At 43.1% G+C, this 72089-nt stretch overlaps 1 protein-coding gene across 18 annotated transcripts; it reads left to right on the top strand.

The window, feature by feature from the left end:
• Positions 1 to 18932: 18932 nt before the first annotated feature.
• Positions 18933 to 60784, top strand: CDK20 (cyclin dependent kinase 20). 18 transcript variants are annotated; one of them, XR_009503995.1, is made up of 15 exons: positions 18933 to 19317; positions 19669 to 19782; positions 21913 to 22101; positions 22347 to 22468; positions 22659 to 22721; positions 23457 to 23580; positions 24017 to 24172; positions 32169 to 32259; positions 34512 to 34658; positions 40076 to 40239; positions 40689 to 40807; positions 43335 to 43522; positions 51882 to 52081; positions 57779 to 57820; positions 59271 to 60784. XR_009503995.1 is itself a non-coding variant. In XM_059926978.1 (8 exons), exons 1-8 carry the CDS (start codon positions 19243 to 19245, stop codon positions 32181 to 32183), a joined length of 858 nt encoding a protein of 285 aa, XP_059782961.1. In that variant the 5' UTR covers positions 18933 to 19242; the 3' UTR covers positions 32184 to 32409. The 18 variants fall into 18 exon arrangements, 8 of the variants coding, with proteins under 8 accessions (XP_059782961.1, XP_059782958.1, XP_059782959.1 ...); XR_009503996.1 differs by lacking the exon at positions 34512 to 34658 and having other exon boundaries at positions 59271 to 60783; XR_009503988.1 differs by lacking the exons at positions 21913 to 22101; positions 22347 to 22468; positions 22659 to 22721; positions 23457 to 23580; positions 24017 to 24172 and adding an exon at positions 37777 to 38476 and having other exon boundaries at positions 18933 to 19184; positions 59271 to 60782.
• The last annotated feature ends 11305 nt before the right edge of the window (positions 60785 to 72089 follow it).

The raw sequence follows: 72089 nt of genomic DNA, 5'->3' as shown, positions 1-72089 counted from the left end.
TAACAGAATTGAAAAGGGAATGTTATTCCCTAAGGAGTTACCCTGCTGGCACTGGGAGAAAATTGGTGGGTGCTTTTTTAAAAAAAAAATTATTTAATTTTGGCTGCATTGGGTCTTTGTTGCTGTGTGCGGGCTTTCTCTAGTTGCAGTGAGTGGGGGTTACTCTTTGTTGTGGTGCGCGGGCTTCTCATTGCAGTGGTTTCTCTCGTTGTGGAGCATGTGCTCTAGGCATGTGGGCTTCAGTAGTTGTGGCACGTGGGCTCAGTAGTTGTGGCTCATGGGCTCTAGAGTGCAGGCTCAGTAGCTGTGGTGCACGGGCTTAGTTGCTCCGTGACATGTGATATCTTCCCGAGCAGGGCTCGAACACGTGTCCCCTGCATTAGCAGGCAGATGCTTAAACACTGTGCCACCAGGGAAGCCCATTTGATGGGTTTTTTACTTAGTTTGTTTTTTTGTTGGTGAGCAGGCATTCCTATGTCTTCTAAGGGGATCTCGCTTATGTAGAGTTCAGATGCACAATGCATACAAAGGGGATGGAATAGTGGCCCAAACAGCAGAGAAAATTTTATGTTCAATTTTTCTTGCCCTGCCTTAAAATAATTTTGTTTCATCAGCTCAATGATTTTTCTATCCATTACAGAGTTGAAACAACATTTCTGACATATTGGGCAAAATAAAATGTATTATTAAAATCAATGTCACCTGTTTCTTCTTACCTTTTTAAGATGATTACTATAAAATTTAAAAATACATATGTGGGGAGAGACCTTCAAGATGGTGGAAGAGTAAGACGTGGAGATCACCTTCCTCCCCACAAATACATCAGAAATACTTCTACATGTGGAACAACTCCTACAGAACACCTATTGAACGCTGGCAGAAGACCTCAGACTTCCCAAAAGGCAAGAAACTCCCCACGTACCTGGGTAGGGCAAAAGAAAAAAGAAAAAACAGACAGAAAAGAATAGGGACAGGACCTGCACCACTGGGAGGGAGCTGTGAAGGAGGAAAAGTTTCCTCACACTAAGGATCCCCTTCACTGGCAGAGACGGGGGAAGGCGGGGGGGAAGCTTCGGAGCCATGGAGGAGAGCGCAGCAACAGGGTGCTGAGGGCAAAGCGGAGAGATTCCCGCACAGAGGATCGGTGCCGACCAGACCAGCACTCACCAGCCCGAGAGGCTTGTCTGCTCACCCGCCGGGGCGGGTAGAGGCTGGGAGCTGAGGCTCGGGCTTCGGAGGTCAGATCCCAGGGAGAGGACTGGGGTTTGTGAGTGAACACAGCCTGAAGGGGGCTAGTGCGCCACAGCTGGCTGGGAGGGAGTCCGGGAAAAGTCTGGACCTGCCTAAGAGGCAAGATACCATTGTTTTGGGGTGCATGAGGAGAGGGGATTCAGAGCACTGCCTAAACGAGCTCCAGAGATGGGCACGAGCCACGGCTGTTAGCTCGGACCCCAGAGACCGGCGTGAGACACTAAGGCTGCTGCTGCAGCCACCAAGAAGCCTGTGTGCGAGCACAGGTCACTCTCCACACCGCCCCTCCCGGGAGCCTGTGCAGCCCACCACTGCCGGGGTCCCATGATCCAGGGACAACTTCCCTGGGAGAACACATGGCGCACCTCAGGCTGTTGCAACATCATGTTAGCCTCTGCGGCCGCAGGCTCAGACCACATTCTGTACCCCTCCCTCCCCCAGCCTGAGTGAGCCAGAGCCCCCTAATCAGCTGCTCCTTTAACCCCATCCTGTCTGAGCGAAGAACAGATGCCCTCAGGCGACATACGTGCAGAGGTGGAGCCAAATCCGAAGCTGAACCCCAGGAGCTGTGTGAACAAAGAAGAGAAAGGGAAACCTCTCCCAGCAGCCTCAGGAGCAGCAGATTAAATATCCACAATCAACTTGATGTACCTGCATCTCTGGAATACCTGAATAGACAACGGATCAACCCAAAATTGAGGCGGTGGACTTTGGGAGCAACGATATATATATTTTTTTCTTTTTCTCTTTTTCTGAGTGTGTATGTGTATGCTTCTTTGTGTGATTTTTCTGTACAGCTTTGCTTTTACCATTTGTCCTAAGGTTCTGTCTGTCCGTTTTTTTGTTGTTTTTTTTTTTCCGGGTATAGTTTTTAGCGCTTGTTATCATTGGTTGATTTGTTTCTTGCTTTGGTTGCTCTCTTCTTTCTTACCTTTTTTTCTTGTTTTATGCTTTTTAATTTTTTTAATTTTTATATTAATGTCTTTATTTTATTTTATTTTTCTCTTTCTTCCTTTCTTTCTCCCTTTTATTCTGAGCCGTGTGGCTGACAGGGTCTTGGTACTCTGGCCAGTGTCAGGCTGGTGCCTCTGAGGTGGGAGAGCCGAGGTCAGGACATTGGTCTATGAGAGACCTCCCGGCCCCACATAATATCAAATGGCGAAAGCTCTCCCAGATATCTCCATCTCAATGATAAGACCCAGCTCCCCTCAATGACCAGCAAGCTACAGGGCTGGATACCCTATGCCAAACAACTAGAAAGACAGGAACACAACCCCACCCATTAGCAGAGAGGCTGCCTAAAATCATAATAAGGCCACAGACACCCCAAAATACACCACTGGGTGTGGTCCTGCCCACCAGAAAGACAAGATCCAGCCTCATCCACCAGAACACAGGCAGCAGTCCGCTCCACTAGGAAGCCTACACAACCCACTAAACCAACCTTAGCCACTGGGGGCAGACACCAAAAATAACAGGAACTACGAACGTGCAACTTGCAAAAAGGAAACCCCAAACACAGTAAGTTAAGCAAAATGAGAAGACAGAGAAACACACAGCAGATGAAGGAGCAAGGTAACAACCCACCAGAACAAACAAATGAAGAGGAAATAGGCAGTCTACCTGAAAAAGAATTCAGAATAATGATAGTAAATATGATCCAAAATCTTGGAAATAGAATGGAGAAAATACAAGAAACATTTAACAAGGACCTAGAAGAAATAAAGAGCAAACAAACAATGATGAACAACACAATAAATGAAATAAAAAATTCTCTAGAAGGAATCAAGAGCAGAATAACTGAGGCAGAAGAAGAGATAAGTGACCTGGAAGATAAAATAGTGGAAATAACTACCACAGGGCAGAATAAACAAAAAAGAATGAAAAGAATTGAGGAGAGTTTCAGAGACCTCTGGGACAAAATTAAATGCACCAACATTCGAATTATAGGGGTCCCAGAAGAAGAAGAGAAAAAGAAAGGGACTGAGAAAATATTTGAAGAGATTATAGTTGAAGACTTCCCTCATATGGGAAAGGAAATAGTCAATCAAGTCCAGGAAGTACAGAGAGTCCCATACAGGATAAATCCAAGGATAAACATGCCAAGACACATATTAATCAAACTATCAACAATTAAATACATAGAAAAAAGATTAAAAGCAGCAAGTGAAAACCAACAAATAACATACAAGGGAATCCCCATAAGGTTAACATCTTTCAACAGAAACTCTGCAAGCCAGAAGGGAGTGGCAGGACATATTTAAACTGCTGAAAGAGAAAACCTACAACCAACATTACTCTACCCAGCAAGGATCTCGTTCAGATTCGACGGAGAAGTTAAAACCTTTACAGACAAGCAAAAGCTAAGAGAATTCAGCACCACCAAACTAGCTTTACAACAAATGCTAAAGGAACTTCTCTAGGCAGGAAACACAAGAGAAGGAAAAGACCTATAATAACAAACACAAAACAATTAAGAAAATGGTAATAGGAACATACATATTGATAACTACCTTAAATGTAAATGGATTAAATGCTCCAACCAAAAGACATAGACTGGCTGAATGGATACAGAAACAAGACCCATACATATGCTGTCTACAAGAGACCCACTTCAGACCTAAGGACACATACAGACTGAAAGTGAGGGGATGGAAAAAGGTATTCCATGCAAATAGAAATCAAAAGAAAGCTGGAGTAACAACTTTCGTATGAGAAAAAATAGCTTTAAAATAAAGACTATTACGAGAAACAAAGAAGGACACTACATAAGGATCAAGAGATCAATCCAAGAAGACAATATAAAAATTATAAATATTTATGCACCCAACAAAGGAGCACCTCAATACGTAAGGCAAATGCTAACATCCATAAAAGGGGAAATAGACAGTAACACGATCATAGTAGGGGACTTTAACACCCCACTTTCACCAATGGACAGATCATCCAAAATGAAAATAAATAAGGAAACACAAGCTTTAAATGATACATTAAACAGCATGGACTTTATTGATATTTATAGGACATTCCATCCAAGAACAACAGAATACAATTTCTTCTCAAGTGCTCATGGAACATTCTCCAGGATAGATTATATCTTGGGTCACAAATCAAGGCTTGGTAAATTTAAGAAAATTGAAATCGTTTCAAGAATCTTTTCTGACCACAGCGCTATGAGACTAGATATCAATTACAGGGAAAAATCTGTAAAATATACAAACACATGGAGGCTAACAATACACTATTAAATAACCAGGAGATCACTGAAGAAATCAAAGAAGAAATCAAAAAAATACCTAGAAACAAATGACAATGAAAACACGATGATCCAAAACCTATGGGATACAGCAAAAGCAGTTCTAAGAGGGAAGTGTATAGCAATAAAATCCTACCTCAAGAAACAAGAAACATCTCAAATAAACAACCTAACCTTACACCTAAATCAAATAGAGAAAGAAGAACAAAAAAACCCCAAAGTTAGCAGAAGGAAAGAAATCATAAAAATCAGGTCAGAAATAAATGAAAGAGAAATGAAGGAAACAATAACAAAGATCAATAAAACTAAAATCTGGTTCTTTGAGAAGATACACAAAATTGATAAACCATTAGCCAGACTCATCAAGAAAAAAAGGGAGAAGACTCAAATCATTAGAATTAGAAATGAAAAAGGAGAAGTAACAACTGACACTGCAGAAATACAAAGGATCATGAGAGATTACTACAAGCAACTATATGCCAATAAAATGGACAGCCTGGAAGAAATGGACAAATTCTTAGAAAAGCACAACCTGCCGAGACTGAACCAGGAAGAAATAGAAAATATAAACAGACCAATCACAAGCACTGAAATTGAGACTGTGATTAAAAATCTTCCAAAAAACAAAACCCCAGTACCAGATCCATTCACAAGCAAATTCTATCAAAAATTTAGAGAAGAGCTAACACCTATCCTTCTAAACTCTTCCAAAATATAGCAGAGGTAGGAACACCCCCAAACTCATTCTATGGGGCCACAATCACCCTGATACCAAAACCAGACAAAGATGTCACAAAGAAAGAAAACTACAGGCCAATATCACTGATGAACATAGATGCAAAAATCCTCAACAAAATACTAGCAAACACAATCCAACAGCACATTAAAAGGATCATCCACCATGATCAAGTGGGGTTTACCCCAGGAATCCAAGGATTCTTCAATATATGCAAATCAATCTATGTGATACACCATATTAACAAACTGTAGGAGAAAAACCATATAATCATCTCAGTAGATGCAAAATAGCTTTTGACAAAATTCAACACCCATTCATGATAAAACACTCCAGAAAGTAGGCATAAGGGAACTTTTCTGAACATAATAAAGGCCATATATGACAAATGCACAGCCAACATCATTCTCAGTGGTGAAAAACTGAAAGCACTTCCACTAAGATCAGGAAAAAGACAAGGTTGCCCACTCTCACCTCTATTTTTCAACATAGTTTTGGAAGTTTTAGCCACAGCAATCAGAGAAGAAAAAGAAATAAAAGGAATCCAAATCAGAAAAGAAGAAATAAATCTGTCACTGTTTGCAGATGACATGTTAATATACATAGAGAATGCTAAAGATGCTACCTGAAAATGACTAGAGCTAATCAATGAATTTGGTAAAGTAGCAGGGTACAAAATTAATGCAGAGAAATCTCTTACATTCCTACACACTAATGATGAAAAATCTGAAAGAGAAATTAGGGAAACACTCCCATTTACCATTACAACAAAAAGAATAAAATACCTAGGGATAAACCTACCTAAAGAGACAAAAGACCTGTATGTAGAAAACTATAAGACACTGATGAAAGAAATTAAAGATGATAGAAACAGATGGAGAGATATACCATGTTCTTGTATTGGAAGAATCAATATTGTGAAAATGACTATACTACCCAAAGCAATCTACAGATTCAATGCAACCCCTATCAAACTACCAATGGTATTTTTCACAGAACTAGAACAAAAAATTTCACAATTTGTATGGAAACACAAAAAAACCCAAATAGCCAAAGCAATCTTGAGAAAGAAAAATGGAGCTGGAGGAATCAGGCTCCCTGACTTCAGACTATACTACAGAGCTACAATAATCAAGACTGTATGATACTGGCACAAAAACAGAAATATAGTCAGTGGAACAGGATGGAAAGCCCAGAGATAAACCCACACACATATGATCACCTTATCTTTGTTAAAGGAGGCAAGAATATACAATGGAGAAAAGAGAGCCTCTTCAATAAGTGGTGCTGGGAAAACTGGCCAGCTACATGTAAAAGAATGAAATTGGAACACTTCTTAACACCATACACAAAAATAAACTCAAAATGGATTAAAGACCTAAATGTAAGGCCTGACACTGTAAAAGTCTTAGAGGAAAACATAGAACAGTCTACAATGTAAATCACAGCAAGATCCTTTTTGACCCACCTCCTAGAGAAATGGAAATAAAAACAAAAATAAACAAATGGGACCTAATGAAACTTAAAAGCTTTTGCGCAGCAAAGGAAACCATAAGCAAGATGAAAAGACAACCCTCAAAATGGGAGAAAATATTTTCAAATGAAGCAAGTGACAAAGGATTAATCTCCAAAATTTATAAGCAGCTCATGCAGCTCAATATCAAAAAGCAAACAACCCAATCCAAAAATGGACAGAAGACCTAAATAGACATTTCTCCAAAGAAGATATACAGATTGCCAACAAACACATGAAAAGATGCTCAACATCACTAATCATTAGAGAAATGCAAATCAAAACTACAATAAGGTTTCACCTCACACCCGTCAGAATGGCCATCATCAAAAAATCTACAAACAACAAATGCTGGAGAGGGTGTGGAGCAAACGGAACCCTCTTCCGCTGTTGGTGGGAATGTAACTTGATACAGCCACTACGGAGAACAGTATGGAGGTTCCTTAAAAAACTAAAAATAGAACTACCATACGACCCAGCAATCCCACTACTGGGCATATACCATGAGAAAACCATAATTAAAAAAGAGTCATGTACCACAATGTTCATTGCAGCTCTATTTACAATAGGCAGGACATGGAAGAAACCTAAGTGTCCATTGGCCGATGAATGGATAAAGAAGATGTGGCACATATATACAATGGAATATTACTCAGCTATAAAAAGAAATGGAATTGAGTTATTTGTAGTGACGTGGATGGACCTACAGTCTGTCATACAGAGTGAAGTAAGTCAGAAAGAGAAAAAGAAATACCATATGCTAATACATATATGTGGTATCTGGAAAAAAAAAAGAAAAAGGTTATGAAGAACACAGACGTAGAGAACAGACTTGAGGACACGGGGAGGGGGAAGGGTAAGCTGGGACGAAGTGAGAGCGTTGCATGGATTTATATACACTACCAGATGTGAAATAGCTAGTGGGAAGCAGCTGCATAGCACAGGGAGATCAGCTCGGTGATTTGTGACCGCCTAGAGGGGTGGGAGGGAGATGCAAGAGGGAGGAGATTTGTTGATATATGTATATGTATAGCTGATTCATTTTTTTTATAAAGCAGAAACTAACACACCATTGTAAAGCAATTATATTCCAATAAAGATGTTAAAAAAATAAAAAATAAAAAAATAATATTACATATGTGGCTCACATTATATTTCTTAAGAGTCTGTGCCCTTAATTGCTATGCAGTACCTCTGCACCTATGAGGTGCAGATAATGGGCAAGATCCTGAAGATAATTATATGAACAAGACAAATGCTATTCCTTTATGGCTTCAGGAAGAGTCCATAATCCTCATGGGAGAAGGCCAAGGCTCCAGATTCCTTGAGAGAATAATAGGGAAAAAAGCAAAGAAAGTAAGGAAGTTTCATCTTTAGCTCCAAAGATATTTGACAAACTGGTCTATCCCAGATTTTGTTTATTTATTATTCGGTTGAAGTGTATTAGACACTCATAAGTTAATAAGTTTTTCCCACAAGAAATGGCAGTATTTGTAACATAGTTGTGAATATTAGTTGATTGTTTGAAGTTAGTATTTTAAGAATCATGGCAAAATTTGTAAAAAAGCATGACAGAGCAGTAGATGAAGATAGAGGAGAGAGAAGAAAAAAAAAAGATTGTGTGTGAGAGAGAGATGAAGATTGACTGAGAGGGATTCAAAAAGATTCTCTTCATGCATGTCTTCACCAAGGCCCGTGTAAGACCCTCAGGACCATGCTTCCCGCACTTGGCTAAAATGAACTCCATCATTTTTTTCCTCTCTCTTCCCTTCTCCCTCTGCCTCATTCTCTCCCTTTCCTTCCAGGAGGTGGAGTGTGGCATTAGTATCAGATAGATTTTGTTGTGATTCTGGCTTCTCCCTTCCTAGCTCCCTGAAATTGAAATATTTAGAAAAATTCTCTAAACTTCATTTTTCTTATGTGAACAACAGAAATAACTATACTTGCTGCCTCATTGGGTTATCATGTAAAGTGCCTTCAGTAGGCTCTGGCACGTGTTAAGTACTTATTAAACATTAGCTAGTTTATTTTCTTCAAAAGTCTGAGGACCAATGAATTAATGCCCTCACTTTACGCTTGAAACTTCCCTGATCCAGAGACCACAAGGAAGAAAGATCAGCCTGAGCAGACAAGGGATTATGGATGATATCCTGTGGCCCTTCAGGGGGTTCTAGCCATTTCAATTCTTGACTAAGCAAAGGATCCAGGTCGTCCTCCCTTAACTCATTAAAAATAACCACAGGGCACATAGCTGTGCTAGGGCTGCTTAAGGGAAAAGACAGCACTGGATGGAGCTGTTTTGTAGCACAAAGAACTACAAAGAAATCTGGGATTTAAAGATTTAGAAGACTTGGGAGTACCAGAGCAGCTGCCGTCAAGTCCAGATCCGATGCAGCCAGTCACTCGCCTGATGTGCACTCTATTTAATACAAAAGAAGCCAATAATGGAGGAATAGAGAAATTAAAAAGACATGGAAAATAAACAGCAATTGGTAGATTTAAATCCTACTTTATGAATCATTACAACAAATGCAAATGAATTAAACATTCCAGTCAAAAGGGAGAGATTGGCAGAATGGATTTTTTTTCAAAAACATGATCCAACTATAAGCTGTCTACAAGAGATTCACTTTAGAAAGTTAAAAGATGGGAAAAGATACAGCATGCAAATAGTAACCAAAAGAGAGCCAAGTGGGGACTTCCCTGGTTGCACAGTGTTAAGACTCAGTGCTCCCAATGCAGGGGCCCTGGGTTCGATCCTTGGTCAGGGAACTGGATCCCAAATGCATGCTGCAAATAAGGAGCCAGTGAGCCACAACTAAGGAGCCCATCTGCCACAACTAAGACCCTGTGCAACCAAATAAATAAATAAATATTTTTTAAAAAAGAGAGAGAGAGCCAAGTGGTTATACTAGTATGAGTCAAAATAGACTTTAAGACAAAAATTGTTATTGGAGACAATGGACATTTTATAGAGGTATTGAAGGAAATAAATGGGTCAATCGAAAAAGAAGAATAACAATTATATACACATATCCACCTAATAATAGAGTCTTAAAATACATGAAACAAAACCAGACATAATTGAATGAAGAAATACATATTTCAACAATAAAAGTTAAAGACATTATGCCCCACTTTCAATAACAGATAGAACAACTAGGCAGAAGATAAGCCAGGAAGTAAGAGACTAGAACAACACTAAAACCCAATTCGAACTAACAGACAACTGGAGAAGAGTCCACCAACTGACAGCTGAATGCAACTTTCTTCTCAAGTGTACATGGAATATTCTCTCTCCAGGATAAACCATATGCTAGGTTATAAAATAGTCTCAATAAATGTAAAAGGATTGAAATTACACAAAATATGTTCTGAACCCATAATGGAATGAAATTAGAAATCAACAGAATATAATTTTTCAAATTTATAAATATGTGGAAATGAAACACACTCCTAAATAACAAATATTTCAAGAAGAAACACAAGGAAAATGAGAAAATACTCTGATATTGTTGAAAAAAGATATACAACATACCAAAACTTATGGCACACAGCAAAAGCAGTACTTAGAATGAAATTTATAATTGTAAATGCCTATATTTTTTATAAAGGAAAGATCTAAAATCAATAACTTATACTTCCATCTTAAAACACTGAAAAAAGAGTAGCAAAATAAACCCAAACCAAGCTGAATAAAGAAAATAGTAAGGGTTAGAGAGAAAATAAATACAACAGAGAATAAAAAGCCAATAGAGGAAATCAACAAAACCGAAAGTTGGTTATTGAAATAATCAGTAAAACTGACAAACATTTAGTACAGCTAGCCTGACCAGGAAAAAGAGAGAAAATTCAAAATACTCTAATCAAGAATGAATGTGGTGGTAGTTGTTAAAACTCTTAGAACTGTACACCAAAAGGAGTGAATTTACTGTGTATAAGTAACAAAAAAAAAGAAAAGCAGCCTGGACTTTCCTTAAGAAATTGCAAGTACAAATAAGTATAAGTTTCTTTTAATGAGAAGAGTATTATAAATCCACATAAATTAAAACTTCTAAAAAGTGGCCCTTGGACAGCGTGATGGGTCTAGACCCCTCCTGTATACTAAGACACTTCCAATTCTACACTTACTAGGGGTAGAGTTTAAGCTGTACAGAAGCATAAGCTGTGCAGAAGATGGCCCACCTCATGGATAGAAAAGACCCTGTAAGTCAGCATGGACCTAAGGGCTATACTGAATTCCCGATTATGAGCAAGTAAATTATACCAAGAGTTTATAACCTACTCATTTGTTGGAATTAATTAATTATTGACTCATTCTTCCTGAAATTTTTTCTGACACAGCTGATTTATTTACAAACTGTGACTTCAGATGTTACCTTGTGCTTGTTAGGAATTTCCTATCAGGTTCCAGAGAATTTAAAAAAGGGAGAGGAGGGGACTTTCCTGGTGGTGCAGTGGTTAAGAATCCACCTGCCAGTGCAGGGGACATGGGCTTGAGCCCTGGTCTGGGAAGATTCCCACATGCCACAGAGCAACTAAGCCAGTGGGCCACAACTACTGAGCCTGCGCTCTAGAACCTGCAAGCCACAACTACTGAAGCCTATGCATCAAGAGCCTGTGTTCCGCAACAAGAGAAGCCACCGCAATGAGAAGCCCGCACACCACAAGGAAGAGTAGCCCCTGCTCACCACAACTAGAGAAAGCCCGCACGCTGCAACAAAAATCCAACTCAGGCAAAAAATAAAAAAAAAAATAAGTAAAATAAATAAGTAAATAAATTAAAAAAGGGAGAGGAGAGATTTCCATTTCCCCATTTTCTATGACCCTTACTTAGGTTTTCACTAAGTATGGGAATATATCAGTTTGGCACCCAGAAATAAAACCAGATTCACTCAGTATTATTCCACAAAGAACAAAATCTATAAACAAATAAAAAATCTTAGCTGTAAAAAAAAAAAAAAAAAAAAGAATGAAAAACATCACTACTGACCTAACAGATGTAAAAAAAAAGGATTATATTGGAATACTATGAACAATTGCATGGCAAAAGAAACTAGATAATCCAGATGAAACAGACAAATTTACAGAAAAACATGGACTCCTGAAATTGTTCAAGAAGAAAAGAAATTTTGAATCTATACATAGCAAGTAATTAATAATCATAAAACTTCCCACAAAGAAAAGCCCACGAATAGTTTCACTGGTGCATTCTCTGAAATGTCTAAAGAATTAACACCACTCCTTCACATATTTCGAAACATAGAAGAGAAGGGAACACTTTCCAACATATGTTATGAGTCCAGTATTACCGTGATACCAAAATCAGACAAAGATATCAGAAGAAAACTATAAACTAGTATCCTTTATGGATAAAGTGGATATGGATAATGAAAATGGACTTTAAAAATCTTCAACAAAATACTGGCACAGCAAATCAAGAATGTATAGAAAAGATTATATCAAAATAATGAGAAGACAAACCACAGACTAGAAGAAAATATTTGCAAAAGACAGCTGATAAAGCACTGTTATCCAACCTGATTTTAAAATGGGCAGAAGATCTGAGCAGACAATTCACCAAAGAAAATATACAAATGACATATGAAAAGATGCTCTACATCAAATGCCATTAGGAACTGCAAATTAAAACAACAATGAGGATACCACTACACACATATTAGAATGGTGAAAATCCATAACACTGACAACACCAAATTCTTGTGAGGATGGAGAGTAAGAGGAATGTTCATTCATTGTTGGTGATAATGCAAAATGATACTGCCACTTTGGAAGACAATTTGGTAGTTTCTTACAAAACTAAACATACTCTTACCATTCAGTTCAGCAGTTGGGCTCCTTGGTATTTACCCAAAAAAGTGGAAAACTTAATTCCACAAAAACACCTGCACGTGGATGTTTATAGCAGTTTTGTACCATAATTACCAAACCCTGGAAGCAACCAAGGTGCCCTTAAGTAGGTGATTGGATAAATAAACTGTGGTATATCCAGACAATGGAATATTCTTCAGTCCTAGAAAGAAATGAGCTACCAAGCCACGAAAAGGCATACAGGAACTTTAATTGAATATTACTAAGTGAAAGTAGCCAATTACTGTGTGATTCCAACTACATGATATTCTGGAAAAACCAAGACTATAGAGACAGTAAAAATTTCAGTGGTTGCCAAGGGCTGGGGTGAAGGGAATGAATAGAATGAGCACAGGGGACTTTTAGGCAGTGAAATAATTATATATGATACTATAGTGGTGGGTGCATGCCATTATACATTTGCCAAAATCCGTAAAATATACAACACCAAGAGTGAACCTTAATGTGAACTATAGACTTTAAATGATAATGAAGTGTCAATGTTAATGTCATTGTGTCAATGACAAGTGTCAAGTGTCAATGACAATTAATGTCATTAATTGTAGTAAATGTTCCGCTCTGGTGCAGGATGTTGATGGTGGGGGAAGCTGTGTGTGCAGAGCAACAAGGAGTATAAGGGAACTCTCTGTACTTTCTGCTCAGTTTTGCTGTGAACCTAAATCTTCTCAAAAAATAAAGTATCTGTGTGTCTGTGTATGTGTGTGTGTGTTTAAAAGACTATACACAGCAACCAAGTAGGATTTGTCTCAGGAATGCAAAGTGTTCAACATAAGAAAATCAACAAATGTAATATATCATACTGATAAGGGACAAATCTCACATGCTAATTTCAATAGACACAGAAAAAAGCACTTGACAAATCCAAACCCTTACAGGATAAAAATATTCAACAAAATAAAAATAGGAGGGAACATCCTCAACCTAATAAAGGCGTCTATGGAAACCCCACAATTAACATCATACTTAATGGTGAAAGACTGAAAATTTCCTCCCTAATGTCAGGATCAGGACAATAATGTCTGCTCTCTTCACTTACATGCAACATTTTTCTGGAGGTTCTAGCCAGGGCAATCAGATAAGAAGAAGAAATAAAAGGTACCCAGATTAGAAAGGAAGAAGTAAAACTATCTCTATTTGTAGATAAAAAATACTAAGGAATCCACAAGAAAACTATTAAGCTAATAAAATTCAGCAATGTTGTAGGACACAAGATCAATATACAAAAATCAGTTGTATTTCTATAAAGTAGCAATGAACAATCTGAAAATAAAATTAAGAAAACAATTCTATTTACAATAGCATAAATTGAATAAGCTTTTTAGGAATAAATTTAACAAAAGTAGCACAAGACTTATGCACTGAAAACTACCAAAAAAAAAAAAAAAAGAAATTAAAGAAGATCTAACTAAATAGAATGATATCCTGTCTCCATGGATTAGAAGACTTAATATTCTTAAGATGGCAATACTCCCCAAATTATGTACAGATTCACTACAATCCCTACAAAATTGACTTTTTCCCCCACAAATTAGCAAGCGGATCCTAAAATTCAGATGGAAATGCAAGGGACCCAGAATAGCCAAAACAATCTTGAAAAATAGGAATATAGTTTAAGGATTCACATTTCCCAACTTCAAAACTTACTACAAAGCTACTGTAATCCAGACTAGGTGATACTGGCATAAAGACAGACATATAAATCAGCAGAGTAGAATTGAGACTCCAGAAATAAATCCAATCATTACGGGGAGCTGGTTTTTGACAAGGGTTCTAAAACAATGCAAAAAGAGAAGAATAGTCTTTTCACAAACACTGATGGGACAACTATATATCCTCACGTGCAAAATAATGAAGTTGGACCTCTACGTCACACTATCTACAAAAGGTGGATGTAAGACCTAAGTGTAAGAGCTAAACATATGGAACTCTTAGAAGAAAATATAAGCATAAATCTTTGTGATCTTGGATTAGTCAATGATTCCTTAGATATGCTACCTAAAGCACAAGCAACCAAAGAAAAAAATAGATAACCTGAACTTAATTAAAAAAAACTGTGCTTCAAAGGACGCTATCAAGAAAGTGGAAAAAAAAACACAAAAAAACAACAACCCCTGAATGGAAGAAAACATTTGCAAATCATATATTTGATAAGAGTCTAGCATCCAGAATACATAAAATACTCTTACAAGTCTACAATAAAAACACAAATATCCCAAACACAGATTTCTCCAAAACACAAATTTCTCCAGAGAAGATATACAAATGGCCAAAAAGCATGTGAAAAAATGTTCAACATCATTGGTTATTAGGAAAATACAAATAAAAACCAGAGTGAGATACCACTAGGATGGCTGGAATAAAAAAGATGGTCAATAACACATGTTGGTAAGGATGTGGAGAAATTGGAATCTCATACATTTCTGGTGGGAATGTAAACTGCTGCAGTTGCAGCTACTTTGGACAACAATGTGTCAACTCCTCAAAAAGTTAAACATAGTTAACATATGATCCAGCAATTCCACTCCTACAAATACACCAAAGAAAATTGAAAACATAATTTCACACAAAATCTTGTACATGAGTGTTCATAGCAGCATTCGTCAGAGTCAAAAAGTGGAAACAAATGTCTATCACCTGATGAATGGATAAACAAAATGAGGTATATCCGTATAGCGGAATATTATTCAGCCATAAAATGGAATGAGTACTGATGCATGCTACAACATGGATGAACCTTGAAAACATTATGCTAAGTGAAAGAAGCCAGACACAAAATGTCACATATGTATGATTTCATTTATATGAAATGTCCAGACTAGGAAAATTCACAGTAATAGAAAGTATATTAGTGGGTGTCAGGGGCTGGGGCGAGAGGGGAATGGGAAGTGACTGCTAATTGGTATGGGATCTTATGGAGGGTGATGAAAATATTCTGGTTTAGATAGTAGTGATGGTTGCAGTCTTGTGGACATATTAAAAATCTGGTGAATATACGAAAAACGACTTAAGGTACACATTAAAAGGGGAAATTTTATGGTATGTGAATTATATCTCAATTTAAAACAAAACATTTGACCATACTTGTGTTGGTCTATTCTTGGACTCTATTCTATTCCATTGATTTATGGGTCTATTTGTCTGCCAGTATCACACTGTCTTGATTGCTATAGTACACAACTCCGTAAATTTGGGTAGGGTGATTCTTCAAACTTTATTCTTCATTTTCAAAACTTTTAAAAATAACTGTTCCAGTTTCTTTGCCTTCCCACAAAATCTGATAATCAGTCTATCGACATCTACACAAAATACTGTAGGTATTTTGTTGATAGTGTCGTTCTTCCATACCCGTGCTGCTTTTATCTGGTGGTTCTATCGATGACTGTGAGATGCGTGTCAAAATCCCTGCCTATAATTGACCATGTGTCTGCTTCTCTTTTCAGTCCTATCAGTTCTGTTTTTTGGTGCATACACATTTTGGATTATATTTTCTTAGTGAATCGACCCTTTCATCATTATCATCTCTCTCTTTGACGCTGGTAATTTTCTTTGTTCTGAAGTCCATTTTGTCTGACATTAATATAACCACATGTGTTACGATACCCTGTCCCTTTTGTGGCTTTGCTTTTCACTCTCTAAATGGTTTCTTTTGATGAACAGATGTTCTTACTTATGACGAAGTCCGACTTCTAATTTTTATTTCCCTTTTAGTATTTTCTGTAACCTTATTTAGAAAAGGCTTACCTAACCCAAAGTCATTAAGATATCATGTTTTCTTCTAAGAGCTTCATTGTTTACCTTTTATATTTAGGTATGCAGTCCATCTGGAATCAGTTTTCGCTTATGATTTCAGATTTGGGTCAATAGACATTTCTTCCTCATATGACTTTTCAAATGACCCGTACTATTTTTTGAAGACCATCCTTTCCAATTCCACCACTGTGTCTACCCTCACCATTTATAATAGCTGTAAAGCATGTCATTCTAAGTTACTCTCATAACTTATTCAGCCACTCTTCCATGGGATATTTGGGTTATTGTCTGCCCTCTGCCATCATCAAACAGGGTGAACATCTTTGTATGGACATCAAGGCCTTCTTCTGAAGTTGTTAGAACAGAGTAGAATTTCTGAGACTGAAAATTCTTACTTTTTTTAAGAATTAATAAATTATACAGTTCACATCTCAAAGAATACGAAGAGCCCCAGTGAAACATCTGCCTCCTACCCTGTCCACAACCCTCCCAGTCCCTTCACCAGGTAAGCACAGTCATGAAATCTTGAGTATTTTCCAGATATCCTGTAATGCACAAAACTTCATTCGTTATATTCTTTTCTTCTTTTCTTTTTACACGGCTAGTGGTACTCTATATGCTCTGTTCTTCATCTTGCCTTTCTAACTTAACAATACATCTTAGAAATCTTCCTATTATTGTAATAAAAAAGCATCCTTGTTCATTTTTAAGGTAGTGAGCATAATTTTTCATTTGATGGGTGTATCAGAATTTAGACAGTCTCCTATTGATTGGCATCTATGGTGTTTCTAATCTTTTGTTATTCAAACTATGCTTCAATGAATAACTTTGAATATGTCATTTCGCTGTGTGCAATATATCTGTTGGAGGTACTTCTAGAAGAGACCTTGCTGGGTCCAAGGGGATATGCAGTTGTAATTTGATTAGCATTGCCAATGCTTCAGCAATATATGAAAGCTCCTGTTTTCCCACAGCATGGCCAATGTGAGGCAGGAGATAGATGGGCTCCAGGCTAGACATTTACAGCTGGCCTCCTGTTTGCCCTTCCTGGGGTGAGAAGAAGTTGTGCTCCAGGCCAGACATTCATAACCAGCCCCCTGTTTACATTTCCTGAAGCAAGAGATAAATGGGCTCCAGGACTACATATTTATGACTGGACTCCTGTCTATATTTTGAGATCTGCACCTCAGTATAAAAACCAGCAACAGAAATAGGGTAAATAACTGGACTCTGGACATTTTTATGGCAGGGACAGAGTGGGACTAAACCCTGTTAAAAGATCAAGGGGTCATACGTTTCCCACCCTTGGGGCACATGTGCAGAAAGGCTCGTTGGGAGTCAAAAGGGAGGGGGCACCACCCCATAATATGTGATGCTAAGGTCATCCCATAGGCCTCTGGTCTGTAATTCATCTTGGAAAAAAGTTGTGCATGCACGTTGGGGAGGGTCCTAGGGCAGGTCAGGTGTGGAAAAGGAAACCAGATAATTGGCCAAAGGTACACAAAGACCCAGAAGAAGTGCCCTATATAAATGACTTAACCTCCTCTTTACTGTGCTCCTCCTCATTAGGGAGGACACCCACACCCTTTGTCTCCAGGTGTGCATCTCTGCCTTGCTTCTATCTTAACTAAACAAACTGTTTCTCTGTGTGCTCTCCCACTTGTTGTTGTTGTGCTGTGTCTCTAATAATAAACTTTGTACCTGTTTTTACAGTTTTGCCTCTGTGAGAAATGCATTTTTCACAGGGGGCAAGAGCCAAGGGGTGGTGGCTAGGATTCCTGGTTTTCATCCAGGCTACCCAGGTTCAATTCCTGGGCACGGAATTAAGATCTTGCTTCACGCCACCACTCACTGCTGCCTCTCCAAGATTAAATGGACTGTTAGATCTGAGATCTTTAGCTATCCCAAAGATGGGAAATTGTAGATTATTTTACATTTATCTCATTGTGTATGAGATTGAGCACCTTTTCAGAAGTTTAAAAAGCTAATTGTGTTTTTTGTCAACATCCTTTCATGGCATGAACTTCTTAAAAATCACTCGGGCTGCAAATTCCTCCAAATGTTTCCTCATGAGAAGCCCTTAGACATGGACTTTCCGGGGCAGAGTTTTTACTCTTTAAACGTTGTCTTTACATGTTGCCAACTGACGCTCCCTCCACAATGCAGACCCGAACCCGTCTCGCTTCAATCATCATTGGCTTTGGGGCTCATAGGTGGAAATGGCACCTGTAGGTTCTCACAGGTGGAAGCTTGCACCTCTAGGTATGGGGGCGAGGGTACCCTGGCCTGCCAGAGTAGCCGGCCCCGCCCCGTCACCTTTCGGCCACGCCCTCGGCGCCGCGGTCCCGCCCCCGGCTTGCGGCCCCGCCCCGTGCCCCGCTCGCCCCGCTGAGTGCCCCGCCCGCCTCGCTGAGTGCCCCGCCTCCACCCCGGAGAGCGGCTCCACCCTCCCGCCTATGTAGCCCGCTCCCAAGGCTGTTCCGCCTTGCGCGCTGGCTGCATGCCCCCGCCCCTCTGCGTAACCTGGCGTCACTCATCACGTGACGCCCGGCAGTGCCGCGAGGGGTCGGCGGTGGCTCTCGCTCCCGCTGGCACGGTCTGCGCACGGGTGATTCCCGCCGAATGAAGCGCACTGTGGCGTGATGGCGAGGGCCTAGGGGAAGGCGCAGACAGGCCTGGACGCCGCCTGTAGCTGCCTTCGGCCTCCCGGCCTCTGCGCTCTTTCCTGCGCCGTTGCTAGGCAGCCGCATCTGGGCGCGGGAGGCAGGGCGGGCTAATGCGGAAAGGTACGGGTGCCGGGGAGGGGCTGTGATTGCAGAGGGTCCGGGTGTCTGGCAGAGGGCTATGGAGCAGTACTGCATCCTGGGCCGCATTGGGGAGGGCGCGCACGGCATCGTCTTCAAGGCCAAGCACGTGGAGGTGAGCACCCAGCCCTTCCTCCTTCGGTTCCATTGAGATCTACCCGTTGTCCCGACCCACGCTTGGGCTCCTGCCTCCCCGCAGCTTTTCGTGGCGTGCTCCCGCCTCCTTTGCTCTCTTGAGTGGAGGGCGTCCAGCAACCAGCGGTGCTTTCTTCGGGCGAGTGCCCCCTAGGAGGGTGGCGTGGATGTCTCTGAGCTGCTTGCTCAGCGCTGCGCCTGCTGGCCCTGATTTCCCTCCAGCCCGGGGTGGGGGGCGCGTCCCACCCCCACGAGGGCCTCAGGCCTCGGCGTCGCATCCCCTTTTCCAGCCAGGGATGGGCCTGCAGTGTCTGCGTCCTGTCCCAAACAGACTGGAGAGATCGTTGCCCTCAAGAAGGTGGCCCTGCGGCGGCTGGAGGATGGCATCCCCAACCAGGCCCTGCGGGAGATCAAGGCCTTGCAGGAGATCGAGGACAGTCAGTATGTGAGTGGGGCTGGTGTTCTGAGGTGCTGGTTCCCGCCCTCCTCCACTCACTCCCACTCTGAGGTCCTGCAGTCACTCTGTTCACTCATTTGCTTCTTCACCCCTCACTCACTCCCTTTCTTCTCCACTTGTTGTTCACCCTCATTCACCCAATTACTTCACTCATTCATTCCCCCTCGTTCACTCGCTTATTTCTTCGCGTACTCGTTCGCTCATTCACTAACTTATCCCTTTTTTCTCAAAACACTTGGTGATTTCTGATGATAATGATAATTGCCACCTATTGAGCTCCTGTTATGTTCTGCATGCCAGGTTAACTGCTTTATGTATATTGTCCTTCTGAGTTTCGTCCTCTGCTCCGCAAGGCACGCTCAGGCTCTCCCTATCTCAGGCCAGGGGAGGAGGCGCAGCCACCAGCTTACGGGTGCTCAGCTTGTTCCGCTTGTCTGTGGAGGCTTTGGCCCAGGTCTGGTCGCAGAATCAGGACGGTTTAACAGTGGGGCCTCCCATAGACTCTACCCTCTACTGGCTACTGGCAACACAGAAACCAGCCCCAACCTGCTCTTGAGAACTGAAGTGTGGTAGGGGAGATGGCCAAAGGCTACAGCGCCCATCTGGCGTGGTTTGTGCTGTGACAGGCCTGGGAGGGGCTGTGGGCACACGAGGAGAGACACCTCACACACCCAGTTTCATTCTCTTTGTGGTATTCTCTCTTGTCCATGTCCTGAGTAGAGGATATGCTTAACTTCCCGGGGAGTGACAAGGGTAGGTCCACCCACCTAAGGGTGGGTGATACTCTGACTTGTTTCTTATTCTCTGGAGATGTCCTTGATATATTGGGTGAACCAAGCATGTTATAAAACTGCGTGTGTCATCTTGGTTTTGTATGAAAATATTTTGTATATATATATGAATACATGCCTGTGTGTGCCATGTCTCTTGTAAAGTCTGGTGGAATAGACTCCTAAGGTTGACTGTAGGTGATAGGATTTTTCTTTTGCTGTTTTTTTCATTATAATTTTGGGTATTATCTGAATGTATTTGTTTGTCCCAATCTGTAAAATGAGTGTCTACTACCCTCAACATCAGAAAAACAGCAATATGGCCATTCTTGTTTTCTGAGGAAAGTAAAAGGGCTTTGCTGACAGCTTGTGTGTGGGAGAGGTGGAGGGCCCATAGGAAGCTGGTGATACGGTCCCATGTCCTGTGCATCAGCAGGCCTGAAGAGTCTACGTTCAAAACACTCCAGATCTTACCCTGGCCCAGGCCATCCTCACCTCTCATCAGAACAACTACAGCAGGCTCCCCTGCCCCCCCGCCCCCCCGCCCCCCCGCCAGTGCCTCCACTCCACAGTCAAAAAATGTACATGAAATCATCCACTCCCTGGCTTGAAAAGCTCCAGAGGCTTCTCTTCACTCCGAAAGAACTGTCACCATCTGCTTCCACCCCGCTCCAGCCTCTTTTTTCATTCACAACTTCTTAAGTGTCTCGCCCGTGATGAGCACTGTCTAGGCTTCAGGAGTGCAGAACAGAGCGGCCTCCTTCCTGTTCTTGCCTCCGGGCCTTGTGTTTGCTGTCCCCAGGCCCAGAGCTCCTTCCCAGATGCCTCCTCTTCTTTCTTCATCAGAATCTCCATCAAAACACCCTATACGTTTGTTGTTTGGTCATTTGTCAGTCATTTGTCCCCTGAGCTCCTTCAAGTCCTTCGGGACCCACCAGCCCTTGCTCCTGTTCACTAGTGTGCAGCCTGCCCTTGTGACCTCGTGGGCCCTCAGGAAGTATATGTGACATGTCTCCTGCTCTCCCAGTGCTGGGAGTTGTGATCACCTGTGTGTGTGTGTGTGTTTCCAGGTGATTTTCCAGTTCGTGGGCTGGGTGGGGGACCAGACACTGCCCTAAGTCGCCTTTCTTAGACCTCCTTTTCCCTGAGTGTTTACTGGAGCATTAGAGTAGGGACTCGCCTTCTCCTGGGAGAGGGAAGCAAGAGATCACCAAGCTCCCTGATTCTGAGCTCAGATCTCATGCCACCATCTCTGCCTGCCTGGTCCTCTGTTGGTGCAAGGGCTGAGGGTCCCAGAGAGAGTCTGAGCCATGTGAGTCTGGAGGCTGACAGGATGCCACGCTTGCAGGTGGTACAGCTGAAGGCCGTGTTCCCGCATGGCGCAGGCTTCGTGCTGGCCTTCGAGTTCATGCTGTCAGATCTGGCTGAGGTGGTGCGCCACGCCCAGAGGCCGCTGACCCAGGCGCAGGTCAAGAGCTACCTGCAGATGCTGCTCAAGGGGGTCGCTTTCTGCCATGCCAACAACATTGTACATCGGGTCAGTTCCAGCATGGGCTGGGGTGGGACCGGGGGGGTGGCTGGGCTGTGGGTAGGCCAGCCCTTGATGAAGGGCATGGTTAGAAAAGGGACAGAGGGGGCAGGGCCTATGGGTAGGAGGCCAGGGCTGGGGCCCTGGAGGAGGTCGGGTCTTGCGCTGACCTGGGTGCCCAGCCTGCCAAGCCCTCCTGTCCCGAGGTCCTGTGGGGGCTCTGGAGGAACTGATGCCTCTTTGGGTGCTCTCAGGACCTGAAACCAGCCAACCTGCTTATCAGTGCCTCGGGCCAGCTCAAGATAGCGGACTTTGGCCTGGCCCGGGTCTTTTCCCCAGATGGCAGCCGTCTCTACACGCACCAGGTGGCCACCAGGTAGGAAGGACCAGTTCCCAAGCAGGACCTGGCAAGAGACAGGCCCCAACCCTCCTGCTGGGAAGAGATGCTTCTGGACCTTCTGTCCAAACAGTGCTCTTGGGGCTGGTGTGGGGGCCAGGATGACCTTCCGAGGCAGCTTCCTGACAGACCGGTGACCTGGCTGTGACCACCTGCCCTCCTCTCACAGGTGGTACCGAGCCCCTGAGCTCCTGTATGGTGCCCGCCAGTATGATCAGGGTGTCGACCTGTGGTGAGACTCCTATGGGCTGGGCAAGGGGGAGTGTGGGTCGTTGGGTCACCTTTTCCTCCTGGGCATTGAGGTCTCTAAGCCATTTGCGGGTTTTCCTGCTGTGAGCTCTAGGTTGCCATGGGGGTGTCTCCCCTGGTTAGAGTATCTCTGAGGAGTTTGGGATCAGTGTTCCTCCCCATGACAGTTTTGAGCTGGGAGGGGTCAAGTGGGATCAGAGTGGTTGTCCCAGTAGGAAGCTTCTGGGCTGAGGTCGGGGAGGTGGTCCGAGGCATGGGGCGTCTAAGCTGCTATGCAGGGGGTGATATCCCAGCATGCAATGTTCCTGAGCTATCTAGAGGCCTGGGTCCCTGGATATGAAGGCCCTGAACCTTTATTTGGGGTAGGATGGTTTGTATATGCCTAAGAGTTTGAGATTTGGGGGCCATTTTGGAGTCTGCCCCAGAATGGGAGGAGGTGGCAGTGTGTCCCAGAATGTGAGGCTCTGAGAAGTCTCAGAACTGTTGAGGGGTTGATGTGTGTTCCAGAGTTGAGGCCTGAGAGCTGTTTAGAGAGGGGGATATGCTCTGTGTTCTAGGCTTGAAGTCTTTGACTGTTTGGGGATCTGTATCCTTAGCTATGAAGCCTGAAGGCTACTTTGTGGGTATCTTGACCACAGTGTGAGGTGTGGGTGCTGGTGTGGGGAGATCTGTTTCCATGGTGTGAGATCTCTGAGTTGTTTGGGTTCTGTATCTGCAGGGCTGTTGGCTGCATCCTGGGGGAGCTGTTGAACGGGTCCCCCCTTTTCCCAGGGGAGAATGACATTGAACAGCTTTGCTGTGTGCTTCGAATCTTGGGCACCCCCAGTCCTCAAGTCTGGCCGGTTTGCAGGGGCCTACAGTGGGGAGGGGTGGGGGCGGGTGGCTTCTATTACCCCAATAGCTAGTGACTCCCCTGCCCCACACCTTCTCTCTCGTGGCCCCATGCCTCCTTGACTTGCCGGACCTCAGTCCTGGCCCAGCGTGAGGTCTCCTCCACCCCTGCCCTGCTGGAGGTGCGAGGGCCAGGGCCCAAGCCCTATCCCTTCCCACCCGTCCCCAGCACACACGCGAGCTGGGCATGGAGCAGGCACCTGAGATGTGGAGGAAGCACTGAAGGACTGAGTGAGCACGTGATGTCATGAGTGACGTGTGAGCAGGGGTGCATGGATGGGGGAGTGTTGAGTGAATGGGAGCAGGTAGGTGACAGGGAGCGAGAACTGACACCTAAGGGGGCTGGCGGGGTGGGTGCCGGCCCTGATGGACCCCCTTCTCCTCCAGGAGATCAAGGACCTGCCTGACTACAACAAGATCTCCTTCAAGGAGCAGGCTCCTGTGCCCCTGGAGGAGGTGCTGCCCGATGCCTCTCCCCAGGCCTTGGACCTGCTGGGGCATTTCCTCCTCTACCCTCCACGCCAGCGCATTGCAGCCTCCCAGGTAGGGTGACACCCGTTGCCCTGACCCTCCTCGTCCGTGTCCTTTTGACCAGGCAGGTTGAGATTCTCAGAACCTGTGATGGGCTGGGACCAGAACCCCTGGAGCCAGGGATAGGAGGGTGCAGGGCAGGTGTGCCTGTCCTGAGTGGACCCTAGAGCGGACCCTAGAGGGCAGGTGGCCAGGGGTGGCCCATTAGAAGGGCATGCACACGTCGCAGAAGAGCAAGTCTTGGGTTATTGGTGACTCGCTTCTTCGTCCCTTCATTCCTTCAACAAGAATTTACTAGCATCTGGCACGTGCTGAGCACTGTCCTGGACCCTGATCCAGAGTGAACAGACGTGGCTTGTGCCTGTGGGGTCTCCACCCTGTGGTGAGGCAGGGCCGTCAGTCTGTGGGAGCCGAGGGGAGGGATGTTGGGACTGACTTTGGGGTCATGCAAGGCTTCCTGGAGAAGGGCAGGTTTAAGCATGGGGAGCTGTTTTCCCAAGAGAAATGATGAGCAGAGGCCTGGAGAGGAGGACCCAGGAGGGGTGGGTCGTGGCTGGAAGGCAGGGGAGGAGGGGAGGACCATGGGCTGATGGCTGATGGTGTGAGGGCCTCTGTCGGGTGTATCTGTCCATCTGGCCTCATGGCAGCCTCCCCTCCCTGCCCTCGGCACTAGCAGTGTGTGTTTACACATGCCCCTGGCGAGTTCCCATGTCAGCAGCACCTTCAGAGTGTACTGAGGCCAACTGACCACCTCTCAGCCCCCTGCTGCTGCCCCCATTCTAAGCGCCCCCCCCCCATTGCCTCCCAGAATCTGCTTCTCCTGCCCATTTAGTCTTTCCTCCACGTGGCAGAGAGAGGGACCTTGTCCAGGTAGGCTGTCGCATCCTCGCCTGCAGGGCCCTCCTGGGGCTCGCTCAGAGGAGAAGCCAGGCCCTAGTGGCCCACAGCCATCACACATTTGGGGCCATCACCTCTGTGACTCTGCCAGCTCCCATTCCCCTTGCTCACTCCCCTCGGGCCCCAGGGCTTCTCCATGTCCTGGGGGTCTGTGCATTTCTGTCCCTAGGCCTCACTCATTCACCTTTCAGGTCTCTGCTTGAGCGCCACCTCCCAGGGGCCTCCCTTCACCATTCTTCAGGCCTGCAGCCCCTCCAGTATTCCTCATCCCCCCCTCATACTCTCTCTTTCCCACAGCCCTAATCATTTGATGCACTGTTTGTCTTACTTCTTTATCGTGTTTATTACCCCCACCCCTCACTATGTGGAAAACTTGAAGGCAGAGCTCTTTGTTCTGTTTACCGCTGCATCTCCTGTCTCTGGAGCAGTGTGCAAACAGTGAGCACTCCGAGGTGTTGGAGTCACCTGAACGATGAGCAGATGAAGGAAAAATCCTCTCCAGGGCAATGTTCACATCTCCTCCTCGGAGGGAAGTGGCTGAAGCTGGGACGGGGAGGTGACCAGTTTCGTTTTGCTGCCCCTCGCTTGCTGCCCTCAGGCCCTCCTGCACCAGTACTTCTTCACAGCTCCCCTGCCTGCCCACCCCTCGGAGCTGCCGATTCCTCAGCGCCCAGGGGGACCTGCCCTCAAGGCCCCCCCAGGACCCCCCCACGTCCATGACTTCCACGTGGACCGGCCTCTCGAGGAGTCGCTGTTGAACCCGGAGCTGATTCGGCCCTTCCTCCTGGAGGGCTGAGACGTTGGTCCAGGCCCCACCGGCGTGTCCCCCACTTCCCTCCCCAGGACAAGCCAGGCCTCTTGTTCTTCTGCTCCGGCCTGATTCGACCACAGTGGTCCTGCTCCTGGCCAGGCCATCCAGCCTCAGCAGAGGGGACCCTCGGCCTGTGCTGTCGGCCTCCCGTCTGTTGCTGGTAACAGATCCATCAGAAGGAGGCAGTGAGTTCCGCTGGCATGCCTGCCATGGGGCTGGTTCTCTAGTTGCTGCCTTCCTGGTCAGGGACAGTCCTGGTAGAGCCGTTTGGGGGAGTGCTGAGTGTAGGATGTCCTCATGTCGGAAATCCAAGTGGGACGGAAAGTGTGGTTTGATTTTGTTCTCAGAGACATTAAACACTAGTTCACTTTTGAGATTTATTATAAAAACGCCCGGTAGTTCTACGTGACGTATGCCCCTCTTCCTTTCCAGTTGAGGGAAGTGGCTGAGGTAGCATCATCCCCTGGCCCTTGCTTCCCTGTGGTCACTGGGAAAGTGGCCCCATTCATGGCGACTTTAGTCTTGGGAGATTGCTAGGTGCTTCATGTGACAGAGCTCCCTTTTGGAGGTGAGTTGGCAGAAATCAGGACCCAGGAATGGCTCAAGTTGGGGACCCAATAAGTGACCCTCCACACCTTGAGCTGGTTTACCAACATCACCCTCAGGATACGGGTGAGCCTGGACCACATGGGCCTCCTCTTTACTCAGAGATACTGGGCAAATAAGAAGACAGACATTCCTGGAACTCATTTGTTAATTCAGTAAATCCCAATACAATCTGAACTGGCTCTTGTTTTTCTTATTAAATAATTTGGTAAGCCAATTCTAAAGTATATGCAGAAATGAAAGGGTTAAGAGGAGGCAGAAGCAGAAGAAAAGGCAAAAAATGATGAAAGGACTTACCCTATCAGATACCAAGACTATCATAGGGCTGTAATAAATAAGCAATGTGGTATTGGTTCACAGATAAAAACAGATAAATCAGAGAAACATATTCTTAGCAATCTTGTATTCTTAAAATATTCATTTTGTTCTCATGTGGATAAAATTCTGTAAGCACTGCAGTCACAGAGGTGACTAACAGTGCCACAGTCACTGCCCTCCAATCTCTTAGAGGGCAAAGCACAGTAAACTCCAGTTGTTGCTTTCAGGGAAGAGTCTGAGTGTCCCATATGTCTTTAAAGATGTTTTAAGGATCTGGCCTCTGCCTGTTTGTCAGGCACATTTGTAGAGTCTAAGCTTCAGTCTAGCTCAGTTTCTGGTGTCCCTCACCTTTGTATGAATGCAAGTCTGTACCCAAACCCTGACCACTGACCCTCAGCCAGTTCCACTCACAAAGACTCTAAAGCTTACTCCACCCTGACATTGACCCTCACCTTTACCTTAAACCTTACACTTAACCTGACCCTATCACCCTGACCCTGACATATACACTGACTCTCACCCTCACTCAATTCTTTGCCAGCCCCTTCCCCACCCATGCCTGGCTTTGATCTTGGCATTGACTCTGACCCTCACCCAAACTCTGACTCCGTTTGACCTAGAACTAAACCTTGTCCATGAACTTGGCTCTCATCTTAACCTTAACCCTGAGTCTCTAATTGACATTCCTCTTACCTTGATGCTCATTATGATCCTGATCCTGACCGTTAACATGTCCCTTACACTTGCCCTGAACTTGACTTATCTTTGACAATGACAGCTTCTCTCACACTGATTGTGAATACTGTGATAAATGAGATACTCACCACCTTCAATCTGATTCTGACCCTCAACTTCACTCTGCCCCTAGACTGAATCCTCACCTTGACAAGGACCATCATACTGACACACCCTGCCCTTGAACTTGTGCCTTGATGCTGAACTACACTGTACACGCAAGCTGAAACTAGTCTGCACCCCAAGCCTGACCATGATCCTGATCCTGACCCTCATCTTGACCTAGACCTCAATTTCATCCTGACCTGGGTCCTCATCCTAATGCTGAGCCTCACACAGAACATGGACTCACACTTGGCTGTCACCATTGACACCCTAATCCCATCATGACCTTGAACCTGATCTAGACCCTGACCCTGAAATTGAACTTCACACTGACACTGACTTTCATTATTATGATGACTCGTCCTCAGCCTGATCGTCACCTTCATCTTGACCCATCCTCACTTTGAAACTTAACCTTGAACTTGATTTTGACTATAAACCAAACTCTGACCCTCTGTGGTAAGCAGAAGAATGTCCCCCCCACCCCCACCAAAGATGCCCATGTCCTAACCTATGAATACATTGCCTTACACACAAAAGGGACTTGGCAAATGTGATTAAAGGGTACAGACTTTGAGATGGAAAGAGTATCCTGGATTATGCAGATTGGGCCAATGTAATGGGGGTTGGGAGGAGGGTGAGTTGGAGGAGGAGGACTTAATTCTTTCCAGCAGCAATGGAAAAGGGACCCACCTTGACTTTTAATTGACCTTGACTTTCACAATGAACATCATGCTCACTCTGACCCTGACATTACCTCACATTGATCTTGACCCTGAACCTGACACTGACTCTAATCCTGAACATCAACCTCACCCTCACCTTGACCCTGAATCCTACACGGAACTGGACATCCACTGTCAACTTGAATCCAACTTTCAATCTTACTTTCACCCTGACAATAACCATCATCCTAATCCTGACATTCATCCTCTCACTGATCCTCTCTAATGGAGCCTCAACCTGATCCTAACCTTGGCTCTCACACTGATCTTGAACTTGATCTTGAAACTAACCCTGGATCTAAAATTTCCCTCATAGTGATCTTGTCCTTGAACCTGATTCTGACACCATGACCCTGACCATTCTCTTATCTTGATCCTTAACCTGACATAGAATTTTACCTTGAACTGGACACTCACCCTCACTCTGATTCTGATCTTCATCACTCTGTCTCTGATCTTACCCTCATCCTGACTGTGACCCTGGCTGCTCTGACATTGAGCTTGATCATGACCTTCACCCTTACACTAACTCTGATCTGATCTAGGCCAGGGCCACGACCAAAACCAGGGTGAGGTCCAGGGTTGGGGCTAAGGCTAGGTAGGGTGAGAGCCTGGGCAGGGGCCATGATGAGGGAAGTACCAGGTTAGAGCCAGGGCTTGGGCAAGGGCCAGTGCCAGTGTAAGATGGAGGCTGAGGGTCATTCTGAAGGTGATTGTGAAGGCCAGGGTCGGGGCTAGGGCAAAGCTCAGGATGAAGGTGTGCATTAGGGTGAGTCAGGGTCAGGTGAGGGTAGGGACAGGAGTATGGTAGATGTCAGATGCTAATGAAATCAAGGGTGATGATTAGGGCGAGGTTGAGGAAGAGGGTCAAGGTCTGGATAAGGGCCAGCACCAGGGCAAGGCCTCGGGAGGTGCTGGGTTCAGGGGCACCACAAGGTCCCGCGTGAGGGTCAGGGCGAAGGTCAGAACGAGGATGAATGTCAGTATAAGGGGGTGGGCGAGGGTCTCAGCGAATGTCAGGACAAGGGTTAGAAGCCAGTCTAAGGCCAAGTAGAAGCAGGGCCGGTGAGCGGATTAGTAGAAGTGGGTGTTCCGAACGGAAGCGCAGAGGCTGGGCGAGGATGAAGCGAGCGGGCGGGGCTCGGCCTGCGGGGGCGGAAGCGCAGCGAAGGCGTAGCCCGACCCAGGCAACCACGGGGGCTGGCGCCGTGGAGCCGCAGATGGGTTTGCCCGAGCTGCTGCACGTCTTCTCCTTCTTGGAGGGCCGAGACATGCTCTGCGTCGCCCAGGTGGATAAGGTAGCGCGTCCTGTCCCAGGCAGGAGGCAGGGCTGGGCTCCTGGTCACTGGCGTGTCCATGGTCGGCCCGTCCCCTCGGAGCCTCCGTTTCCCAAATCTGGGAGGGGGCGTCGGATGGCCCTGAATCCGCGATCTGCAGAGGACGCTCTTGGCCCCCGGGGTGGCGACCTCGGCGACCTATGAAGGGGTTGCTCTGAAAACCTCTTATCCCTCTGTTCCTCCGTCTGTCGGTGTGTCCAGAGCCCCTGCGCGGTTGGCTTGCACTGGGCACCTGTGAACAGGGTTCACCCCTAATATTGGCCTAGGGATCCCACCTCTTCTGGAATATTCTGGAATTTCCCTTCTGGGGCCTGCCTGGAAAGCCGTGCCCTCCCTGTGAGTGGCGCCTCCTCCTGCGGGCTCCGCCTGTCCCTTCCCAGCCAGTCGAACTCCTGTACTGGCTGTGCTCCCTAAGTGCCTGTTTAGTGCGTTAGTCTGATCTGCGCTTCTGCCCCTGTTGTGTTCCGAGCTCTTCCTCCTCTGTGCTCTTACTCAGCACAACTGTGACTAAATGATCACATACTGTGCTTGTTACATGTTTGCTTCCCCCCACCCCCGCTCATTCTTTTGTCTCTTGCATCACTGTGTGTATAACCACTGTATGATCACTGTGTGTATACACTCAGCGTATGGCTTGATATTTAGTGTACTCTAAGTAAATGTTTGTTGAGTAAATGAATTTCTTTACTTTTAAAATACATTATTATATCATTTTACAAAAAGATTAATAAACAGACCCTTACCTGAATTGTGTAATTATAACTTCAATGTATCAAGTAAAATACTGGGTTGTTATCCCCATTTTTACCAATAGGGAAAGTGAGTATCGTGCCGTGATTGCATTGGCTGAGGTCGCCCAGGTAGTCTCCCAGCAGATTTTGAAAGGGAGGTGCCTTTTACCCTTTGATAGCAGCAACTTCTCCAGGTTCTGGTTTCCCTGTTAGGTAAAATGAGGTCAATAAACCCTGCCTCACAGTGTCATCATGAAGATCAGCATCTAACAGAGGCATTCTCCAAGGTGGGTAACACCCATTTTGCAGGTTATATTACATATTATAATTTTATGTTAGGGAAGTAAGAACATCTCAGTTGGGTTTTGAACTGGGAACTATAGAAAAAAAGAATGCGGAAATCTTCTTACCTGGTTTGATTATTGCAAAATATCAACTTTACATTCCTACTAGCCAAAAAGATTTCTTAAGGACTGAGAAACTTTGATCTCGGGTGAGTGAGGGCTGTGGAAGTAGGAACCTGGGCTCAGACAGGGTGATTGTTATTTCTGCCCGGGCCTGGAAAGCCACGTATCTGGCTGGGACCCTCAGTAGGTCTGGGCCACAGAAAGCTCCAGAGTGGTTTCTACTGAAGCTGTATAGGCTCCAGAACCCAGGGTGGCCCAGCTGGAGAGGCCAAGAAGTTCCAGGATGCAGGTGTGGGCCTGAGGGAGGGGGAGGCAGGGTACTGTGGTCCCTTCCCAGGGCCACCTGAGCCTCTTCCAGATACTTCTGCAGAGAGCAGTTTGTGGGAATACGGCCTGTGTGCCCTCCCCAGGTAGCAGTTCTGTTCCTCCACCTTGGCATCTCTGGGACATTCCTTTAGCCAGAGCCTTAATTTACTCCATTGCAGCAGCCTTCTTATGGGTCCTGCTGCTCTGCCCTCATTTCCAGTCCTTCCTTCTCTCTCTCTTTTTTTTTTAATTGGTCCTACCACGTGGCTTACAGGATCTTAGTTCCCCAACCAAGGATCCAACCCGTGCACCCTACAGTGGAAGCTCAGAGTCTTTTTTTTTTTTTTTAATATTTATTTATTTATTTTGCTGCATCGGGTCTTAGTTGCGGCACACGGGATCTTTGTTGTGGCACGTGGGATCTTTCATTGCGGTGCACGGGCTCTCTAGTTGTGGCGCATGGGCTCTAGAGCGTGCATGGGCTTAGTTGCCCCAGCATGTGGGATCTTAGTTCCTCGACCAGGTATCCAACCCATGCCCCCTGCATTGGAAGGCGGATTCTTAACCATTGGACCACCAGGGAAGTCTCCAAGTCCTTCCTTCTCATAGCAGCCTAAAACACAGTTTGACTTGCCACTCTTCCATTCACAGTTCTCAAGTGACTTCTCACTGTTTTTGCCCTTCTGACTTCCAAGAGTTGGTCTAAGCCTGTCTCCAGCTCCTTTCTCTATGTTCTGATTAAGGCAACTTACTCATCATCTTTTTCATACTTCTGAATCTCTGCCCAAGCGGATCTTTCTCTCCCTGAAATGCTTCAGCCGTTTTCTTAGAGGATAACTACTCATCCTTCAGGAGTTGATCAGTAGTTACTTCTGAACCCCTTGGCTCCAACTGAGTTGGTCATTCTCTCCTTTGTCATTCATTATTTGGTGTGTTTTATTTGATGGTCTGAATTTGTCTCTAACTCCCCAGGGTGAGTGTTCTTGAGTGCAAGCACTGGGTCTCATTTAGCTCTCTGTCCCCTCCACAGGGCCTGGCAGGCTAGGCACTAATTGCATGTTGACTGACCAGCTACTCTTCTGGGTCTGGAATGAGGCTTCAAGGACCAAGGAACTGTGGAGGTGAGTGGAGGAAGAGCCAGGCCTGCTCAGGAGAGTATCCCTCAAAGGAGAGAGGGGTGTACTTTTCAGCACTCACTGCGTTTCTGTTAAGTAGACAAGAAGGGACAATCCACAGCCCTTACCAGCAGGAGACTCCTCCCTAGTTGGGGGTGTGAGACTTTTTTTTACAGTATATTGAAATATAAGCGATTTTGTTAATCAAGTGGAGGTTGATGTAGGTGGGGGTACCAAACTCAGGGGCAGAAATGTACAGCAAATTGAATGCAACTGGCTGATAGACAAATCAATAGACAAATAAACCACTTTTATTTGATTTCAACTTTGGTGTAACAACATAGTTATATAAGCATGTTTGATATGAGAACTTAAATAAAATTCAAAAATTAAAAGTAGAAAATAAAAAATATTTTAATCATTAAATTATTAAATTTTTCTTTTCTGTTCATTCCTCCTTTGGAACCTGACATCTTTTCTTTTGTCCCAAGAGGTAAGTGTCAGATCTTCTGCCTCTTGCATAATATAGTACAGACTATATAGCCTTGACTATCAACTAGGAGCTATATTTGGTTTTAGTCTTTCCTGATGGAAAACAACTATTCACATGAAGTTTCCTCCAAACATGGAGGGAATCTTTGCTTGATGGTTTTTATTTTTAGAATAACTGTGAATTGATATATTTGAGAATTGTGGAATGCCAATCTTGCCATATTTATTTTTCAGTATCATACAGCACTGTTCTGTTTGTTGCTTTTTATTCATTTTTTTATTGCTAATAATATTAATTAGAAAAATGATGTTAATCTCTAGTCAATTTTGAAGTAAGGGAACTTTTATTGGATTTCAGTCTTTATCTCTACAATTTGGGGAATGTACTCTAGATAGAACATTCAATTCTGGAAATTGATTTCTCTGTAGATAAGTGGACAAGAGAATGTCTTGCCAAATGTGATTCTCAAAGACACTGTGTCACTAGAAATAAATGAGTTGACTCATAGATTGGTGTAACTATTTGTGGAAGCCCTTGGAGGGCAGTTCTCACAGTTGAAATGGGTAGCATGCCAACCTTAAACCCTAGTCTTTGTTCTCATCTTTACTGATAAGCTGGGGTAGGAATTTCCCTTTGAGTAACATAAGTAATATATTTCTTTCAGCAGTTCAAAAAATCTCTTGAGCAGCTTATCACTTAACCCCCACATGTATGCATGTGTTACCATATTGTGTGTACCTCCAGGTTCCTCAAGCAGATTCTTCAGCTGTCTGCAAGCCAAGTCACGAATGGGTTTTCGGTTCATTACTATTTTATAGTTTTTGGTGCTAAACTCTTTTTAGCATACAGTCATTCTTTGGGATGGTATCCTTGACCTATGTTCATATAAAAAACACTGGGTTTATGTTTCTGGAACTGGGACAACTGCAACAGCATTCCAGGAGCATCGTCACATGCACGTGTCATTTCTAATGTTGTACCTGTCATGGGTACTAAGCCCCAAAACTCTCCAGGCCCATAGGAACTCTACGGACACAGTAAATGAACATGGTTAACCGATCATATGTTTTTAATATGTAGTCTATAATTCTAATTTAAAACACTGCAAGTTACTTCTTTAAAATGCTTCATGACCTTTTAAATTCTGCCATCTCTTTCACACACTATGTGTTAGATTTTTGGTTAAAAGTAAAATTGCAAATATTTGCTTTTGTTTAAGGTACAAATATTTTTTTTTGTTTGTGTACAGTAGATTGTTTTGCTGTTAATTGCTATCTGAAAGGTTTTGGTGCCATGGTGTTTTTTCACTTGATACATCCTTGTATTTCAGAGGCTTATCTCATACTTTACTCATGTGCACACTTTAGCCTTGTTGACAGTCTGCCCTTTTTTTGGCCAAATCACTTGGTGTTATTTCTTCTGAATATTGGTCATGGTTCCTACTTATGGTTTGATATATAATGGCCTTAAATATGTAGAAATAGACTCCACTTCCACAAAGAAATGTTATCCCCCCTTTTTCTTAAACCACATTATCTTCTTAGTCTAGCTTTTATTTTCACACTGTTTAGGTTGAGATATGGGTACAAGAAATTTCCCTTTCTGATTATTTCAACTAAAAGAAAGTCAACAACATAAGAATGATGATATGAGGCAGCTGATACTCAGCCTTTTAGTCCAAGAGATAAAAGGGATGGTGAAGGCCATGGTGGAGCTGAAAGCTCATTCTTTTTTTTTTTTTTTGGCTGTGCCATGCAGCTTGCAGGATCCTAGCTCCCCGACCAGGGATAGAACCCAGGCCCTCAGCAGTGAAAGCGCAGAGTCCTAACCACTGGACCACCAGGGAATTCCCTGAAAGCTCATTCTTGTCTGAAGAGTACCATTCTGTGTGGCCCCAGATAAATTTTTCCAGGTGAGAATTTGATTTCAGTATAGTTAGATCTTCTTCTTTTACCTAATTAGTATGTGAAATCTCTTGATTTTTAAGTATTGGCAGCTAGTTCACATAGGCCAATCCTATGCAGGCCAGACAAGGTAAACTGGATGCCCATTCTGCCTGCAGGCTGTGAGTATGCTACTTCTGGTAGAAGGAACAAGGTTTCAGTGGGTACAGGAAAACCCATATCCAACATAAGCACTGGATCCTTCACAGTGTGTTAGAAGGTCACTAGGGCCTAGTACAGAGCCTGACACATAGGTGCTCAGTGAGTATACAGGCTTTGAATGGAGAGAAACTCTTTGCATTGTACTTATTGGGACCATGGGCTGTGAGCTACTTATTTCCCACCCAGCCTCATTTTTCTCCTCTGTGAGATATGACTGGAGTCCTCTGATGCTGTATCAACTCTGGTGACTGTAAATTTTGAAAGCCTTTGTCCATGGGGCCTCCCTAATCCTCTCCCAGATGTTCACTCTCCTTGTGTTTTACTCCCATGGCACCATAGGCTGCCCCTTCTGAAACTTAGCATTTCTCTCCAGAATTAGTTTTACTTTTCCTCCTAACCACCAGCTGAGAGTACTCATAGGGCAAGGACCATGTCTTACTCACTTTGGGGTCCATAGACTAGGTGGGGATTCAGTATTCTCCATAGTGTGTATGAGCTAATGTTTTATCTTCAACAACCTTATAAGCGAGTTGCTATCATAGAATTGACAGTAGTTATTGATACATACAAGTTAAGGATGCAGACTCTTGGAAAATGGTGGATTAATGACTTCTGAAAATTTTCTCTTCCGTAAAAGCAATGAGAAAACTGGCATAAATTGTCAAAATCAACTTTTACAGAACTCTGGAAATTAACCAGAGACTTACAGTTGTCTGGGAAATGTTTATTCAAGAAAAAAATGGCTTATTCTCAGTAAGAGCAGCAAGTGTTCACTTGCCCTGTTCCCATAACAACCTTCCAGCTTTGTGTTAGCCTTGAATACCAACAGTTCACAATCACAGTGAAAGCAGGAGCCGCAGTCACTGGAAGGGTAAGAATGGGATGAGAGATTCTTCAAAGCCTTATTCCCAGAGAATTGTCATTGTTCGACCTGTCTGGTGTTTCCTGGAAGAGCTCACGTGTAAGCTGTCTTTATTTTACCTTGCTTGGAGTTCACCCAATGTGAAAAACCTTTACCTTGGGGCATTTGTCAAAACAACTAAAGAGAATTGATTAACTTTTTAATTAGTCTTTAATCAGAGTTGATGTATGATAGTTAAGGAAACAATAGGCTAACCAAAGAGTTTAAAAGGAAAAGCTGGGAATGTGATGTCCTTAGGGGTTTTGGAAAGCTCCAGTACATTCCTAGGAATCTAGAAGGCCAAGTGCTTGTGCAGGGCTGTGTGCTAACTCAGGGAAGATATAAAAGGTCTCTAAACTTTTACCTCTGGTTAACCTTGAGGTTCTGTGGAAGCAGAAAGTGAAGACTAAGGCAGAGAAGTCAACTGCCTGGCTGAGTGTTGAACACATGCCCCAACCTGCACATAGAGCCTTTGGCAATGACTAGGAAACTTAGTGGTTCCAGAAATTTAGGAAATCTCTGTCCTCTCATTACTGCACATTAATTTAACTGAGCAGAGACATAAGTGGCCCTACATAACAAAGAATACAGACTGTCAGAGTTACTTCAGAAACTTTTCAGAGTTACTTCACTAAATAAACAAAAAATAACAACAGCAATAATAACAACCCGGGGGTGGGGTGGAATCAGATTTCCAGAGTTCTACATTATGTTATTTAAAATGTTCAGTTTTCAACAGAAGTTATAAGTCATGCAAAGAAATAAAGTGTCGCTAATATGCAGGAAACAAAGCAAACAATAAAGACTGTCCCCAAGGAAGCCCAGGCATCAGACCTACTAGACAAAGACTTTAAATCAACTATTTTAGTATGTGCAAAGAACTAGAGGAAACCACGTGAAAAGAACTAAAGGGAAGTATGAGAACAGTGTCTCATTTAATAGAGAATATTAATAAAGAGAAAGTATAAAAAATAACTAAACAGAAATTATGGAGTAGGAAAGTACAATATCAAATTAAAAATTCAAGAGCAGATTTGAGCAGGCAGAAGAAAGAATCAGTAAACTGGAATATAGGTCAGTTGAGATTATCCAGTCTGAGGAACGCAATGAAGCTAAAGATGAAGAAAAATGAATAGTGCCTAAGAGACCTGTGGGACACCATCAAGCAAGCAAGCAACACATAATAGGGAGTTCCAGATGAGAGGAGAAAGAAAGTAGAAAGTACTTAAAGATATGGCTGAAAACTTCCCAAATTTGATGAAAAATGTTAATTTACACATCCAGAAGCTCAGTGAGCTGCAAGTAGGATAAAGTCAAAAGAGTTCCATGTCGAGACACATTATAATCCAACTTGAAAGCCAAAGACAGAATCTTGAAAGCATCAAGAGAGAAGCAACTCATCATGTATGGGACAACCCCAATGAGATTAATGGTTGATTTCTCATAAAAAACCATGGAGCCCCAAAAGGAGTGGGCTGATATGTTGAAGGTGTGGGAAGAAAAAGATTGTCATCAAGAATTCTATATCCTTTGCTGTGCAAAAGCTTTGACGTTTCATTAGGTCCCATTTGTTTATTTTTGTTTTTATTTCCATTACTCTAGGAAGTGGATCAAAAAAGATCTTGCTGTGATTTATGTCAAAGAGTGTTCTTCCTATGTTTTCCTCTAAGAGTTTTATAGTGTCTGGTCTTACATTTAGGTCTCAAATCCATTTTTGAGTTTATTTTTGTGTATGGTGTTAGGGAGTATTTTAATTTCCTTCTTTTACATGTAGCTGTCCAGTTTTCCTAGCACCACTTATTGAAGAGACTGTCTTTTCTCCATTGTATATCTTTGCCTCCTTTGTCATAGATTAGTTGTCCATAGGTGCGTGGGTTTATCTCTGGGCTTTCTATCTTGTTCCATTGATCTATGTTTCTGTTTTTGTGCCAGTACCATATTGTCTTGATTACTGTAGCTTTGTAGTATAGTCTGAAGTCAGGGAGTCTGATTCCTCCAGCTCTGTTTCTTTTTTTTTTGCACAGCAAAGGAAACCATAAACAAGATGAAAAGGCAACCCTCAGAATGGGAGAAAATATTTGCAAACGAATCACGGACAAAGGATTAATCTCCAAAATATATAAACAGCTCATTCAGCTCAATATTAAAGAAACAAACAACCCAATCGAAAAATGGGCAGAAGACCTAAATAGACATTTCTCCAAAGAAGACATACAGATGGACAAGAAGCACATGAAAAGCTGCTCAACATCACTAATTATTAAAGAAATGCAAATCAAAACTACAATGAGGTATCACCTCACACCAGTTCGAGTGGGCATCATCAGAAAATCTACAAACAACAAATGCTGGAGAGGGTGTGGAGAAAAGGGAACCCTCTTGCACTGTTGGTGGGAATGTAAATTGATGCAGCCACTATGGAGAACAATATGGAGGTTCCTTAAAAAACTAAAGATAGAATTACCATATGATCCAGCAATCCCACTACTGGGCATATACCCAGAGAAAACCGTAATTCAAAAAGACACATGCACCCCAATGTGCATTGCAGCACTATTTACAATAGCCAGGTCATGGAACCAACCTAAATGCCCATGGACAGACAAATGGATAAAGAAGTTGTGGTACATATATACAATGGAATATTACTCAGCCATAAAAAGGAACGAAATTGAGTCATTTGTTAAGACGTGGATGGATCTAGAGACTGTCATACAGAGTGAAGTAAGTCAGAAAGAGAAAAACAAATATCGTATATTAATGCATGTATGTGGAACCTAGAAAAGTGGTACAGATGAACCGGTTTGCAGGGCAGAAATTGAGACACAGATGTAGAGAACAAGCGTATGGACACCAAGGGGGGAAAACCGCTGTGGGGTGGGGATGGTGGTGTGCTGAATTGGGTGATTGGGATTGACATGTATACACTGATGTGTATAAAATTGATGACTGATTATAAATAAATAAATAAATAAATAATTCTATATCTAGCAAAACGAAGGAGAAAATTAAGACATTCCCAGATTAACAAAAGCTCTGAGAATTTGTTGCTAGTAGACTTGCCCTACAAAAAATACTAAAGAGAGTCTTTCAGATTGATATGAAAGGACATTAGACAGGAACTTGAATCCACGTGAAGAAGTAGCATCAGTAAAGTAACCATATGGGTGTATATAAAAGGCAACACAAATGAATTCTTTTGTTTGTAACTCCTTTTTTCCTATGTGATTTAAAGGACAACTGCATAAAACAATAATTGTGACTCTCCATTGGGTACATAATGTATGAAGATGTAATCTGTATGACAATAACAGCATGAATGAGAGGGGCATAAAATGGAGCTACACAGGAGCTAAGTTTTTTGATACTATTAAGTTGATATTAATCAAAACTAGATTGTCATAAATTAAGATTTTTATCCAGTAATCCTCAAGGCAACCACTAAGAACTAAAAGAATATACAGTTGAAGAAATGACAAAGCAATAGGACACAAGAAAATACTTAATACAAAAGAAGGCAGTAATAGAGGAATAGAAGGAAAAATGCATAGAAATAAGCAAAATGACATATGTAAATCCTATCTTATCAGTAGTTGTATTAAATATATATGGATTAAACCCTCCAATGAAAAGGCAGAGATTGGCAGAAGGGATTAAAAATATCCAAGTATATGCTGTCTACAATAGACACACTTTAGATTCAAAGATACAGGTTGAAAATAATAGAATGGAAACATATACCATGCAAACAGCAACCAAGAGAGAGCTAGAATGACTATGCTAATATCAGACAAAACAGACTTTAAGACAAAAAGTGTTACTAGGGACAAAGAAGGGTATTTTATAATAATAAACAGATCAATCCATCAAGAAGATCTAAAAATTATAAATGTATATGGACCTAATAACAAAGCAACAAAATGCATGAAGGGCTGACAAAATTGAAGGGAGAAATAGACAGTTCAATAATAGTTGGCAGCTTCAAAAAAATGCAGCCTCTTGAGTTCCAGTTGCATGACCAAGGCTGCATGACCCTGGGTTAGTTGTTTAACCTCTCTCTCATGTCTAAAATGGAGATGAGGACCGACCTTATGGGGTTGTTATATAGATTGACTGGAAACACGAAAAGCACCTGTTCCTGACATGTGGTGAGCACTCGTTCAGTGTCATATCATTATCCCCATTTAACGGTGGAGGAAACTGGGGCCTACATAGGCAAAGTGAGTTGTCCAAGCTAGTAGATGGTGAAGCTGGGAATCAAAGCTAGGCCTATTGATGCCAAAACACTCCTGTTCTGCCTGGGACTGTGGGTCTTTGTTTCAGGCAGCTGTGTCTGAGATGCTGGTCCTCCTGTAAAGCCTCCCAGACGACCCTGGGCACACAGACATGGACACAGTACTATCTCTGCTGATCCGAGCTGGAGTTCCGAATGGAATCTGGGTGGCCAGAGAAGGACTTTATCTGCAAAGCCATTGCTGGGCACAAAGGTACGGGGTGGGGAAGGTGGTAACTCTGTGCATTCCCACTCTTTCCCTGGTCAGATCTCTAGGGATTTGGTTTTTCAGCCAATTAGTTGGAAAATGCCACATAATGAGGACATACCCTGCTATGTTCTATACCTGTGTTATCATTTGATCCTCACAGAGATCATTACCTCTATTTCAGAGTAGAAAGAAACAGAAACTAAGAGATAAGGATGTTGTAACTGTTGTTCACAGTAACATGGCTGGTGGGTGGTAGGCAGTCCTGGGCATGATACCCAAACTGTAAGTCTGAAGTCCCAGCTCTTTCTGTCCACCACTGTCCCCAGAATCAGCACCTGTCATGCTCCTGAGAGAGAAGAGGAATGACTTGCCTGCCTCCCCTTCACCAAGTTGAATGTTCACATCCCAGGCGTCCATGTGTGTGCTTAAGTCAAGTCTGTGTTCTCTTTCAGGAGAGATAGATGAGCTGGCCTACATCTCAACCAAAGAGTACTGGTTTGATGGGCGGGAGAAGTCCGTGGTGTGCACCGTGTCGTCAGATGGCACCGTGTGTGCCTGGGATCTGCAAGAGGTGAGCTGTCCAGGAGGGGGCCAGGATGAGAAGTGACCAGATGCTGCTATGTCCTCAGTCTTAGCGAGGCCCTTTGCCTTTATTCTCTTTAACCATCACAGCCAACTTGTGAGGTGAGGAGTGGGAGCCCCATTGTACAGATGAGAAATCTGAGCTGCAGGAGGCTCAGTTGCTGTGCCAGGTCACACTTCAGACTTGAGTCTGATTGATCGCAAATGCCCTTGACTTTCTGCTGTCCTGCCTCAGGGAGATGGGCATTTTTGCAGTGCCTGATGGAGGCTGTTTATGCAAGGGGATGACAGCTGCCATGCCCAGTTCTGTGATGTCCACATTGGAGCCAATGCCAGCCTCTGGGTGGTTTTGCCCAGATAATGCAGCTTTTACTCACCCCACTTGCAAACTTAAGTGTTAAAACCTCGATAACTTGATTAGTATTTTGGACTTGGTTGGTACTAATTGTTAAAAAGCTTTCCTATCCATTTTCATATTCTCTGATTGCTCTTTTTTGTTGTTTAAAGGATACAGTTATTTGCATCATATGTCTTTCCTCCATGGTCAGTTTTTCATTTGTTTATCATGTTTTCTTTTCTCTTCCACGTGCTTTATTTTCCTCATATACAGTGATGTTTGACATTATAATTTCAAGTGAAGGTCTCTGGTGACTGATGGGTGCAGGTGTCTGGTTTCTGTTTCATTGCAGTTGTGTTGCCCTGAAAGAGACCCCCCTTAGGCTGTGGACATGAGACCACACAGGCTTAGATGAGGGGCTCTTGGGCAGGAAGAAGACCTGAAGGCTGGGAGGTTCCATAGTTGCCAAAACAAAAAGGTCTTGACTTGCACATAAAGAGCTTTGGTGCTGGGGTGGCAGACCTTTTCTGTAAAGGGCCAGAGAGCAAATATTTGAGGCTTTGCAGACCACGTGGTCCTGTTGCAACTACTTAACTATGTGGCTGAAATGCAGAAGCAGGTGTAGACAACAAGTAAACAAAAAGGGAGTGGCTGTGTTCCAATAAAACTGTACTTATGGACACTCACATGCGAGTTTCTTGTTTTTTTCATGTGTCATGAAATATTCTTTGATTTTTTTTTTTTTAACGAAAATACAAAAATGGTTAGTGGGCTGGGTTTGGCTGCAGGCTGTGGTTTGATGAACTCTAGTGTGCTCCGTTGGTCACAGTGTGGGACTGTTAGACAGGGCTAGACCCCTCTGCACCCATTCTGCCTGGCTTGCCAACCTTAATCCTCTTTGTGAACACATCTCCAATCTTATTTTATTTTTAGAAAGCTCAGTCATTTTGTTGGAGTCATGCAGTATGTAGCCTGTTTCTGCGCTCTGTTCCCCTGGTTGCTACTTTCTATTCTGAAATGGGAAGGGGAGTTTCACTGCTTCTTTGCCCACTTCCATACTACCAGCCAGTGGTGAATAATGTGTATTCTCCGAGACCTAGTTGACATGACCCAGTCACCGGCGCCGAGTTCCTACTAGTAATAGTCTTGTTAGCTGTTTAAGCAACAGAAATCAACTGTTGATTTGTTGATGTGAGGGGGAAGAAAGAAAAGAATGGAAGAATACTGGGATATCATGATTGGAAAAAGATCATGCTAACATGATAACACCTGATAGAAAAAGAACCGTAATAACTCCAAATTGGAAAGAAACCCCATGTGGCAACTCTGAGAAACTCAGAAAGAGCAATTAGAGGATTGGTTCTCTGACGCCCTGTCCTAATGTGCCGTGGGCCTGCTGGACCCGGGCTCTTTACCTCGCTGTTCTAGCTTTCAGAATCCTGGGAGAGACCATGTATCTGGGAATCAGCCCATCTCGGACCAGTCATTTTCCTCTGTGCTAATGGCCGTGACAGGGCATGGGCCTTCGCCAGGCCTGGCCCGCGGTGGCACTGCTGGGTACACCACTGGGAAGGGCATGTTCTGAGCAGGGCAGTTGCAGATATGCAACAGAAACTGTTTACAACCACAAGGCTGAATTAGCTTATCTGTAAACCTGGGTTCCTTGGGGACCAAGTGAGACGTTCCACGTGGAAGTTCACTTTATGCAGCCCTGCAAAGCCCAGGTCCTGAGTACAGCCCAGGTCCCCAGCACAGCCTAGGTCCCAAGCACAGCCCAGATCCCGGGCAGGGTGGGTAGTGTTGGGTCCTGCCTCCCTGCCCAGCCTTCTTCAGTTGAGCCATAGGTAACCACTGGGAGTGCTTCAGACATCCTGTGCCCAGTGCACATGAAGAACCCCACCCTCAATCCCCCTGCAATGGCACCAACCCCAGGCAGTCTCAACACCCACGCTCAGCCACTGCTCTCCTCCAGGACACACCTGTCTCCTCTCTGGTGGAACATTGCTTCTGTGTTGTGTTCCCTACCATGCTGTGCGGCCTGTGAGGACGGGCATCATATCCTTTACGCCTACATGTCCCCAGTGTGCACTGGGTGATGGTCGAATGAATGAAAATAATAAGTGTTTAGGAAATAAATGGGCCCTATGTGAGTTGTTACATTAATTTTGTTGTTGCCTAGGGCACGGAGATCTGTCGAGCCCTCTACAGCCTGCAGCTCCGGTGAATTTGGTGACTTACCCTCGGCTGCAACTGGTTGTCACCGTGGACGAGCGGGGACTGATCAAAGTATGGAAAGCAGAGAACGGGTGTGAGCAAGCCTCCTGCCTGCCTACATACTGTGACTTTCCAGAAGGCCCCCTCCTGCTGGTGAGTGACCCAGCTCTCAGGAACCTCTGCTGTTTCCCAGGGTCTGTGGACCTGGCACCAGACCACTGTGCCAGATGGCACTTCAAGCCAGGCCCTCCACATGGCAGACCAAGTGACCACATAATTCTGCTCGGTCCCCCAGGCTCCTCCTTGCCTGCCACGTGGAGGGCAGACTCCTCATCCCCCTTCGGCTCTAGTGTGCCACAGCCTGTTCCCTGGCCCCACCTCTGCAGCCTCTCACCCTTTCAGAGTGAGCTCCAGCCCTGTGGGCTGCCTGTGTTTTCTTGTCCACAGGCCCCTGCTTTCCTGTCTCCTGGTCCTACTCATAGTCTTTCTTCCCCTTGCAGTTCCTTCTCACTACTGCATTCTCACCCTTCTTTCCCCCTTTTCAAGTCTCCACGAGGGCCCAACTCAAAGGAAAACTGAGGCATGTTCGACAGAATGCAAGCATTTGCCTCAAATGATGAAGGCCTTCTGTTGCCAGGACATTTGTTTTAGAGGTGATTCTTGGGCATTGGGAGGGAGCATTTGGCCAGAGAGAAATGGCAAAAGTGGGTGTTAGCTGGCAGATTGAGGAAGTAGCTCTCACCTGGGGGCAGTATCCTCCTCCTGGAGGGAAGGAGGTCTTTGAAAGTGTGGGCAAACTGGCATCCCAAATATCAAGATGAACAGACATCCAGGAACAGTTTCATATGTAAACAGAACTAACTCTGTAAAAGAACTAAGCTCGTAAACAAAAAAAGTAAAACCTGATGAAACAGATTTCACATAAACAACTCTAGTTGTTTAAAGAAGACTTTGGAATAAGTGTAATTAACATCTCCAGAGCAATTTGAGAATATATTGTATAGATGAAGAGGATACCACTAAGTTTCTCTCCTGGGAATGGTAGAGCACATGATTCACACATACTTGTCAGTGAAGGACAATTAGAAAAATTAGAATATATATCAAGTCAGAGAGCTAAAAAGAGCAAACGGTTTCTAGGCCAAGATTCAGAAGATGGCAGAAATCAAAGTGCTGAGCCTAACAATGGGGCTGCTTTTGCCCTGGAGATGTTTACTACAAAGCTAAGGGGCTGAGCAGAGCTTAATAGCCATGTAGACAAAAGTTGGACTGCAGGATCACCAAGGAATGGAGCCCTGTGAATCCTCTTACGTTGGGTGGGTTATCAAGTTTCAACCTAAGAGTGAGGGTGGTCTGAAAGTAAACAGTCCCTGAACTGGCTGCAGCTGCCCAGTTACTGGCTGGGAGTAAATGAAAATCCTTTCTGGAGAAGGTTAACAACTCCCAAGGCCTCTCTTTTCAAATACAGTGTTCAGCACTCACTTAGAGATAAGTAGGCACATGAGGTAAGATGATATGAACTACCCAAGGCAATCTACAGATTCAGTGCAATCCCTATCAAACTACCATTGGCATTTTTCACAGAATTAGAGCAAAATTTTTTTAAAATTACATGGAAACACAAAAGACCCCGAATAGCCAAAGCAATCTTGAGAAAGAAAAATGGAGCTGGAGGAATCAGACTCCCTGACTGCAGACTATACTACAAAGCTACAGTAATCAAAACAGTATGGTACTGGCACAAAAACAGAAATATATATCAATGGAATAGGATAGAAAGCCCAGAAATAAACTCACGCTCCTATGATCAATTAATCTATGACAAGGGAGGAAAGAATACACAATGGAGAAAAAAAAGTCTCTTTGATGTGTGGTGCTGGGAAAACTGGACAGCTACATGTAAAAGAATGAAATTAGAACATTCTCTAACACCATACACAAAAATAAACTGGAAATGGATCAAAGACCTAAATGTAAGGCCAGACACTATAAAACTCTTAGAGAAAAACATAGGCAGAACATTCTTTGACATAGATTGAAGCAATATCGTTTTTGATCTACCTCCTAGAGTAATGAAAATAAAAACAAAAATAAACAAATGTGACCTAATTAAACTTAAAAGCTTCTGCACAGCAAAGGAAACCATCAACAAAACAAAAAGATACCCATAGAATGGGAGAAAATATTTGCAAATAATGCAACTGACAAGGGGTTAATCTCCAAAATATACAAAACAGCTCATGGAGTTCTATGTCAAAAAAAAAACAACCCAATCAAAAAATGGGCAGAAGATCTAAACAGACAGTTCTCCAAAGAAGATATACAGATAGCCAAAAAGCATATGAAAAGATGCTCAGCATCACTAATTATCAGAGAAATGCAAATCAAAACTACAATGAGGTATCACCTTGCACCTGTCAGAATGACCATCATCAAGAAGTCTACAAACAGTAAGTGCTAGAGAGGGTGTGGAGAAAAGGGAACCCTCCTACACTGTTGGTGGGAATGTAAATTGGTACAACCACTATGGAGAACAATATGGAGGTTCCTTAAAAAACTTAAAATAGAGCTACCATATGATCCACCAATCCCACTCCTGGGCATATAGCTGGAGAAAACCATAATCCGAAAGGATACATACGCCCCAGTGTTCATCGCAGCACTATTTACAACGGCCAGGACATGGAAGCAACCTAAATGTCCATCAACAGAGGAATGGATAAAGAAGATGTGGTACATATATACAATGGAATATTACTCAGCCATAAAAAAAGAATGAAATAATGCCATTTGCAGCAAAATGGATGCTAAAACCTAAAGATTATCATACTAAGTCAAGTAAGTCGGACAAAGACAAATATCATATGATATCACTCATATGTGGAATCTAATTTTAAAAAAAAAGATACAAATGAACCCATTTACAAAACAGAAGCAGACTTAATAGATATCAAAAACAAACTTATGGTTACCTAAGGGGAAACATGGTGGGGAGGGATAAATCAGGAGCTTGGGACGAATACACACACTACTATATATAAGATAGATAACAAGGACCTACTGTATAGCACAGGGAACTCTACCCAATATTCTGTGATAACCTGTATGAGAAAAGAATGTAAAAAAGAATGAATATATGTATATGTGTAACTGAATCACTTTGCTGTACAGCTGAAACTAACACAATGTTGTAAATCAACTATACTCCATAAAAAAGAAAAAAAGATAACATGAACTAGAACCTGCAGGATAAACAGCTGACAATGTCAGTTGAGCCCCAGGGGATTTGGATATTGTAGTTAATAGACACAAACACTAGCACACCTGTGGCTGCCCTGCTCAAGGAGATAAATTTCAACAGAGAACTTAAAGCCGTGAAAAATGACATACAGATTTGGAAAAGAACCAAGTAGAAAGAAATTCTGGAGTAGCAAAACTGAATAACAAACGTTAGGACTCAGTGGATGAATTTAATAGCAGAGTGGACAGTTGAATCACACAAAAGTCTGGGGTGGGTAGGGGGAGCTTGTGGGCCACTGGCAGTGTTCTTAACTTCGGTGGTGACATGAATATTTACTTTGTAAAAATGTACTGAGCTCTTATGTTTATGTCTTGTGCAATTTTCTATGTGTATTATATACATCAATTAAGAAGTTAAGAGTATGAAAGAATTAGTGAACTGGAAGATAAAAGTAATTATCTACAATGGAATGGGGAGACGAGGAGTGGTAAATGTGGAAGAGAGGCTGAGAGATGGAGACCAGTGCTTCTCAGACTTGAATGGGATGTGACTCACCTATGGATCTTGTTTAAATGAAGATTCTGATTCAGTGGATCCCTGGGGATGCCTGAGATGCTGAGTTTTTAGAAGCTTCTTGAGGATATTGATGCTCTCAGGTCATAGACCACACTTTGAATGGCGAGGCCATAAAGGATCCATGAAAAAATTTTAGTATTTGTTTATTTTATATCCTAGGAGTAGGTGAGGCAGGGGCGCATAGGAAACATTTGAAGAGATGATGGTAGATATTTTCCAAAATAGACTAAGGACAGTAATCCATGGAATCAAGAAGGCCCCACAAACCCCAAGCAGGGTAAATAAAAATAAATCTGCATATAGACCCATCAGAGTGAACTGAGATAACTGAAGACTAAGAAAAATGTATGTAATAGCAGCGAGAGGAAGTAAAACGACCTTCGGTGTAATACTAATGAGACTTCTTCAGGCAGAGGGAAAATGATCACAGATGAAATGTCAGAGAAGCAGGAAAGATCGATGAGCAGCAACAGTGAGGAAATCCACCTCACCTTTGATGAGGAAATCTAAATATTGACTGTATAAAACAGCAACAACAATGCCTTGTGGACTTTAAACTATATGTAGAAATAAAATGCATGACTTTAGCATTTAGGTTAGGGGAGGTTTATGAGGAACTAAAAGGTCTAAGCTCCTTGAATTGTCAGAGAAGATTAAATGTACCAATTAGCAGTATACTTTATAAGGCAGGCTGCGAATAGTAATCTCTCGTCTAACTCCTAGAAGAATAGTATACAGCATATAGCTTCTAAATCATAAGAGGAAGATGAATGTGTTTTGTGGTTGCACCATAGGGGGCAGGATCAACCTGACCCAAAATGTGGCTTGGTTATTGTTGACTGGAAAAAAAATGCACAACCTAATAGTTGAGAGTTATGTTTTATTGGGTGGACTTTCTGAGGACTTCAGGCCCGGGACATGGCATCTCAGATGACATTGCAGAAACTGTTCCGAAGAGGCAAGGGTGGGGAGCCAGGATATATAGGAGATTCTCAACAAAAGACCAGGTAGTCAGAACATCAAAAGATTACTGTTAATAAAAGAAAACCAGATTTCTCAAGTTATGGAATTTAGCACTTTTCTATGTTGGGGAAGATGCAAGAGCCTGGGCTCACTGAAATCATTCCTTTGATATGCACCTTAAATATCTGGGGCCAGTATTCTGTGTATTCTCATCCTGAGTTTCCTCAGGGTACACTCGCAGAACCAGGGGGTGCGGCAGTGGCTGAGGGTTTGGCAGTGAGCAGCCCGTTTGTCTACATCCTGGGTTCCCTTAGGGCTCGCCCTCCGGTGGCTGTAATATGATGGCTTGATGGCTGCAACATCCTTTGTTTACTGATATGGCAGGCAACATTTTAGTTCTCATTATCAAGACTGATGATGCCACACATGCAGCGAGTGGGTGTGAAAAGGTCCATTTTTCACATAATGAGACTTGTTGGGAGAGCAGGGTGGGCTTCCAGGAGGCAGCTCTGGAAATGGCTTGAGGAAGCAGGGAGGAGTTACTGACTCTGGCTTTCCCTGTGGTTTGGGAGGTGGGGTTCTTACCCTGGGCCAGGGTTTACTGGTGTGAATTCTCTGCAGGTGCCCCTTTCTTATCAGCTTGCCCTGGGGTAAGAGAGGGGGGTGGTCCTTAAAGGCTATCAGCTGTCAAACATCAAAAATGGAGTAAGTTATTATGATGCATTTCTGATGTTTGATGACTGACAGGTGCATGTTTCATTTCCCCGAACCTGAACTTGAGTAAGTAGGCCATATGGTCCTCTGTGAGGCCTGCGTTCTAAATTGGCAGATGAAGGGAAGTTCTCTTGAATGACTTGCTCAAGAGCTTGGTGTTGTGTGTTTTTAAAGTGAAATGAGAGTCTTGGTCACTGTTGGTAATGTCTGGGTCTCCAAAGGGGATAGGAGTGCCTGCTATGTGCAGACATGTGTGACTATCATTTATATTTGGGGTGTTTGGGGGGCAAGAGGTCCTGAGATCTTCCTCCCAAATGGGAAAGCTTGGATGAGAATTTAGTTTCTGCATTGGCTGGCCACATGGCCATGCCACTGGCAATGGCCGAAGAGTGTAAACATGCTGGTTGTTTGCTGGGGCATCAAGGGCTAAGGTGACTGAGATGACAGCCTGAAGGTCAACCATTTGTGTGGACTGTTGTGTCTGTCCTTTATCGGGACACCCGGTAAGGTACGGGCCGCAGCAGTGCTCTGGTGGGCCGTGTGGCATGGGACAGTGGCAGTGCTCTCTATACCACGAGAGAATTCCCTTTCTTGTCTACTCAGAGGGTGGCCTGCTCTAGTGTCATTGCCTGTGGCAAGGGTCTGAGGACAACAGGAAGCTACTTCCTCCTGCACCAGATGGCCAGGCCTGCCTTCATCCTGAAGATGTCATTTCTGTCTTAGCAAGGAGACTCCAGTGGCTGTGCGGAGCCTGCAGGATGCTACCTCCACGTCCCAAGGCATAATACGTACCTGGGAACAGAGAGTCACCTGTGATCTGAACCTGAACCTGTGATCACCTCTGTCACCACTAGGGCCCAGATGTAGCCCTCAGCTTTCACTTTGATGGTGTGCTGTGCGGGGCTGAGGTCGGTAGGTTTTGTATCAGAAGCACTGATTTTCTTGAGGTTGCCCTGTCGGAGGATGGGGCAGGATCAACCCCCTACACAAAATTTGGCTCAGATTTGGAGACTGCTGACTTTACACATGCACCAGTGGGGTACGGAAAAGGGTATCCCCCCAAAATTCAGGTCTACCCAGAGCCTCAGAATGTGACCTTCTTTGGAAACGGTGCTGCTGCGATGTATGTATGTATTTATTTATTTAACATCTTTGTTGGAGTATAATTGCTTTACAATGGTGTGTTAGTTTCTGCTTTATAACAAAGTGAATCAGCTGTACATGTACATATATCCCCATATCTCCTCCCTCTTGCATCTCCCTGCCACCCTCCCTATTCTGCGATGTATTTAGTTAAGGATCTCAAGATGCAATCATCCTGGATTTAGTCTGGGCCCTTAATCTAACGGTATCTTGCTAAGAAAAGGAGAGGGCACAGAGACACACACAGAGAAGCCATGTGCAGATGCCGCAGACATTGGAGTGTGCTGTTACACGCCAAGGAAAGCCCTAGAACCTTCAGAGGAAGCAGAGCCCTGCTGGTACCTTGACTTTGGGCCTCTAGCCTCCAGAACTGTGAGGGAGTAAATTTTTGTTTTTTTAAGCCACCCTGTTTTGTTACTTCAGCCCTAGGAAATTAATACAAGACTCATCTAAAACAGAACACTTAAGGAGGATGGAATTAAAAGGATGGGAAAAGGCGTTGGAGATGCCAACCAGAAGCAAGCTCACACAGCTGGTAATGTTAGACGAGAAGACCGGAAGATCAAAGTGTTTACTAGATCTTAGGGATCATTTCAAAATAATAATTTGATCAGCCTCCCAGAAAGATACAGCGAGGCTAATTTTGAATGCACTTTAAAGTATGGCCTAAAATATATATGGAACAAAAATGTGTGGAATTTCAAGGAGAAATGGTTAAAGTTACAAGCATCACGAGAAATTTCTGTTACCTGGCTAAAGAGAGATGATCTGGGCGGGCCCACTTTAATTCCATGAGTGCTTCAAAGGCAGAGTTTTCTCTGACTGGTCACAGAAGAGGAAGTCAGAGACTCACGGGTGCGGGGGCCTCCCGTGCTGGCTGCCAGGCTGTCGGTGGGCCTGAGGACAAGAATAGTCTCTGCCACCAGCCAGCAGGCAGGGAAACCTTAGTTCTGTAGCCACAGTGTCCTGGACTGCCAACGACCTGAATGGGGCCCCAGTGAGAACCCAGCACCTTGACGCCTTGGCTTAGCTTTGTGTGACTTCGTCTCACGGGTTATTGGGAAGATGATCTACATATAGGTCTGTGGCTCATTTCAAGTTAAATTATATTTGTGTGCATGGTCAGCGTCAGGGTTCATTTTTATTTACAAATGGGTATCCAGAATTTGTAGGAAAGACCATCCTTTCTTCATCAAATTATATCATCACCTTCGTTTGTCAAAATATCAAATGACTGTATGTGTTATATGTGTTATATGTTGAACATGTGGGTCAGTCTCCACTGATCTGTTTGTCTGTCCTCATGACAGTAACACAGGGTCTTGTTTCCCACAGATTACAGTTAAGTCGTGACCTCCAGCATTTTCTTTTTTGGAAAATATATCCATTTCCATAAAATTTGTCAAGTCAGCTTGGAAATTTCTACAAAACTGCTTACTGGGATTTTGATTACTTTGAATCTATAGATTGATTTGGGGATAACTGACATCTTAATGTTTAGTCTTCTAAGCCATGAACATGGCATATATGACCCCATTTATATAGGCCTTCATTTATTTCTCTCAACAAAGCTTTGTAGATTTAAGTGAACAGGGCTTGCACATATTTTGTTAAAATTATTCGTAAGTATTTTTATACTATTTAAATGTTATTTTAAAATTGGATTTTCCAATATTTTCATTGCTAGTATACAGCATATATAGAAATACATAAATAATTGTATGATCAAGCCACCCAAGATGGCTCTTCTCTTGCTCGCTGTACAACCCCTGCCCAACCAGTCCTCCTTCATCTACACGCTACTCACATCACCAACCTTCCCTCCTAATACATACTTGCCCCCCGGCCCCAGCTAGTGATTGTTCTAATCTTTAGATCAGAGCATCTCCACCGTGATAGCTTATCAAAGGGACGGTGAGGGACGTGCCCCTCTGCTTGTTTCCCTGGTAACCGATGAGCCAACCTGATGTCAATTCCCCCTATAACCGGTGACCTCCCCGAGCCCTGGGAGCAAAGACTACTACCATGTCCTGCCCGCTGTCTGCCGCACACCGTGGAGTGTTGCTCCAGGACAGGTAAGCTCCTCCATCCATTAAACCATTGATGTCTATGTCGCTGACTCCAGGCTCTTTCTTCGGTGTCGAGGCTGGGCAAGTGCAGGGCTTGCAGGCCTGTAGGGTGCAACGCAACAGTAATACATAGGGGAATGTATAGTTTTGTATTTACAGAAAAATTTCTGTGCATACTATATGTAGCATACATAGAAATCATTTGTGTATAAATATAAATAGAAATGCATTCGATTTTTGTATATTGACCCATATTCAACTGCCTTGCTAAATTTACATATTAATTCTTTTTTTCTGTGTGTGTGTGTGTTTTGAGCACTTAGAGTAAATCTAATTTCTTGTTTTTTTAAACATCTTTATTGGAGCATAATTACAAGGTGTTAGTTTCTGCTGTATAACAAAGTGAATCAGCTATATGTATACATATATCCCCATTTCCCCTCCCTCTTGCATCTCCCTCCCACCCTCCCCATCCCACCGCTCTAGGTGGTCACAAAGCACCGAGCTGATCTCCCCGTGTGATCCAGCTGCTTCCCACTAGCTATCTGTTTTACATTAGGTAGTGTATATATGTCCATGCCACTCTCTCACTTCGTCCCAGCTTACCCTTCCCCCTCCCCATGTCCTCAAGTCCATTCTCTACATCTGCGTCTTTATTCCTGTCCTGCCCCTAGGTTCTTCAGAACCTTTTTTTTTTTTTTTTTTTAGATTCCATATATATGTATTACCATATAGTATTTGTTTTTCTCTTTCTGACTTCATTCTGTATGACAGACTCTAGGTCCATCCACCTCACTACAAATAACTCAGTTTTGTTTCTTTTTATGGCTGAGTAATATTCCATTGTATATATGTGCCACATCTTCTTTATCCATTCATCTGTTGATGGACACTTAGGTTGCTTCCATGTCCTGGCTATTGTAAATAAAGCTGCAATGAACATTGTGGTACATGACTCTTGTTGAATTATGGTTTTCTCAGGGTATATGCCCAGTAGTGGGATTGCTGGGTCGTATGGTAGTTCTATTTTAGTTTTTTAAGGAACCTTCATACTGTTCTCCATAGTGGCTGTATCAATTTACATTCCCACCAACAGTGCAAGAGTGTTCCCTTTTCTCCACGCTCTCTCCAGCATTTATTGTTTGTAGACTTTTTGATGATGGCCATTGTGACCAGTGTGAGATGATATCTCATTGCAGTTTTGATTTGCATTTCTCTAATAATTAATGATGTTGAGCATTCTTTCATGTGTTTGTTGGCAATCTGTGTATCTTCTTTGGAGAAATGTCTATTTAGGTCTTCTGACCATTCTTGGATTTGGTTGTTTGTTTTTTTGATATTGAGCTGCATGAGCTGCTTGTAAATTTTGGAGATTAATCAATCCTTTGTCAGTTGCTTCATTTGAAAATATTTTCTCCCATTCTGAGGGTTGTCTTTTCATCTTGTTTATGGCTTCCTTTGCTGTGCAAAAGCTTTTAAGTTTCATTAGGTCCCATTTGTTTATTTTTGGTTTTATTTCCATTTCTCTAGGAGGTGGGTCAAAAAGGATCTTGCGGTGATATATGTCATGGAGTGTTCTGCCTATGTTTTCCTCTAAGAGTTTCATAATATCTGGCCTTACATTTAGGTCTTTAATCCATTTTGAGTTTATTTTCATGTATGGTGTTAGGGAGTGTTCTAATTTCATTCTTTTACATGTAGCTGTCCAGTTTTCACAGCACCACTTATTGAAGAGGCTGTCTTTCCTCCACTGTATATTCTTGCCTCCTTTATCAAAGATAAGGTGACCATATGTGCGTGGGTTTATCTCTGGGCTTTCTATCCTGTTCCATTGATCTATATTTCTGTTTTTGTGCCAGTACCATACTGTCTTGATTACTGTAGCTTTGTAGTATAGTCTGAAGTCAGGGAGCCTGATTCCTCCAGCTCCGTTTTTCTTTCTCAAGATTGCTTTGGCTATTCAGGGTCTTTTGTGTTTCCATATGAATTGTGAGATTTTTTTTGTTCTAGTTCTGTGAAAAATGACAGTGGTAGTTTGATAGGGATTGCATTGACTCTGTAGATTGCTTTGGGTAGTAGAGTCATTTTCACAATGTTGATTCTTCCAGTCCAAGAACATGATATATCTAAAGTAATATAATTATATATATATATATGTATTATATATATAATATATTAGAGTTAGATATATTTATAAATATATTATATATTATAATTATGTTATTTATATAATAAATATAAAATAAATACATTTATATTATAATTATATATTTATAAATATATATTATATAATATATATTTTTTATATATATAAAAATATATATACTTTGTGGTATAAAATTGGTTAAATCAGTCAGAAAATAACTACCCATAAGGAATAGATTTATAATTGAACTACATTAAAATGTAAAAGTTCTGTACATTAAAACACTATTTAAAAGTTGAAAGATAAAGTAATGAGTGTCAGAGAATATTTTCTAAAGATATAAACAATAAAGGATTAAAATGTATATAGATATATATGTTTTTAAATTTAAACATATAATTTTAAATCTCTGATTCAATAGGAAGGCAGGCAACGTATAGAAAATAGGTGGTGCTTCATAATAGAGAAAATAAAAATGGCCATAAAGATATGAAAATTTACTTAAAAATCATTATTATTCAAGGAAGTGCATATTAAACTATGGTGAGATACCACTCTATCCCCTCAGACTGGCAAACATTAAAAACCTTTAGAGTTATGAGTGTTGTTGAGGATATGTCACAACAAGAACTCATTCAGCACTGGAGGCAGTGCATATTAATCCGTCCCTTTGGAAAACAAGTTGTTATTAAATGGTAAAGTGGTGATATTCCTATCACCACCCCTAGGAATATATAACTTTGAGAAGCTCATGCGCACATGAACCATGACAGTATGAACAAGATTGTTCATAAAAGCAAGCATAGTAGTCCCAAATTAGAAATAACCCAAGTATTCATAAATAGTAAAATGGATAAATATGCTGCAGTAGAGTCATACAATGGAAATATTCTACAGAAATGCAAGTAAACAAACTAGAGCTCCATACAACAACATTGATGAATCTTACAAAAGGTTGAACAGAAGAAGGCATAAAAAAGTAAATCTATGATTCCATAGATTCCATTTATATGCAACTCAGAAATAAGCAAAACTAACTTGTATTGTTTAGAGATGTAAACATAGGAGATAAAATCATAAAGCAAAGCAGAGACATGATCACTATGACAATCAAGATTGTGATTGCACATAAACTGGAGCAAGAGGGTTTTGATCACGAAAGAACACTCATATTCTTTTTGGGGACCTGCAATTTTTAATTTCTTAAGCTGGGTAGTAATTACATTAGTGTTTGCTTTATAATACTTTGTTAAATTGTACATCTATGTTTTGTTTGCTTTTGCACATACATTGTGTTTAACAATAAAAAATTTTAAATTATATATTACTTAGATGTTGTAAAAAGATTTACCACAAAATTCAACAGTTTAAGTAGGCAAATACTTATTATCTCACATATTTTCTGAAGGCCAGGCCTTTGTGAGTATCTTAGCCGGGTGGCCTTGGGGTCAAGCCATAGGCCAGGGCTGTAGTCATATGGCTTGACTGGGGCCGGAGGATCCACTTCCATGAAAGTTCACACACATGTCTGTTGGTTGGGGGCCTCAGCTCCTTACCATGTGGGCCACTTCACAGGGCTGCATGAGTTTCCTTACCACATGACAGCTGACTTCCTCCAGAGTGAAAGTCAAGTGATTCAAGAGAGAAAGAGAAGAGGGCAATGCCTTTCATAACCTACTATCAGAAGTCAAACACTGTCACTTTGCCACATTCTATTCATTAAAAGGAAGTCATTAAAGTCCAGTCCATGATGAAGATAGAGGAATTAAACTCCATCTCTTCAAGGGAATGGTATCAGAGTATTTGTGGACATATTTTAAATCACCATAAATTTTATCAGAAGTCTACTATAAACAAATTCAATGTAGAGTACCTATATTAGGAAAAGTATTTGCAACATATAGGAAAGCAAAATGACTTAATCTATTATAAATGAGGATAAGAACTCAATATACACACTGAAAAAAGACATGAAAAAATTCTAATGAGCATATAAGAGGAAAAATATAAACATTGCTAGTGAAAATGAAAATCTGAGTTTTTACAGCTTTTCTGGAAGAAATGTCACATATATTGTATATTAGTGTGGAGACTTAAACCACTTAATATACGAAGAATTTATTTCTTTAAAAGGGAATAAAGACACAGACCTACTAGAGAATGGACTTGAGGATACGGGGAGGGGGGAGGGTAAGCTGGGACAAAGTGAGAGAGTGGCATGGACATATATACACTACCAAACGTAAAATAGATAGCTAGTGGGAAGCAGCCGCATAGCACAGGGAGATCAGCTCGGTGCTTTGTGACCACCTAGAGGGGTGGGATAGGGAAGGTTGGAGGGAGGGAGATGCCAGAGGGAAGAGATATGGGGACATATATATATGTATAACTGATTCACTTTGTTATAAAGCAGAAACTAACACACCACTGTAAAGCAATTATACTCCAATAAAGATGTTTAAAAAAAAAAAAGGGACCAATATGTATAAAATATGTATGGAGATGTTTATTTTACATTATTTGTAGAAGAAAAAAGCTGAAACAAATTGAATGACCAATAAGTACGGAAATGTTTGAATACATTATGACACATCCATGATGTGAAAACACTTTTTAAACTTTCTATTGACAAATAGTGTACATACAGAAAAGTGCAATATTGCATGCATAAAGCCCAAAGAAATATCACTATCTGGTCATACTCATGATATCAGCATTCTAATCAAGAAAGAGAACAATGCCAGGACCCCCAAAGCCCTCTCAGCTTCCTTGTAGTCTCAAACTTCTCTGAGTAACCACTATCCTGACATCTGAGAACATAGATTAATGTTGCTTTTTTTGGTACTTTGCATGCGTGAAATCATATAGTATGTTATGTGGTATATTATATAGTTGACGCTTGAACAGCACTGCTTTGAACTGTGGGTTCACTTATATGTGGCTGATTTTCCATAGTAAATAGTATAGTACTACACAGTCAGTGGTTGGTTGAATCTGCAGATGCAGAGGAACCAGGGATATGGAGAGTTGACTATAAGTTACACATGGGTTAACTCCTATGTTGTTCAAGGGTCAACTGTAGTTTTATTTTCCTTTGTATTGTGTTTGTCAGATTCATCCATACTACATGTAGTTATAGGTAATTGATTCTCATTGCTGCATAGTACTTTATTGTGTCTCAACTTATTTATCCACACCAGTTTTAACAGGTATTTAGTTTCCAGCTTGGGACTATTATGATTAGTGCTATGAATATTCTAGTACATGTCTTTTGGTAAATAAATGTGCATATTTCTGATAGATATATACCTAGGAGCAGAATTGCTGGGTCATAGGATATGCATGTGTTTGGCTTTGGTAGACTCTGCCAAACAGTATTCCAAAGTGGTTGGACCAATTTATGCTCCCAGTAAGAGTGTATGAGATTTGCTGTTGTTCCACATTCATACCAACACTTGCTTATTCCATGTTTTAGATTTCAGCTTTTGGATGTGTGTCATGAAGTGGTTCTCATATATTTTCTTCTAGAAGCCTAATTGTTTTTTCTTCACATTTAGGTATGCAATCCATATGGAATTTATTTTTATGTATGGTATGGGGTAAGTGTCAGGTCACATTTATTTTTTCATATGGATATTCAATTGACCCAGCACCACTTATTGAAAAGATCCATCTTTACCATGCTATTTTGATGATGATAGCTTTTTAGTATAGTTTGAAATCAGGGACCATGATACCTCCAACTTTGTTTTCTTTATCAAGGTTGTTTTGACTATTTGGGTCTTTTGTGTAGAAAGATACACTGTGTTCATGAATTGGAAGAATTAATATTGGTAAAAATGACCATACTACCCAAGGCAATCTGCAGATTCATTGCAATCCCTTTCAAAATACCAACAGCATTTTTCACAGAACTGCAATAAATTATTCTAAAATGTGTATGAAGACACAGAATAATCAAAACAATCTTGACAAAGAAGAACAAAGCTGGAGGTATCATGCTCCCTGATCTTAAACTATACTACAAAGCTACAGTCATCAAAACAGTATGGTACTGGCACAAATAGACACATAATCGTTATAACAGAATAGAGAGCCCAGAATTAAACCCACACTTATATGGGCAATTCCTCTATGCCAAACTGGACAGCTCCATGAAAAAAGAATCAAACTGGAGTACTTTCTCACACCATAAGAAAACAACCAAACAAACCAAAAACTCAAAATGGATTAAAGCCTTAACGTAAGACAAAACATCTAGAAAAACATAGTCAGTACACTCTTTGACATTGGTCTTAGCAATATTTTTGGATATGTGTCTTCAGGCAAGGGAAACAAAAGCAAAAATAAACAAACAAACAAACAAAAGCTTTTGTATAGCAAAGGAAACTTTTAACAACTCATATAACCCAAAAGAACTCATATAACCCAATACCAATTGAAAAATTATGCAGAACCTTAATATCTTAAAAAGATAAAATTTATTCTGGTAGAGAAAAGAATGCGGAACTCTAGCCACTCTAACTCCTTAGTTAAAAAATGAGATTTATTTGCAGGATAAGAATGATTCTGCTATTAAAAATAATAATAGCAATAGCAAGTTTGAAAACTTTCACGTGGACCTATTCAGGTGCTTCATTGGCATTTAAGGCCTTCTAAGTATCTGTACTAGCCTCCTTCAGGTCAGCCTGTGTTGCTGGGAAACTGCTTTTCTCACTACTCTCTGGACAAAACTCTGGGTCTAGTTGCCATTATTCCGTGGAGTGTTTTTAGATCCCACCCGTTGTTAAACACACACGCATGCACGCATGCACGCGGCCAACGTCTCGCCTGCGGGCTTTCTCCCTTTTCTCTGATTCCCAGGGGTACTTACTGTCTAGATCCTCATTTCCACATTTGGTCACATCCAGTCCTGGGAGACCTGACTGCTTTGTGTCTCTTTTTTATACTTCACGCTCACAGTGCTAGGCCCATAACAGTAAATTTTGAATAACGCTGATAAGTTGGAAGTACTTGGCCTTTATTCATCTAATCTCAATTTTTTGTAAGGTCCTTACGAAAACCGCACTGTCTATGAGACTTTGGACATTGGCTGGCAACTGCTCCGAATCTTCCCCAAAGAAATGCTGAAGAGAATCCCTCAGAGCACCTTGAGCGAATTCTACCCTCGAGACTCTGCAAAGCATTAGCTGCTACTTCATCGCTGGCTCGATGCTCTTGTGAAATACTGGTTCTGTTTTCTTTATTCCTTTTGCACTCCCCCATCCCCACCTTTGTGTTGGAGTTTACTGTGTTACCCTGTAATTAAAAACAAAGAATAGGTAACATATTGTGCCAGTGTTGCAATGTTTTAAACTGCTAACAGACTTTAAAATATCCCCTGTTCTGAAAACCTGGAACTGCAATGCTTTGTTTAACGTAGCTGAGGGTTGGAGGTGAAGTTTTCTTACTGATGTGTGTATTTGTACATAGTGGTGTAGTTAGCTGCCTAGTGTCCTCATTATTTGGGTCTCTCAGACCTTCCCTGTCCACCCCCTCCAGAGTATCACTATCTGAAGTTATAATGCTTTGATCTCCAAACTAGGGACAAGATAGGGTCTGAAAGACGCTTCCTCTCCGAGCCGAGACGCTTTTCTGAGCACTTGTGTTTAGATTTTGGTGGGCATCTGGGTCTGCTCTAAGCAGATGGCTTTTCCTGTCCACCTGCTGTTTCCTATTTAATGAATAGGTTAGAAAAGGAGTTTCCTTTTCCTCTTTGGTGCGGATAAGTTTCAACTCCTGTGTCTTACTGTTCTCCCTCCCTCTGAGTAACACAGAATCATGCAGCTTTTGCCCAACTGGCATTGATCTGATAGTAGTGAGATGCCCTGTCTTGATGATCCCTTACTGGGTTTCCATGCAGAGGAATCATAATGAAAATAATTAATAGAATTGTTGGTTGGAAAGAGTTGGGATACAATTTTTTAAGAAAGAAAAAACCTATATCGGTTGTACATTCGGACATGCTAACAGTGGTTTTAAGTTTCTAAAGTGTTGACCGGATGCTAAAGGCAAGGTGGGGAAGAGAAAGCTCTTCTGTGTATGGAATCTTTTTTATATATATAATCTATGGATATTTTAAACTCTGTTAGATAGCAGCCTTTGGAAAATCCCCTATTTGGTCCTGCTTTCTGACCTATCTGCCTTTTCAGGGTAATCTTGTGGCACAAGTGATAGCATTTAAAAGCTTTAGTCTTTTAATTCCTCCTCCTTCCTGCTGCGAGCCCTGAGCTGTCTTCTATGCACTTCTGACATGTCTACTGTTTGGTCTCTCTGTGTTCTTTGTTACTTGGGTGCAATAGCAACTTCTCTGTGCATTCCATCTTTCTTTCAAGTTGTGGAAAGTTCTTCACTTTTCTTCTCTGAGGGTGTAGGGGGTGGGGGGAGTCAGCATGATTATATTTTAATGTAGAAAATGTGACCTGGATATAAAATGAAAATAAATATTAAATTAAATGGAAGTTACCTAAAGTGACTCTGTATCTTCTAATCAGAAAAGCAATAGCAACAAGCAAATGTATAATAATGCACCTCTCTTTGATTGACAGTTTTGAACATCATAACCAGTATTGTGATCCAGCCCCTTGATTCACAATATTATGAACCATGTCCCCTTTACAGGGACATGGCCCATGTTCTGCACCCTCTGCCTTTTAGGCTGCCCTTTCAAGCTCTTTTCAGTAATACCTCTTCCAACATGATCCAAGGTTGAGAGTTGCTAGGGTGTGGGGTTGTTTGTTTATTTGTTTGTTTTGCAGATCGTTAGTGGCTGTAAGTTCTCTGAAACTTGAAGTTTTGATTCAGGGTCCACTTAGCATTTTCGAGAGTTACTAAGGTGTTTTATAGCATTCTTTGTTTCAGACATTCTCAGGACCTCTAGAGCCTGTCTGCCATGAATGAAAGAGGGTAATAAATAGAAAATGAAATACATACTGAAGCAAGCCAAAACTTGCTTCAAATGAAATCTGAAGTAGATGGTCCAGTATATAAAGGAAACATACTTGTTAAAGCACAGGGATGTGGCATCACGGTGGTCTCCCATTTCCTTCCCCTCTTCAACTCAGAGTGACATTTAGGAGATGTAGAGGAAGAGGCTCAGTCATAGCAAGAGTAGGTAGACCTGTGTTCTGATTCTGGTGCTGCCACTAACTGTATGGTCTTGCTTAGTCATTTAACAGATTTGTGTTCCTTTTAGGGTTATTATAAGGACTAGAGATTTTGCTTTTTATATCGCTTTTTAACTTATGTAAAAAAAAAACAGTTTGTTGTATTGGCATGTGTCTATTTCTGTATTCTCTATCCTATTCATTGAACTATGTATCTATCCTTCCACCAATACCACACTGTCTTACTTATTGCTTTACAGTAGGTCTTAATATCCTCTAACTATATTCTGCTTTCTCAAAATTATTATTTTACTTATTCTGGTTCCTTTGCCTTTACCTTTTGTTCATACATTTTAGAATAAGCTTGTCCATGTTGACAAAAAAATTCTGTTGGAAGTTGACCTTTTATTATGTTGAGTCTTCCAATTCATGAATGCGATATGCCTCTCCATTGATTTAGGTCTTGTTTGGTTGTATCATACAGATCCTCTATTAAAATATTTATAATCAAATATTTCATGTTTTGGAAGCATTGTGTATGGCATTGTGGGGTTTTTTGTTGTTTTTTTTGTTTTTTTTTAATTTTTCTTTTTTTATTTTTGTCTGTGTTGGGTCTTCGTTTCTGTGCGAAGGCTTTCTCTAGTTGTGGCGAGTGGGGGCCACTCTTCATCGCAGTGCGCGAGCCTCTCACTGTCGCGGCCTTTCTTGTTGCAGAGCACAGGCTCCAGACGCGCAGGCTCAGTAGTTGTGGCTCACGGGCCTAGTCGCTCCACGGCATGTGGGTTCTTCCCAGACCAGGGCTCGAACCCGTGTCCCCTGCATTGGCAGGCAGATTCTCAACCACTGCGCCACCAGGGAAGCCCCGGCATTGTGTTTTTAGTTTTGATTTCCAGTTGTTCATTGTTAATATTTGGAAATATGACTAATGTTTTTGTGTTGATCTTGTATCCTGAGACTTTGTTAAAGTAATTGCCACTTATTAATTGCTTCTTAGAGATTTCTTGGGATTTTCTATGCAGATAGTCATGCTATCCATGAGTACGGACAGTAATATTTCTTCCTTTCTAATCTGTGTGTCTTTCTTTCTTTTTCTTGCCATGCTGCACTGGCTAGTACCTACAGTACTAAGTTGAAAAGGAGAGATGAAAGAGGACATTCTGGCCTTCTTTTGAATTTAGGAGGAAAACATTCATTCTCTCACCATTAAGTATGATGTTCACTGTCGGTTTTTTGTAGATATTCTTTACTGGGTTGAAGTAGAGCCCTTCTATTCCTGAGAGTTTCTGACATGAATGTGTGTTGAAGTTCATCAAATGCTTTTTCTTCATTAATTAATGTGGCCATGTAGATCTTCTTCTTCAATCTATTAATATGGCAAATTACGCTGATGATTTTTGAATAGTAAACCAAGCTTGCGTTCCAAGAATAGACTCCATTTGATCAGAGTGTATTGTTATTTGCTTCCTTCTTCATGTGTTGATTTTATTGTGCAATTTTTTTCCCTTTTCCATGTGTGAAAGCTTAGATTATTGATCTGAGACCTTCCCTCTTTTCTATTATAAGCACTTAGTGCCATTCGTTTCCCTCTTAATAATGTTTTATCTGGATCCTTCCACATTTTATGTGTTGTATTTTCATTTTCACTCAGTTCTATTTATCTTAAAATTTTTCCTTGAAATTCCTCTTTAACCATGGATTATTTAGAAGTGTGCATCTTAATTTCCAAATGTTTGGAGGCATTCTACTTCTTGTTCTCATTTTTATACAATTTAAAGCTTAGACTGTGGACACAGTGGAATAAAATGCAATTGTGCTTGTTTAGTTATTTTATAGAGGTTCTTCAAATATCACTGGAGTGAAGTTTTCAAATATTAGTTTTACATAGTAGTTCTCAGTCTTTTGCACTTGTAACCATAAGAGAGTTCCCTAAAAATATGTAACCCTGGCTGCTGGAGCCATGTTTATCAGGGGCAGTTCACAGTCACAGGAATAGTGGGGAGTTTGTGGGTCCCCACTGCACACTTTTTTCTGGGCCAGCACACAAGGATCCAGTAGGGATCCAGGGTCCAGGAGAGGGACCCAAACTTTGGGCTCTGGTGTTTATATTGCAGAATCAGGGAAGCCCAGGTCCCATGTGGGCAGGAACTAGGACCAGCACTGGGACACACAGGACCCAGGTCCAGTCCCTCTCCATGGAACGAGCAGTCAGGCTGAGGGAGGCCCAGCCTCTCTCCTGCTGGTCAGGGCTGAGCCAAGCTGCGGTTGCAGCTGTATTGCTCAGTAGGCCCATGGCTGAGTCACCAGCTAAGACAGCCGTAAGTCCTGGCTATGGGTAGTGTCCATGAAGTCTTGAGGAAGGCCGGCCTTCCTCCTGCAGGGAGGCAGTCTTGAACAAGTTAGCCCTGCCCTGTCACTACTTCAACAACCAAAATTTTCATTACTCCCTCTTGCTCCCCAACCCCACTCAGATAAAAGCATAGTTTCTCATGGGGTGGCCAACCTTTTATTTTTCAAACATTATCAACATCATTTCATACAAGAAAGGACATTCGAACCCCAATTAACTAAGAAGCACATATTGTAGAATAAGCCCGTTTGCCCTAAAACAAGACCCTTAGCTATTTCCATGGACCATCCTTGATTTCTCCATTCTGCTGCTGAGTTGTGCAAAGTTGGTGCTCAAGAACTCCTTGGATGATGGTGTGCTATCAACAGCTGCTGTGAAAGCAAGAAGCTGGCACCCTCGGTGGCTAGATGGGCAGAGGAGTTGAGGAGACAGTAGGTGATGGCTCTGTGCTGTCAGTGAGGGCTGTCCTCTGCCCGCACCCCTTTTAATCCCTTTGTATCCCTACCACCTGAGGAATGAAGGCAGTGATGAGTTATTGGCAGAATTGCCCTGTCTGATAAGAGGGTCACCTGCAAGCCAGAGGGCCCAAATCCTCCCTGGAACACATCACTCCCTACCCACCACTTAACAATTCCCTTCAAACAAAGGTGCAAATTTGTAATAGCTGTACCGTTAAGATATGCCGTCTGTGATTCGGACAACTGTGACTCCTTGCCCTCTTCTTGGAGAAACATGACATTTTGTAGGGAGAACCCAGGCCAGGTGGCCAAAGTCTCTGTCAAGTCTGTTTCTTCAGCCAATACTTTGATTCAAGTTGAGGGTGGTGGAGATGAGTGGGCCTTCACCATGACAGCCTTTCCCTGGTATCACTGGCCAAGGTTCCCTTTGGTGAACATTACATACAAAAGCTTGCCCAGCACATGCCTCGCTCTCAGCCGAGCCGTGGCCATGCTGCTCCTGGTATTAGGCACCTCCTTTGCACACTCTGTGGATGGTGCTCATTTCCTTGATTCTGTGAATGGGGCATTTGTTAAACTATTATTTCTTGAGGCCTGTAAACTATTATTTCTTGATGTCTGTGCAAGTTTCAATTCTGCAATTTCTATTTCATTCTTCTTACGGATTGAAAAACACTAGTGAAATTCCTCATCTTACAATCTCTGCTCCTTAACATTAACCGTAGTCTTCTTAAAGTCCTTGGTCTTGCTCTCTCAAAGGCTCCCTGGGGCTTGATTCCAGTGGGCTGGTGAGGTGGACACCACTGAGCTTGACAACATGCCATACTCCACCCAAGCCTGGAGATCTCCGGTGTCTGGGGGAAAAGGCAGGGGCCGTGAGACAGGAGACAAGAATGGAGGTAAATTCAGGGGTAAAGCCCAGGGAACAGTCCACATGTCAGTTGCAGGTCAGCTATGTGCCCTGTGTCCGAGAAGACTCCCCTCAGTGTGGGATGACCAGCTGCTCTCAGAGAGAGCGAGGCTCCTGGGCCCGGCTTCTCATGTGATACTGGGGCAGATCCTATGCACAGAGGCTGTGGCCTGCAGGGGGCGTGCATCAGCACCTCGAGGGGCCAAAGGGGGCCATGGGCAACCTCTCCCAGGAGAAGTCACCTGCCCTGGGGCTGGGGCATCAGTCCCTCAGACCCACACCATCTACCTTTCTACCTGGGTTCCAAGCCCAGCAAGACACAATCCTGACTTCCCCAGTGTAGGATTTCCCCAGTGTGTGACAAGCCAGGCTGTGGCCACCTACCCCGAGGGTATAGTTCAGCGGGGCAAAGCCCATCACTGCCCCCTGGTGAGGCAACTACAACAGAAAGATGAGCTTTTGAGAGCAAGGGTCAGGAGTCAGGGAGGAGAGGCAGAAACCCAAGAAAGGACCCATCGCCTGAGCCCACATCCTTGTCCACCTCTGTGGGGTCAGTCAGCCTCCAGTGTCTGCTCTGAGATCACAAGACCCCACAGTACTGGCCATCACAACCACCTGCCTCAGAACAACACAAGAGGGCACAAGAGCAGGAGGCCCATATGATAAGTGTGGTCCGTTGAGGAGGTGCTCCCTGGGCCAAGTGACAGGACATGGCTTCTCAGGGCACAGCTGCCCCCAGACTCAGCATAAATGTCTGGGCTGTGAGCCCATTGATTCTGGGAAGGGCACCAGCACAAGGTGAACAGATGCTCCATCCTTTGCGTCAGGCAAGCCAGGAGCCAAGCACTGACAAGCAGCCTGCGTTACACCCTTGTGTTTCACAGGGCAGGAGCCTGGGGGTGGGGGGGATGGGGCCTGCCCTGAGGTCACAGCAGAGAAGGTTTGCTGCTGGAGGGCCACACACAGGACAGCTGTATAGAATGTGATCAAAGGCTCTCTGGTGCTTCATGCCATTCAAAACCAGGGGCTCTTAAACAGCCCGAGGGTAAGATACCGCCAAATCCTTGCTGAAATTTCTGAGCCCATCCTCAGATCCCAAATTTTGCCCAGATTGCCAAAAGTTTCATGGACTTCTGGTCAAGGACCCGATTCATCTGGACTGCTCAGTGCACAGCAAGATTGCCAGGACGGGGCCTAGGGATCTTGCCCACACAACCGTCCCTGACATTTGCTCCTGGAGAACCACCTGCCCAGCTACCGACATCTCCTCCTTCCCTCTCATCAGGCTAAATGCAACTGGGAGAAAGGCAACACAAAAGGAGGCAAATGTGGAAACATAAACCCGACAGTGCTGTCTCCCCCAGCCAAGACTAAGAGTCCATGAGTCTACCCACTGCACTCACCTGAAAGCCCCCACATATCACCAGGAGCACAGAGAGCACACAGGCCATCAGATACACCTGACCTCAATTTCCTCCTGAGGGAGCACTCAGGGGCCTCCCTGGGATTTGGGGGTGTCAACAATTCACTGCATTGTGGCTTATGCCACAGAGCAATTTTGAACAAGGATTATAGTACCGGTAAACTTTAAGCACTGCTTTAAGTCCAATCACTTTATGTTTAAAGAGAGAGGAATTGGGACTTCCCTGGTGGCGCAGTGGTTGGGAATCCGCCTGCCAATGCAGGGGACATGGGTTTGATCCCTGGTCTGGGAAGATCCCACATGCCGCCGAGCAACTAAGCCCGCGCTCCACAATTACTGAGCCTGCGCTCTAGAGCCCACGAACTACGACTACTGAGCCCGTGTGCCACGACTACTGACGCCCGCGCGCCTAGAGCCCGTGCTCCGCAACAAGAGAAGCCACCGCAATGCGAAGCCTGCTCACCGCGACTAGAGAAAGCCTGCGCACAGCAACGAAGACCCAACGCAGCTAAAAACAAATAAATCAATTAATGAATTTGAAAAAAGAGAGAGAGGAATGGAATATTTTAAACAGAGACATATGAGCCCTTTAAAGGGCAAAAACATGTTGCTTACAGCTTTTCACATGGAAAAGGAAACAAAAAGTGACTGGGTTTGCCGTTTTCCTTGAATTTGTCTAGTACTAGCACTAGATAATATTGACGATCTTCACGCTTGATCACAAACAACATGATGCTGTAATATTCAAACTGTTGGTGAAACTTTTTTAATCTCATGATTTACTCTGGAACAATTGTGTTGACATAGGTACTGATGGTGCAAAAGCAAAGGTGGCAGAAGTGCTGGCACCTTAACCCAAATCAAGGAGTAGCACCAAACTGTACTAGTTGGGCTTGTATTCACTATCATACACTTGTATTAACAGTGCCAGTTCCAGTTAAGAATGTTCTGTCTTCAACAGTAAAAATGATTTATGTTAGTAAATCTTGACCATTGAAATTGAATATTTTATAGTGGATGATGAAATTCAACATACAAACATCACACATCTGTATATCAAAGGGAATGGGAAAAAGTTAGATCAGATACTGATAAAGAGGAAGTGGATGACACGGATGATAGATGTGAAAAATTAGCGAAAATGTAGCACAGAAAAGAAACGGTCAGAAATTATGAATGAGAAATCTATGGACCTAGAGTCTGCTGGTGGCTTGATTTTGGACTTTGCAGCCTCCAGAACTGTGAGAAATATACGTCTTTTGTTTAAGCCACCCAGTCTGCAGTAGTTTGTTATAGCCCTTTGAGCTAAGACATATTTTAGTACCAAGAAGTAGCAAATACCTAAATATGTGGAAGTGGCCTTGGAATTGGATAGTAGGTAAAGGCTGAAAGAGATTTGAAGTGCATGCTAAAAAAGAGCTGAAATCGCCATAAAGTCCTTTCAGCCTATACCTATTCAAAGTGATTCTGGTGATGGCTCAGAAAGCAAAGAGGCACACTGGAGAGAAAGTCTCCATCTTTGTAGAGAATACAGAAATAATCATGAACAGACAGAAATATGGACGTTAGATGCTATTCTGGTGAGGTCTCCAACAGAAATGAGGAACACATTATTAGAAATTGGAGGAGAGGCAATTCTTATTATAAAGTGGCAAAGAACTTAACTGAACTGTGTTCTAGCGTTTTTGGGAAGGTAGACCTTGTAAGTGATGAAATTGAATATTCATCTGAGGACATCTCTGAACAAAGTTTGGAAGAAGTAGCTTGGTTCCTTATCACCGCTCCTAGTAAAACACATCAGGAGAAAGATAAATTGAAGACCAAATTGTTAAGCAAAAAGAAATCAGAACTTAGAGATTTGGAAACTTCTCAGCCTATCCATATTTGAAAGTGAGAAAGCTTGTTCTGAAGAAACTCTAAGGGTGCAGCTGAGCAGCCCTTTGAAGAAGAGATCATAGGTGTGATATTAATTTAATTAGTCATCTCAGCAGAGGCCAGGAGTAGAGAAGGGACACTGCCAGTTGGAACTAAAGGGGACAGAGAAAGCCAGGCAGAATGAGGAAGGCTGTCAGAATTCGTGGATTCTACAGAATGGGAGACTAGAGCCATTTGGCTGTGAATGTGTACTCCTCTTGACGAAAAGGGAAGAAGGACCCCAAAGGTGATTCCGAGGTCATCGGGTCTGTCAATCCCACCACAGGCCCAGGGGGCCTCAGTTTCAAAGTGTGAGATTGTCGCCCTCACAGAGAGTCATGGTGTAGGTGGAGGCCCTACAGAGAGCTGCAGTGTGGGTGGCACCCCACCAAGCTGAAGGAGTGGGGCTGCCCCACCGAGCTGTGGGGATGATGTTGCCACCCCAGCGGGCCTGGAGGGCAAAACATCAAACTAAAGAGGGTTATTCTCGTACCTTAAGATCTAATGGGATTGGCCTTGCTAGGCTTTGGACTAGCTTGGAAACTGTCACCCCTTCCTCCTTTCCTATTTCTTCCTTCTGGAGTAGGGATGTCTATTCTATGCCAGTCCCAACATCGTATTTGGAAACACTTAACTTGTTTGGGTCACAGATTTACAGCTACAGAGGAATTTTGCCTCAGGATGAATAGTACCTCCAGTCTCACCCATATGTGATTTAGATGGTGTTTAGATCAGACTTTGGACTTTAAATTTTACAGTTGATGTTGGAACGAGTTAAGGCTTTTGAGGCTGTTGGGATAGAATGAATGTATTTTGCATACAATAAGGACACGAATTTTGGGTCCCAGGGGCAGAATGCTATGGACGTATAGCCCCCCCACCAATTCTTATGTTGAAGCCCTACCCTTCAATGTATTTGGGGACAGGGCCTTTGGGAGGTAATTAGGGCATGGGAATGGAGCTTTCATAATGGGTTTAGTGCCCTTAAAAGAAAAGACACAAGAGAGATCCCTCTTTCTCTCTGCCACGTGAGGACGCGGTAAGAAGACAACCATCTGAAAAGTAGGAAGAGAGCTCTCACCAGGAACTGAATATGGCACCTTGATCTTGGACTTCCAACCTTCAGAACTGTTAAGAAATTACCGTCTGTTTTTCAAGCCACCAGGTCTATGGCATTTTGTTATAGCCGTCCAAGCTGATGAAGACACAGAGAATATATAAGATGGTCTAATATACATATATCCAGGGTTCTAGAAGTAGAGACAGGAGAGAATGAGTAGAAGTAACATATGAAAAAGATAATATTATGTTCTAGATGAGATGAAGAATGTGTATTATCAGTGAATGAAGCAAAATAGATCACATGGAGGATACATTTTTTTAACCTGAAACTAATCACACGTCAAGAAACTGGAGAACACAAAAGACAACAGACAGTCTTCCAAAAAACAATTAGCAAGGAAACTGATCACCCACCATGAAAGGGTGTATTGATGGCATAATTTGAAAAAAACAGTAACAAAAACCATATTCGATGGAATAAATACTCAAAGTTCTGAAAGGAGAAACTTTTCCTCTGGAACTGATTACCCTGTCACATTATAATTTATAAAAGTTCACCAACAAGGGAACTGATAAATTATTTTTAATGTATGCATACAATGCAAAATTATAAATAATTAAAAAATTAAAGAACATCTAATATATCCATTTTTCTTAAAGTAAGAATGTTGAAAGAAGAAGCCAAAGGCAATATGATTTACATGACACCATATATAACCAAAAATATTGTTATTATACATAATTTTGATTATCTACAGCTCTGCTAAAAGCATAAACATTTTTATAAGATGGATATATACCAAGTTCTTGATGGTGGCTATCTTTCTCATTGTTGGTGAGAGGTGTAAAATGGGACAACCCTTACGGAAAACAATATGAAGTTTCCTCAAAAAATTAAAAATATAACTACCATGTGATCCAGCAGTCCCACTTCTGGGTATGTATCCCAAAGAATTCAAAGCAGGATCTCAAAGAGATATTTGCACACCCGCATTCGTCGTAGCATTATCCAAAATACCCAAGACGTGAAGAAACCCAAATGTCCATCAACAGATGAAGGGATAATGGGGTCTATAAACACAAGGAACTATTTCCTTCCTTGAAATAAAAGGAAACCATGTCTCATGCTACAACATGGATAAACCTCTAAGACATTATGCTAAGTGAAATAAGCCACTCATCAAAGGACATATCATAGCCACTCACATGAAGTATCTACAGTAGTTAAAATCATAGAAACATACAAAGGTGATTGTCAAGATCTCAGGGAGGAGGAGGGAGAATTAGGGAGTCTCTGCTGTCCCAACCCCCGCCTGGGTCCTGGGGAAGGAATCAGAACTCAGAACCGGGAGAAGAGGCTTTGGCCAGCAGGGAAGGGGGGTTGAGGCCCAGGGCGGGTCCACAAAGGATAAGAGCATCTGAGTGCATTAGGAGGAAGGGGCTTCAGAGGTGGGCCAGCACAGGCCATGACGGGGGCTAAGCAGGCTGCGAGGGGGGGGCAGTTCAGGGAGACAGCAGGCGTCTGCTCCCTGCCCTCATTGTTTGCTCGTCTCACCCTTATGAGCGGGTCATTTCCCCTGCTCTGATGATTCAAAGTCTCTGCCGGCAACCGCAGGACGGTGACTGAGGCCTCCACACTCCTCAGCATGGATCCCAGCTCCCACCCAGATCTGGGGCCGCAGACACCTCTCCCCCACCCCTGCTGCCCCTGTGAGCAAGCTGTTCTTGTGAAACACGGTCATAGTTTGTCAGGAGGAACTGTTTTCTATGGGAATACAAATCAGTGTTGATACCAATACACACACATGTCCAGCCATGGGTGGAAAGGGAAGGGACAGTAGTTCTGGGGTGTCTTTGCACACCCCTAGGCCCCTAAGGCCAGTCCCCACAGCCACAGCCAGATGGGTCCTCCTCCCTCAGTTGAAAGAGATGCTGCTGCACAGAAATCCCACAGGTTCCACAAAGGGGCCCAACTGTCGTTTCCCTTAGACACACCTGTAACAGGTGCCCCATGAATTTCCCCGCGCCCATTCCCCTCGTTGCATCCTCACTGGGATTAAGAGGTAGCTGCCTCAACCACTCTCCACATTGCAATAATCCCAGTGGGACTAGAGAACGCTCCCGCTATGACGAGGCAGACAGTCCTGTCCCCATGGCCAAGACTTTTCCTCTCTGGTCAGGCCACCCCCACAGGAAACCCTGGATGAGCGGAGGGTCACCCCAGCGCCATCGCCTGGCCACTTCAGGGAAGCAGAGAGCAGCTCCATAAAGACAAGGGCCGTCTCCAGGCTCCGTCCTAGAAACTGGTTAGTGTCCAGAGGGCTGAGAGGCACAAAAGCAGCTCTCCCTCCCCAGACGGTTCAGGGATGCAGAAGATGCTACAGATGCCCCAGAAGGCCCCTAGCCAAGCAGGCTTTAGAGAAGGGGATGGTGAGGGGGTCCCTGGGGAAAGTGAGAGCTGTGCGTTCCCAGGGACAGCCTGAGGAGTCCTTGTCTATGTGGAGGAAAGGTTTGGCCACCTGTAGATCCATAGCTCCTGTGACCTCCCTCACCCTTCCTTCCTCTCAGGATCGCTCTCTGCGGAGCAGCTCCACACGAAGAAGATGACA

This window comes from Balaenoptera ricei, chromosome 6, assembly GCF_028023285.1.
Source record: "Balaenoptera ricei isolate mBalRic1 chromosome 6, mBalRic1.hap2, whole genome shotgun sequence".
Taxonomy (NCBI): Eukaryota; Metazoa; Chordata; class Mammalia; order Artiodactyla; family Balaenopteridae; genus Balaenoptera; species Balaenoptera ricei.
The sequence above is the reverse complement of the archived record's forward strand: the minus strand, read 5'-3'. Positions and strand labels throughout refer to the sequence as shown.

Bases quoted from the DNA above. Each gene is read 5' to 3' on its own strand.
- CDK20 (XM_059926972.1), top strand. From the start codon at position 19,243: ATGGAGCAGTACTGCATCCTGGGCCGCATTGGGGAGGGCGCGCACGGC. The intron at 22,102-22,346 runs GTCAGTTCCAGC...GGGTGCTCTCAG, and splicing joins CCAACAACATTGTACATCGG to GACCTGAAACCAGCCAACCT. The intron at 22,469-22,658 runs GTAGGAAGGACC...CTCCTCTCACAG, and splicing joins ACGCACCAGGTGGCCACCAG to GTGGTACCGAGCCCCTGAGC.